Here is a 72,089-nt window from a genome sequence, read left to right on the forward strand (position 1 = left end):
TAGGTGGAACGCTACACTATCTCTGGCTACACTATCTCACTATCACCAGACTACCTCCAAAATGCTCAACTGTGTAAATACTTGCAATGTCTATTTTATAGTATTGCAAGTCAGTGTTTGAACACAATATAACATACAAGGTCACCCTCTAGTGGACATTTTATAAACTATCTCAGTTAAGATCTGGAAAGTCAGAACATTAGGATTTATGGTCAGAAATAATGATGCAGATGTTGGACTTACAAAGAAATGGTACTGAAACTCAGTTCTGTTGGATTCCATCTCATACAGGAGTTAATGAAATTATACAGCAGATACAGAAAAAAAAAAGAAATTATATTTTTGATATACAGGTGCAGTTGTGTAGAGGGGAAATTAAAACATTGATTCAGAAACATGGGTTAGATTGTTGGAATACATTTTTATAGTACTGGAGATTAGTGTCATGGGAACACAATTAGGAAGTTATGTTGTGTAGGGGGAGATCAGGACATACGGTATTGAATTCCTCTGAAGTAGATAGGGAAACATGGTACTGGAATGTGTAATGGCTGTTTACTGTAGTAGAGGAAACGGTTGAACATGTTATGTTGTGAAATGTATGATGTAGAAAGGGAGAGGTTGTTTGACAGGGTCAGAGATGTTGGATGGGAATGGGGAGTGGGTGGTATTTTGGGTGGGGGTGATGGGAGTAGTGAGGTTTGTATGGAATTGCTTTATTTTTTTCGAAATTCAGGGTTAGTTAAGAGAATATAGTGGTATTCACAGGTTGCACCTCCGTCCCCCGGTTGCATCATGCCATTGTCATGACTGTTCTCAAGTCGCTCTCTACCAGCGGCGCCATAGTGTTGCCCTAAAGGCGTGATAAACCCAGCCATTCTGGACGGAGGCTGACTACTGTGTGTAGAAAGAGTGTAGAAAGTGAGTGAACAAACCAGTGACACACTGCAATTATCAAAGAAAATGGCAGCAGCTGCCATTACCAGATCTCAAGTGATAAATTAATAGCCAGCATCTTATTTTCCATTCTGTGTCTCACTTTAAACTCCCAATACTCTACCACTGTCCAACACCTCCACACACACACACACACACACACACACACACACACACACACACACACACACACACAACAACATGCTTTCTATACATAATTATGTATGACTTACACATGTATGAATAACTTTTTAACCATGTGGCTTGTGACCATTTGACTTGTAAATATTTACACAAGATTGTGTTTACTGATGTCCACAAGACTAACTCACCTATCTAAATATAATTTAATCAGGCAATACAGCTCAAAGGCACAATAATACAAAAATATGTCCCATTGGTTTTACTTTGAACAATAAAGAAGCTTTTTACTTCCATTGTCCTCCAAGAGCTGCTGAATCTCCTCTCTACTTCAGTTTGCTCCTTAAATCATTAACCTTGGTTTGAGAGCCAGGTAGCAGCAGTGATCCCTTCCCTTCACACACATGGTCTCTTCACAGAACAAATGCAAGGGGACTATCAATATCATGGCCACTAGAGGGAAGTCGACAACAGCTACAGTTTTAAAAACCTAGAGGGAATTATTGAAGAACTGATAGAGAATCCGAGAGTGAAAGTTGGCCTTGCCTTTCCTATCAACCTGGAAAAGAGTCTAAATATATTTTAACTGCAACACTTCAAGTCAGCTAAGCTCTTCAGCAAAGCCAGAGAACACCAGACATGAATTCCTATCTCCTCTCACAATTTACAGAATATAGTCATTTGAAATGTATTTTATTAATCAATACTTGAACATAAATATAGATGTGGTTATCATCACACCTTTGACAGTGCAGAATTGTATATTTCCCTGAGTAAAGGTGAAAGTGAAAAGTTGATTTCTGCTTATCAGGCTAAAAAGCTACATGCTACTGTAATATTAATTTACAGTTCCAGTCACAGCTCACATTGCTGCCTTAGAAGCATGATGAATGGAGATTTAGTATTTAACCATTACTATTAATTTCATGGCACTATAAAATAAAGGTCCACTGAAAATACCTTCCTGTTTTTTGGTTTTCATTGCCAATCCTGAAATAAAAAAGCTATGATCTATCTCTTTAACTGATTCCTTTCTGTGCTATCATCTAACTAGTACAGGACATAGGGAGATGGAGATATAAGGTATACAAAGGGAACATTGGACAATAGACTGTATTTAGCTGGATAGAACACTTGGAGAAAGACATCTATATGGTTATCTTACTGTTGAGACAAGTCATGAGAGATGTATTGTGGTTACCATAAGGCACGTTGACAGGAAGACTGCATATGTAAATTAGATGTTAGCTAAAGCTGTTGCAACGTATCACTTCTCACTTCTGAGACATGTTTTGTCGTACATTGTCCCTGTTCCTATAAACTTAATACATCTAAATAAATATAGTCTACTGTTATTGTAGCCTACATTAAGAATGACACTTGGGTGGTTGATGAACAAATATTTAGTTGTATTGTTATTCTTTTTTTTGTGATCACTGGAAAAGGTTGTTGTATTGAGTTACATTTTATCAGGAGTAACAGACACCTGGAAAAGATGGGAGGCACTCACTAATAAAGTATTACTTAGATGTATTATTAACACTCACTAATACAGTATTACTTAGATGTATTATTAACACTCACTAATAAAGTATTACTTAGATGTATTACTTAACACTCACTAATGAAGTATTACTTAGATGTATTATCAACACTCACTAATACAGTATTACTTAGATGTATTATTAACACTCACTAATAAAGTATTACTTAGATGTATTATTAACACTCACTAATACAGTATTACTTAGATGTATTACTTAACACTCACTAATAAAGTATTACTTAGATGTATTATTAACACTCACTAATACAGTATTACTTAGATGTATTATCAACACTCACTAATACAGTATTACTTAGATGTATTATTAACACTCACTAATACAGTATTACTTAGATGTATTATTAACACTCACTAATAAAGTATTACTTAGATGTATTACTTAACACTCACTAATGAAGTATTACTTAGATGTATTATCAACACTCACTAATACAGTATTACTTAGATGTATTATTAACACTCACTAATAAAGTATTACTTAGATGTATTATTAACACTCACTAATACAGTATTACTTAGATGTATTACTTAACACTCACTAATAAAGTATTACTTAGATGTATTATTAACACTCACTAATACAGTATTACTTAGATGTATTATTAACACTCACTAATACAGTATTACTTAGATGTATTATTAACACTCACTAATACAGTATTACTTAGATGTATTATTAACACTCACTAATAAAGTATTACTTAGATGTATTATTAACACTCACTAATAAAGTATTACTTAGATGTATTATTAACACTCACTAATATAGTATTACTTAGATGTATTATTAACACTCACTAATACAGTATTACTTAGATGTATTATTAACACTCACTAATAAAGTATTACTTAGATGTATTATTAACACTCACTAATACAGTATTACTTAGATGTATTATTAACACTCACTAATAAAGTATTACTTAGATGTATTATTAACACTCACTAATACAGTATTACTTAGATGTATTATTAACACTCACTAATACAGTATTACTTAGATGTATTATTAACACTCGCTAATACAGTATTACTTAGATGTATTATTAACACTCACTAATACAGTATTACTTAGATGTATTATTAACACTCACTAATACAGTATTACTTAGATGCATTATTAACACTCACAATGGACACATTTCAGCCATCAAGCATTTGTCAAGTACATTTCCCTATGGGACATAATGTAATGAATTACTTCATCCATGTGTTAATGCTGTATTGTCTAATACTTACTGTAGGACCTCACAGAACCATGGTTCTCATAATTGAAAGAAAGCCTCATTATCCACTATGCACCACACTTATTTTATTCTCTCGTATCAACTTAGAAACTTGATGCATTACTGACACTTTGAAGTCAACACAAAAGTGTCTAGAGGGCAGGGAGTTCTAATGCAGGGACACATTTTCTATGAAATCATGTGACTTAGGCTGCTAAATCACACTCAGAGATGGTAGCATAACAGGAAGGATAGACCTAAAGGAGAAAGAACATTGTTGCACAGTGAATGCTGTGACCATACTTGTATTATGAGTTAAAAAATAAAGTTGTGTCTAGAGGGCAGGGAGTTATAACGCAGACACATTTTAGATGAAATCATGTGACTTTTCCACTACGATGGCTGGTTTCTACAAGAGAGGATATGGTGTATAAACAGTCATTTCCTCTTCTAGTCTCTGTGCTTTGAGTCGTAGTCTTTCTCCTCCCCCTAACAGTATCAATTGTGGGCGTGTTAATGGTGACAGGGGCAGGAAGTTGTTCCCCTGCTCAGACGCTGCATGGCTCAACTAAGGTTTCCTGCCACTTTATCGACTCTGCAGTAGCTGACTTCTGACCTCACCTACTAAGAAAATTACCTCAATAAGAGCATTTTTACTTTAGCATTTGGAAGTTACATGCAACAAAACATTATTTATACAAATAAATCTATTAATTTTTGAACACTAACATTTGTTTATAAGATTGATAGCTGTGCTTTTAGTTTACAGTCGATGCATCTTGTTGCCAATCGGCATTTCTCAACGAGTTCAAAGCACGTGAATGTATCCAACTGGTAATTCATTACCACCTTACCACTTGGCTATGAATGCAGAATCAGGTTGCTTTCCCCTGCTCAGATTTTGCATGCATCATAAATTACAGTCAATTCAGAAAATAATCAAAATTCCAATTTAGTAATTCTCCTTATTGAAAGGCATCGAATAGAAATTGATTTCAGTGTAATTCCTAACTTGACTAGAATGGAAATGGATTGATCCCAACCCTGACTGATAGAGAATAAGAGAGTGAAAGTTGGCCTTGCCTTTCCTATTAACCTGGGAAAGAGGCCTGAATACATTTTAACTGGACCACTTTAAGGCAGGCAAGCTTTTCAGCCATGCTAGAGAACACCACATATTAACTGATTTCTCCTCTCACAATTTACAGGATAGGATGTTCAGAAATGTCCTCTAGCATTACTACTAACAGTATGAATATAAGTTTGATTTATTGGGTGGTTTGAGCCCTGAATGCTGATTGGCTGACAGCTGTGGTATATCAGACCGTATACCACGGGTATGACAAAACGTTGGTTTTTACTGCTCTAATTACATTGGTAACTAGCAATAAGGCACCTCTGGGGTTTGTGGTATATGGCCAATATACCACAGCTAAGGGCTGTATCCAGGCACTCTGCGTTGTGTTGTGCTTAAGAACAGCCCTTAACCTGGTATATTGGCCACACCCCCTTGTGCCTTATTGTTTAAGTATACAATAGCTGCTAATTTTCAAGGACATTGTATTGATGCTATGAAAATATTGCTTTTGAGGTTTTGTAGCATTCTATAAAAAAATATTCATCATAGAATATAATATACATTAGCATGAGATTAATATTGCATTATGTAAGCAAGCATTATGTAAAAAGCTATCAACAGAATCATTATTTGTATCATTGTCTTTGTATGGCAGATATTAATTACAGTTGTTAGAACTGTTATAGGTTAATATGTAACATAAGTGCTCAGATGCTGGCTGCTGTTGTATTTGCAGAGTCCATGTCTAATCACTTACAGTAAAATGGCTGCCTAAGCCTAACATGGCTGCCCACACCAAGGACAGAGTTATGAAGTCAATCATTACCTTCATAACAACGCCATCCCAACAGGCTCTGTTCTTTTACAACATGTTTGTGTAGAACATCAGTGTGTGTTACAGCGTTCAGCAGATTTTCTAGCGAATTCAACAACAATATTTTTATTGTCAAAGTCTTTTTCTGCCTTCTCTCCGACTCTCTGTTTCTTCTTTTTTAGCAGGTCTTTGTCCTCTCTAATCCGTTTCACTTGTCCCTGCAGGTCATCTATCTCTTTCTGTTTTTCTTGTAAATAAGAGTCTTTCAGATCCAGTGCCTTCATTGCTCGCTCTAATTGTGACTCCAGATCTTCCTTCTCTTTCAGGTATTTTTTGTACCCTCGTTTCAGTTCTTCCTCTCTCCTCTGGATGGCTCTCTCCACTTTTTGGTACATGTCATTGGTGTAACAGCTCCCTTCATTCTCTTTCACCATGGCTGTTACTTTGTCCATCATCTGCTTTACTTGCTCACGGTCGTCTGTGTTCTCATTGTTGAAGACGTGGTGTCTGTTTCCACAAGTCTCAACAAGCTGCTGCAGACCTTCACCAGCCGCCTGGATAAAGTCCTCAATGCTTTTCTTCTTTTTCTCCAGTGTGTCTCCATGGGTGAAGAGAATCATGGTGTGTCTCACTGCTGCTTCTCCAAAGATGTTCCTGATCCTTGCAACAGGGGTGTGGTCTTCGTCTGTAAAACGACCAAGAGCAACAACAAGCAGGAAGACATGGGGTCCAGGAGAGGAGAGGGCGATGCACTCCACCAGTTGGGTCCTCACTGAAGACTCTGGGAGTTGAGTGTCAAACAGACCAGGGGTGTCAATGACTGCAATGCTCATCTCTGTCTCACTGCTCCTATCACATTGTTTGGTCACAGACTCTGCAGCAAAATCTACTTTGAACTCAGTTCTCCCCAGGATGGTGTTTCCTGATGCACTCTTCCCTGCTCCTGTCTTCCCCACCAGAACAATACTCAGCTCGGAAACTACAAATCAAACAAACATCATTTTAGTTCAAGCCCATAACATCCACCTTATTGTTTTACTGTATGTGTGTGTGTTAATTAACAGCTATATTTTTATCAAACTAGGCCTACCTTACATTCTAAAGGAGACATCATGCTGGCTCTTCTCTCGTTTCTGCTTGAGCTCGCTGTAATATAATTAACACGTTTGCATCAACATATTGCTAAAGACATCACTAAGACAAATCACATTTCAGATAGGATTAATTGAAAATAAAAAGTAAACAGCACAAAACAACTGTCAGTGTATTTGGCCGTAAGCCCAGGCAGTGACCCAGTCAACCAGAGCAAGAGCTCATTTGCAGTTGGAGTTTACTGTTTGAGCCTGAATGCAGGCTATTATATGTTTAGAAAAATGTTTCTCCACGAATGATCAGTGAGTAAATTAAATGGTAGTTAAACACCTGGTAGGTAAAATTCTAATTTAGTAAGGGACTGTTGTCACACACTGACTTTAGTTATATTTGTTTTCTTTATTTTTTGGTTAGGTCATTGTGTGACAAGGGTGGTTTGTTTAGTATTTGTATTTGTCTAGTTGTTTTTGTCTTGTCTAGGGGTGTTGTCTATCTATGGGGATTTGGTATGGTCTAGGGATTGTAGGTTTATGGTGGCTTGAATTGGTTCCCAATCAGAGACAGCTGTTTCTTGTTGTCTCTGATTGGGGAGCCTATTTAGGTTGCCATTTTCCATGTTGGTTTTGTGGGTAGATGTTTTCTGTCTCTGTGTCTGTACCAGACAGGACTGTTTCGTTTGTTCCGCTTTGTTATTTTTTGTTCTAGTGTTCAGCTGTATTAAAAATCATGAACACGTACCACGCTGCACCTTGGTCCTCTCCTTCTTCCTCAGACGAACATCGTTACAACTGTAGGCCTAAGTTATTTATTACCTTTGAAATAACATTATTTTTTCATTCTTGTGGTACCAAAATTATATGAAATCCAACAGATCAAAATTAACATTAATCAAATTAAATCACATGTATTGATCACATGTAATAAATACAACAGGTGTAGACTACAGTGAAATGCTTACCTACGAGTCCATCCCAACAGTGATAAAAAGTAAGACAAAATATTTGCACTCAGAAAAAGAGTAACACAATAAAAACAATAACAAGGCTATATAAAGGAGTACCGCGTCAATGTGCAGGGGTATGAGGTAGTTGAGATGGACTTATGTTTTGTAAAAAAAAAAACATTATTATACACCAAAGTGAGTTACAGTAAATTAAACACAGTATGGAGTCTAGTGACTTTTCAAAATGGCGTGTTGTACTTTGAACATTTGGGGGGATAAATCACCCGAATGTACGCAATCCCCAACACCCATTGTGAGAATAAACAACAATGTAAACCTTATGTCATCATTATGCACTTACGGTCATGTTTTTCACATTGTGAAGTCGCCATCGCCGTCGATGTTGCCTGAAATTCCAAAATGTATTAACAACTTTGTTGGATTAATCTTTAGTCATGTGCATAGTACCGCCTAGTACAGTTTGAGATGAGCATGAAAGCCACAATCTGTAATTCGTCTTGCACGCTAACTGCAGACAAACCCCTTTTTTAATGCTATAAAGAGGGGTGGGCCTGGAGAAATGTACAAATTCTTAAACACATAAATATGCTATAGATGCAAGGACTGGAAGTCTGTGAAATGAACATGTATAGTTTAATAAATATGTTCTGGCTAGCTATAAATGTTTTGGCTTACAAAAACTTTTTTACAAATAATGGAGTAAAACAACTTAATTGTTGTAGTTATTCTGACTCAAGCTCATGAAGCAGTTATATTCAAGCTCATGAGACGAGTTCTATTTGTAAATAATAATTTGGTGTGTATAATTTATTGAGATTACCAACGAACAGCAGTAATAATACAGATTGCGCCTTTAATATTGTGGGCGACCCATTTAAATTCGCATAGTTAAGGTAAATTATAGATCTGTTATTCGCATGAAAGCAAGACTGATAAGCGGTGGATGCGATCTATTAGCACTATTTCTATGCTTCCCGTCGTTTACATTTTTACTTTCGCTTTTTTACGAGATTAAAACAACTGAAAATACGACTTAAATAGATATTTAACAGCTATTTAGATTGAGCAATTATTCTCTACATTATACCAGGTGAAGGCAGAGCGAGTTCTACATGTTGAACCGTGTAGTCCAGAGCTTCCATTTTTATCCAAAGGTTGCTACGTGTATTTCTAGGTTGGTGTTTAGTGTACATTGACTGTAGACTACATTGTACCATCAAACGATTGATAATGTTAAATCAGTAGCGTGATGATTGTACCAGATATGTCTTCATTGTAATCTACATGGATTACATTTTCCTGAGGACAAAGATGAGGTTCCAGGGGCTTGTTGAACCCTCAATGTTAGAGTATATATTACACTTGTTATAATGTCCAGTGCACAGTGCCCAACACACAGGAAGTAATAATAAAAACAAAGTGCATTGCTCATCATAATCAATAAAACAAATAACAGGAAGGCTGTCGTCTTGTGCCTATTTCACACCGACTTTCCCTCTGAAGACTGGTTGTACCTGGTGCATGTTTGAATGGATGCCAAACTGGTTGAACTGATGTCTATCATTCTTGTTTGAAAGGTTCAGTCAACTGTAAATGGTATGTACAATGACAATAAGATATAACAAATAAAGAGTTGCACACTATATATATATAAATTCCCAGTAATCTATTGGGTAAATCACCAATGTTTCGGCACCTTCTGAAGAATGCACAGTGAAGAAGGCACAGTGAAGAAGGCACAGTGAAGAAGGAACAGTGAAGAATGCACAGTGAAGAAGGAACAGTGAAGAAGGCACAGTGAAGAAGGAACAGTGAAGAATGCACAGTGAAGAAGGAACAGTGAAGAAGGCACAGTGAAGAAGGAACAGTGAAGAAGGCACAGTGAAGAAGGCACAGTGAAGAAGGCACAGTGAAGAATGCACAGTGAAGAAGGCACAGTGAAGAAGGCACAGTGAAGAATGCACAGTGAAGAATGCACAGTGAAGAAGGCACAGTGAAGAAGGAACAGTGAAGAAGGCACAGTGAAGAATGCACAGTGAAGAAGGCACAGTGAAGAAGGCACAGTGAAGAAGGCACAGTGAAGGAGGCACAGTGAAGAAGGAACTGTGATGCCGAAACGTTGGTGATTTCCCCAATAGATTACTAGGAGTTTATATATATATATATAGTGTGCGACTCTGTTTATTTTCAGAGCTTATAGTTTATTCGCTGTTAGTCAGCACCTCTAAATAGAATAAGTTTCTCAGGGTGTGCACCAGGTCATGTTTTTTATATGTACAGTAACAATGTCATATACTGCACCATTACTGAGGGTTGTTGTATAAGGACAGTATAACTGCCACAAAGAATAGGCAGTTCATCATTCATTTAATGCATTCAAATATATTGGTATGTAAAATACATTGTCTTTCTTCTTTAACCACAGACAAAATGGCTGTGAAATTTAGTGTGGATTTAAGGAACTGAATAACAAAAAAAAATGCCTTGTAAAACTACATTTGATATTTAAAGCATTTTCAGACACAGAATAAGTAACTGTTTACTGTTATTCTCTTCTTGACATAATACTGAATGTGTTGTATATAATAGACCTACAGTAATATGAATACTTCTAAATGGTATATAAAGTATTTGACTTGACTTGAACAAAACATGATGTATGAGTTATCAATACATTATTTCTAAAGCTACAAATGCAATCCTGCCTTGATAATACTCTTTAACAGTCAATAATATGATATAGGCTTATGTCTGCAATAGCCAACTCTCTCTTAAAAAACAACCGTATTTACAATGAGAGACATAGAACCATGAAGCTGATTGTAGACTGTACAATGTAAAGTGTTTTTAAAACTAACCATGGACATTTACCGTGGCAAATTAAGGGGATTAACCATTTTATTACAGCCACTAGAGGGCACTCAAAATTAAACCATGAAAAAAGTAGCAAGAATTCTTGAAGAACTGGCAAAGGGTGAAGGTTGGCCTGGCTGGAAAAAGGGGGGAAAAGAAGACATTCTACCTGGTAACACTGGAGAGCAGCCAAGCTCTTCAGCCAAGACAGAGAACACCAGACATTAACTCTTATCTCCTCTCACAATTTACAGGACAGGATGTTCAGAAATGTCCTTTAGCTTAACTACTTACAGGATGAACAAAGATTTTGCTTGTGACTCTTAGTGATGAATATTGACTTGGGTATTGCACATTTTGAGAGTCAAGAATGTTATATTTCCCTGAATGAGGGTATTTGTTTCTGCCTGTCAGCCTACATAAGACATGAACTACAGCATGACTCTCCTTTACAGTAGACATAATACATCTCCCATTCCCTCCTTGGGAGCTTGATGAATGACTATCTAAGAACAAATAGTTCATATTCAATTCAGAACTATTTCACTGTAAAGTAAAGGGTCACTGAAAACTCAACTTGAACACTTGTTTTAGTTGCATCCATCAGGTTTTGTAAAATGTACAGTAAACAATGGCTGCTTCTTTTCATGGACATTGTATTGATGCTGGAAAAATATTGCTTTAATGGTTTGTGTCTTTTCTTCATTTAAAAATCAATTAAACACTTTATTAAACATTTGCACTCTGTTGCACTTTATAATTTTATGGCCAGTGTCTTTCAGTGCAAACCCAATCCATAGTAAATGTCAGCTTTATATTTAAAAAAACACACTTCACTGCAAAGTGAAGTCCAAACTATACACTCTAAAGTCACTGCAGCTCATTCGTCACAAAACCCACTGATATTGCCAACTACTGAATTCCATAAAGTGAGTGTGGAAGAAGTGAACAAATTATTGTTGTCTATCAACAATGACAAGCCACCGGGTCTGACAACTTGGATGGAAAATTACTGAGGATAATAGATAATATTGACACTCCTATTTTCCATATCTTCAATCTAAGCCTACTAGAAAGTGTGTGCCCTCAGGTCTGGAGGGAAGCAAAAGTAATTACGCCACACAAAGAATAGTAAAGCCTTTACTGGCTCTAATAGCTGACTAATCAACCTGTAACCAACCCTGAGTAAACTTTTGGAAAAAAATATGTTTGACCAGATACTATGCGATTTTAAACAAATTGACAACAAACTTTCAGCACGCTAATAGGGAAGGAACTTACACAAATGACTGATGATTGGCTGAGAGAAATGTATGATTAAAGATTGTGGGGGCTGTTTTGTCAGACTTCAGTGTGGCTTTTGACATTATCAATCATAGTTTGTTGCTGGAAAAGCTTAAGTGTTATGGCTTTATACCCCCTGCTATAATGTGGATAAAGAGTAAAGCCAGTGTGTCTATGTATGCAGATTTCTCAACACGATATACGTCAGCTACTACAGTGACTGAAATGACTGAAACACTTAACAAAGAGATCCAGTTAGTTTCAGAATGGGTGGAAGGAATTAGTTAGTCCTAAATACTTGTTTTTGGGACAATTTATTCAATAAACCCTAAAACTCAACTAAATATTACAAGGAATAATGTGGAAATTGAGAAAGCTGAGGTGACTAAACTGATGGAGAAACCCTGGATTGGGTTGGTCAAAACATGTTAATACAACTGTAGCTAAGACGGGGAGAAGTCTGTCTATAATAAAATGCAGTCTGTCCATAATAAATTGTTGCTCTGCCTTGTTGTCAGGTCAGGTCCTATAGGCCCTAGTTTGTCCCACCTAGACTACTGTTCAGTTGTTTGGTCAGGTGCCAAATAAAAGGGATTGGCTGTCTCAGAACAGGGCAGCGCGGCTGGCCTTTAAATGTACACATAGAGTTAACATTAATGATATGCATGTCAATCTCTCATGGCTCAAAGTGGAGGAGAGATTGACTTCATCACTACTTGTTTTTGTAAGAGGTGATGACAAGCTGAATGTACCGAGCTGTCTGTTTGAACTATCAGCACACAGCTCGGACATCCATGCATACCCCATAAGACAAGCCACCAGAGGTCTCTTCACAGTCCCCAAGTCCAGAACAGACTATTGGAGGCGCACAGTACTACACAGAACCATAAATATATGGAACTCTATTCCACATCAGGTAACTGATGCAAGCAGTAGAATCAGATTTAAAAAACAGATACAAATACACCTTATGAAACAGTGGGGACTGTGAAGAGACACACACAGGTACAAACACACACATACACACACGACGCTAGCACACGCACTCTACACACACATACATTGTAATATGGTTGTATGGTGGTATCATACATTTTGTATTGTAGACATGTGGTGGTGTGACAGTGTTATTATATTGTTTAATGTGTAATATAAGTGTCTTAATGTGTTTAGGCCCCAGGATAGAGTAGCTGCTGCCTTGGGATCCCTACTAAATACATCCATAATATGAAGCCTAACATTTTATACAAAACTACAAGTACAGATGATATTGGTGCTGTCGAGGCAGGGAGAAAACAGAAGGACACTGACACACATCATGTAGCCTACTGCTGCCAGTTAGGCCTCATATTATGGATGTATATTGTATAAAATAGTAGGCTAATTATGGAAGGGGGGATTCGGAGAAGCATTTAGACACTAGGCTACTTGCAATATAGCCTAACAAGTCATTAGATTGGCTTTTATAACACATAGTATAACACATACTAACTAGACATTTATACAGTACATTTTATTAAACACAAGTCATTGTGTATTACATTAGAACATTGAATGAATGCATAAAGGCTAAATAATCCTAATCAATCTGTTAAGGTGTGAAGGAAAATGTTCTGTTTGTGCTTTTCTAATAACCAATTTCACTGGGTTCATGCAAGTGACTGATTTTGAATACATGTTGATCCCTCCAAAAGTTTATTATCTGAAGAGACAGCCTTGAAAATATGAATCTTGTATCATGTCATAAATAATCCTTCATTCCTGCTTGTGCTTGGTAAAGATATGAGAGGGGGAGCGACATGACTCCCTCCTTAGGACCATCTGGCAGAACTCCCAGAATATGTTATATAAGATAGGAGACGGTGCCAGTCACATGCAGGAACCAACCCTATGAACCATGCCTATGTAGTTTGTCTGTGTAAGCAGTATACTGTGTAAGAGATCTAATGGGACTTCCTCAACGGTGTTCACTACAGACCAGCACTTTAGGCATCTAAGTTTGACTGTGACCTCTCCAGCTCTCTGAATAAAGAGTGATTAATTTAGTATTGACTTTGAGTATCCCTGTGTTGAATTTCAACGACAAAGGGTAAAGGCATAAAGGATAAGTTGGGGGCTATCTGTGCATTTTAATTGTTTTATCAATGTTTAGGCTCTTTGCTTAGCTTCTAGATCTCTGTCTCTTTAGCCAGCTAGGCAAGTGATGGGTCGTTGGTGAGCGAACGGTTCATTTTGTTCGAGATCAGTCCTATCTGGTGTATTATCTTTTATTACACAGTAAAGAGCTTTAGTATAAATCAACACAAAAGTTGTCTGTCTAGAGGGCAGGAAGTTCTAATGCTAACTAAGACACATTCTAAGGAAAACTAAGACACAAATGTAAAGAGACAAGGGTGTAAAACGTTAAGGCGACGTGAAGTGTCTAACAAGTCCTGTGGTGACAAACATCAAGGAATATCAAGGATGTTTGTCAGGTCAGGAAGCAGAGTAGAAACTGATTTTACATCACAGTGATATTGTTTACATGCAAGTCTATGCAGCACCTTTAAGATACTGGACACAGTGTAACACAGGGGCACTTAGATTTGTAACAAAAGCAAGACCAGTCAGTCACCAATCACTGTGCCCCTTCTTCCTACGAGAAGGCTGAATCACTGGTACAGGTTGTGTACAAAGCAGTGCTCAGACTACTGCCTAATTATCTGTGCTAATAAGGTCATCACAAACGTATAATCTCCAACCTCAGTTGCTTATGTCATTCAGGTCCCTAATGACAGGACCTCTTATAACGCTCCTTGGTCTTGGTACGAGCTGCAAAACACTTTAAAAACTGGAGGAGAGAGAGGGTGTCGCTTGCTGAGTTTAAAGCTCGGAGGAAGATTTTGTTGACCATTGTGATTTTTTATAATGTATTGTATTTATTGTGCTCTTGTGTTGTATGTACACACTGACTACTTCCTACTGACCTCTTGCCAGGTCTCCCTCTTAAATGAGGTTTCTCAACTCAAGGGTGTTTTCCTGGATAAATACATTTTAAAAGAAAATATATTTTATTTTTCCCCAAAATGGTGTAGGTTGTGATTCATGCTAAGTAAACTGATCCTAGAACAGTGCCGTAGGGTAGTGTCTAGCCAACCTGGAGTGTGAACCAAAGTGCAATGATACCTGTTTTTTTGCAATCATGTGACTTACACTTAAAGTGAAGGATTCCTTTATCAGGGGTTGGAAATCAGTGCACCTTTAGTTATACAGCACAGATAGTGAACTAGGTTATATGTCAAAAACAAAGTTGTATGTCAGGGGGCATGCAAATGAAAATACATATTTTCTTTGCAGTCATCTACATTTGAAAATACACTATATGTACAAAAGTACGTTGACAACACTAAGTGGATTTGGCTTTTTCAGTCACACAAGTTGCTTACAGGTGTATAAAATTGAACATACAGCCATATAATCTCCATAGACAAACATTGGCGGTAGAATGGCCTTACTGAAGAGCTCAGTTAATAAAATATATTTACAGAGCCCTTTTTATATCAGCAGATATCACAAAGTACTATGCAGAAACCCAGCCTAAAACCCCAAATAGCAAGCAATGCAGATGTAGAAGCACGGAGGCTAGGAAAAAACTCCCTAGGAAGCCAGAAACCTCAGAAGAAACCTAGAGAGAAACCAGGCACCTTCTGGCTGTGCCGGGTGGCAATTAAAACAATACATCGCCATTATGGCCAGATTTTTCTCCAAGATGTTCAAAGGTTCATAGATGACCAGCAGGGTCAAATAATAATCACAGTGGTTGCAACAGGTCAGTACATCAGGAGTAAATGTCACTTGTCTTTGCACAGCCAGGCATTTAGAGGTTGAAATAGCAGGTGCAGTAGAGAGAGAGTTGGCATCAGCAGGTCTGGGACAGCAGGTCTGAGAAATGGTAGCACGTCCGGTGAACAGGTTAGGGTACCGAAGCCGCAGGCAGATGAGTTGAAACTGGAGCAGCACGACCAGGTGGACTGGGGACAGCAAGGTGTCATCAGGCCAGGTAGTCCTGAGGCATGGTCCTAGGGCTCAGGTCCTCAGGAGGGGGGGGGGGGGGGATTAGAGGGAGCATACTTGAACCAGTGCACAGACCACTCTCTCCTAAAACAAATTTGTTCCGGAGCCGACAGGGATGGCAGGGTCGCTTCGGGTTCTTAGGAAACTATGCAGTATTTTTTTTAATGTATTATTTCTTACATTGTTACCCCTTGTAAATCTTAAGTTTTATTACATACAGCTGGGAGGAACTATTGGATATAAGAGCAACGTCAACTTTCCAACATTACGACCAGGAATACGACTTTCCCGAAGCGGATCCTCTGTTTGGTCCACCGCCCAGGACAACGGATCGGATCCCAGCAGGGGACCCAAAACAACGGTGCAGCAGACGGGGCGGTCTTCTGGTCAGGCTCCGTAGACGTGCACATCGCGCACCGCTCCCGAGTATACTACTCGCCAATGTTCAGTCTCTTGACAACAAGGTAGACGAAATCCGAGCAAGGGTTGCCTTCCAGAGAGACATCAGAGATTGTAAAATTCTCTGTTTCTCGGAAACATAGCTCACTCGGGATACGTTATCAGAGTCGGTACAGCCACCTGGTTTCTTCATGCATCGCGCCGACAGAAACAAACATCTCTCTGGTAAGAAGAAGGGTGGGGATGTATGCCTTATGATTAGCTAGACGTGGTGTGATCATAACAACATACAGGAATTCAAGTCCTTTTGTTCACCTGACCTAGAATTACTTACAATCAAATGCCGACCGCATTTTCTACCAAGAGAATCATCTTTGATTATAATCACAGTCGTGTATATCCCCCCCAAGCAGACACATCAACGGCCCTGAATGAACTTCATTGGACTCTATGTAAACTGGAAACCACATATCCTGAGGCTGCATTTAATGTAGCTGGGGATTTTAACAAGGCTAATCTGAAAACAAGGCTCCCTGAATTTTATCAGCATATCGAATGCGCGACCCGGGCTGGCAAAACCCTGGATCATTGTTACTCTAACTTCCGCGATGCACACAAAACCCTCCCCCGCCCCCCATTCGGGAAATCTGACCACGACTCCATTTTGTTGCTCCCAGCCTATAGACAGAAACTAAAACAGGAAACACCCGTGTTCAGGTCTGTTCAACGCTGGTCCAACCAATCTGATTCCACGCTGCAAGATTGCTTCGATCACATGGACTGGGATATGTTCTGCATTGCGTCGGACAATAACATTGATGAATACGCCGATTCGGTGAGCGAGTTTATTAGCAAGTGCATCGGTGATGTTGTACCCACAGCGTCTATTAAAACATTCCCCAACCAGAAACCGTGGATTGATGGCAGCATACGCGCAAAACTGAAAGCGCGAACCACAGCTTTTAATCAGGGCAAGGCGACCGGAAACATGATTGAATACAAACAGTGTAGCTATTCCCTCGCAAGGCAATCAAACAAGGTAAGCGTCAGTATAGAGACAAATTAGAGTCGCAATTCAACGGCTCAGACACAAGAGGTATGTGGCAGGGTCTACAGTCAATCACGGACTACAAAAAGAAAAACAGCCCCGTCAAGGAACCACGATGCCTTGCTCCCAGACGAACTAAACAACTTCTTTGCTCGCTTTGAGGACAAAACAGTGCCACCGACACGGCCCGCTACCAAAACCTGCGGGCTCTCCTTCACCACAGCCAACGTGAGTAAAACATTTAAACGTGTTAACCCTCGCAAGGCTGCCGGCCCAGACGGCATCCCTAGCCGCATCCACAGAGCATGCGCAGACCAGCTGGCTGGTGTGCTTACATACATATTCAATCAATCCTTATCTCAGTCTGCTGTTCCTACAAGCTTCAAGAGGGCCACCATTGTTCCAGTTCCCAAGAAAGCTAAGGTAACTGAGCTAAGCGACTATCGCCCCGTTTCACTCACTTCCGTCATCATGAAGTGCTTTGAGAGACTAGTCAGGGATCATATCACCTCCACCCTACCTGACACCCTAGACCCACTCCAATTTCCTTATCACCCGAATAGGTCCACAGACGACGCAATCGCAATCACACTGCACACTGCACACTGCCCTAACCCATCTGGACAAGAGGAATACCTATGTAAGAATGCTGTTCATCGACTAGAGCTCAGCATTTAACACCATAGTACCCTCCAAACTCGTCATTAAGCTCGAGACCCTGGGTCTTGACCCCGCCCTGTGTAACTGGGTCCTGGACTTCCTGACGGGCCGTCCCCAGGTGGTGAGGGTAGGAAACAACATCTCCACCCCGCTGATCCGCAACACTGGGGCCCCACAAGGGTGCGTTCTCAGCCCTCTCTTGTACTCCCTGTTCACCCATGACTGTGTGGCCATGCACACCTCCAACTCAATCATCAGGTTTGCAGACGACACTACAGTGGTAGGCTTGATTACCAACAACGACGAGACAGCCTACAGGGAGAAAGTGAGGGCCCTCGGAGTGTGGTGTCAGGAAAATAACCTCACACTCAACATCAACAAAACAAAGGAGTTGATTGTGGACTTCAGGAAACAGCTCTTCAACCTCAGGAGGCTGAAGAAATTCGGCTTGTCACCAAAAACACTCTAACTTTTACAGATGCACAATCGAGAGCATCCTGTCGGGCTGTATCACTGCCTCTTTTTGAAAGAGATTGTGATCTCATATCTCAAAATAGGGCTACATATAATATAATATAATTTCATGAAATCACAAGTCCAATACAGCAAATGAAAGATAAACATCTTGTGAATCCAGCCAACATGTCCGATTCTTAAAATGTTTTACAGCGAAAACACAACATATATTTATGTTAGCTCACCACAATATCCAAAAACACACCGCCATTTTTTCACAGAAAATATAGCTTTCACAAAACCCACAAATAGAGATCAAATTAATCACTAACCTTTGAACAACTTCATCAGATGACAGTCATGTGACATCATGTTATACAATACATTTATGTTTTGTTCGATTATGTGCATATTTATAGCCACAAATCGTGGTTTTACATTGGCGCCATGTTCAGAAATGGCTCCAAAATAGCGAAAGTAATTACAGATAGCCACGTGAAATACAGAAATACATCATAAAACTTTGATGAAAAATTACATGTTGTACATATAATTAAAGATAAACATCTTGTGAATCCAGCCAACATGTCCGATTTTTTAAATGTTTTACAGCGAAAAACAACATGTATTTATGTTAGCTCACCACAATATCCAAAAACACACCGCCATGTTTAACATATAATTAAAGATACACTGGTTCTTAATGCAACCGCTGTGCTAGATTTAAAAAATAACTTTAGTAAAAAGCACAGCATGTAATAATCTGAGACAGCGCTCAGCCATTCTCCGCCATGTTGGAGTCAACAGAAATACGAAATTACATCATAAATATTTCTTTACCTTTGATGATCTTTCATCAGAATGCAGTGCCAGGAATCCTAGTTACACAATAAATCGTTTTTTTGTTTTATAATGTCCATTACTTCTGTCGAATTAGCAACTTTGGCTAGCATGTGTAGTTCACGTGTCCATCGAACTTTACGCTAATGAACGAAAACTTCAAAAAGTGATATTAGAAATCGAATAAACTGGTCAAACTCAGTTGAGAATCAATCTTCAGGATGTTTTCTCATATATATCCATTAACGTCCCAAACGGAGCCTTTCTTCATGTCTATCTAACGCATTGCAGACAAAGACATCACATGCCCTCTGTGCGTGGCCAAGAACTGGCAATCTGCCTGACCTGTCACTCCAAAGGCTCTCATCCGGTCCCACATGAAGCTATATGCTCCATTCCACGTTCTACTGCCTGTTGACATCTAGTGGAAGGCGTATGAAGTGCATACAGATCCATAAATATAAGGCAATTGAATAGGCGATGCCTTTCACAGCGACCCATTTCAGAATTTTCACTTCCTGTTTGGAAGTTTGCCTGCCATATGAGTTCTGTTTTACTCACAGATATAATTCAAACAGTTTTAGAAACGTCAGAGTGTTTTCTATCCAATAGTAATAATAATATGCATATCATATGATCTAGGACAGAGTACGAGGCCGTTTAATTTGGGCACAAATTCATCCAAAAGTGAAAATGTCGCCCCCTATACCTAAGAAGTTTTAATGTTAGATCCCTCACTTCAAAGGCAGTTATAGTCAATGTGATGTGATTGGCCTGACTTGAAACATGGCTTAAGCCTGATGAATTTACTGTGTTAAATGAGGCCTCACCTTCTGGTTACTATCAAGGCACAAGGTGAGACCCAAATGCAGACACAGGAGGCAGATGGTTGGAGTCTTACAATGTTTATTCATCCATAGGTGCAGGCAAGAGAATGGTCCTGGACAGGCAAAAAGGTCAAAACCAGATCAGAGTCCAGGAGGTACAGAATGGTAGACAGGCTCGTGGTCAAGGCAGGCAGAATGGTCAGGCAGGTGGGTACAAAGTCCAGAAACAGGCAAGGGTCAAAACCGGGAGAACTAGAAAAAGGAGAATGCAAAAATCAGGAGAACGGGCAAAAGGTTGGTTGACTTGGAAACATACAAGATGAACTGGCACAGAGAGACCGGAAACACAGGGATAAATACACTGGGGAAAACAAGCAACACCTAGAGGGGGTGGAGACAATAACCAGGACAGGTGAAACTGATCAGGGTGTGACGGTTACACTAGTGACCATATCCCCCGCACATCCCGCAAAGGCGAAGGTGTTGCTAACATTAACAATAGCAAATCTCAATTTCCAAAAAATAAACTACTGCGTTTTCATCTTTTGAGCTTCTAGTCATGAAATATATGCAGCCTACTCAATTACTATTTATAGCTACTATTTACGTGCCTCCTGGGTCATATACAGTTCCCAGAATTCCTATCGGATCTTGTAGTCATGGCAGATAATATTCAAATGTTTTGTGACTTTAATATTCACATGGAAAAGTCCACAAAAGTCCACTCCAAAAGGCTTTCGGAACCATCATCAACTCAGTGGGTTTTGTCCAACATGTCTCTGGACCTACTCACTGCCACAGTCATACTCTGGACCTAGTTTTGTCCCGTGGAATAAATGTTTTGGATTTTAAGGTTTTTCCTCATAATCCTGGACTATCGGACCACCATTTTATTACTGTCACGGCTTCTGCCGAAGTCGAAGCCTCTCCTTGTTCGGGCGGTGCTCGGTGGTCGACGTCACCGGTCTTCTAGCCATCATTGATCCATTTTTAATTTTCCATTGGTTTTGTCTTGTCTTCCTACACACCTGGTTTCAATCCCACTCATTACCTGTTGTGTATTTGTTGTGTTTCCCCTCATGTCTTTGTCAGAGATTGTTTGATGTTCAGTTGTGTTGTTTGTATTGGTGCGAGACGGTTCCTCATACCCACTTTGTTTTATTGTTATTATAGTTTTGGAGTTATATTTTATTTATTGTTATTAAACAATTCCATTACATTAAGTTTGATTCTCCTGGGCCTGACTTCTGTTAGTGTAACGTTTACTGTTGACAGGAGAACAAGAGGAGACAATAGGACGAGGTGGATAATTTTATAATAAGGCAGTTTAATTACATGTAAAGATATCTTAGTAAAATCTTGCAGCAAGGCTCTTTCAGTCTGACTCCTAGTGAATCGTCCGGAAAAGAGGGAGTTTCCAGAATTGTTCAGTACTATATAGACAACAAGCAAAGTAGGTAGATCTGCGAGTCCGGCCTTCCGATTGGTCGATCTGGGTCTTGGGTAGTCCTGATCAGGCCTGGTGTCCACGTTCCATTGGTTCCTGAGAGTTCTTTGTCCTGAGGTCCAACCATGGGTTGGGTGTGTCTGTGTGATTGTCATGGGGGAGGGGAATTGTGGGTGCCGTGTATATGTCCTATGTGTCCAGCATATGTCCAAGAGAAAGAGGGGGTGTGTATGTTGTGTCAACTTATAGGTAATGTTGAGAAGTTGTTAAAACAAGTTACCAATATCTAATACAATTTCTTACACTTCCCTGCCACCTATACACACGACTCTGACAATTACGTTTGCAATCGCCACAAATATTCTGCTCAGACCCCAACCAAGGATCATTAAAAGCCGTGCTATAAATTCTCGGACAACCTAACCATTGACTTCCAAGATGGCGTAGCAGTGTAGACGTGTTTTTGTTCGTCCTCTCATGTACTTTGTATTTTTCTTCTTTTATGTATATATTTCAATTTTATTTTCACTCTTTTCCATTTTAATTCCATTATACCTTCCGGTAACCTGCCTCACCCAATGTGATACGGAAATCGCTATTATTTTTAATTTTAGAACACATTCTAGAACCACCAGAAGCTAACAAGCTAATTAGCTACAAGCTATTTAGGCATTGTTAGCCAATGCTAGGGGCTTTTACCTTCTGCACAGATACCAGCCCTGTTTTTAGCCTGGATAATACTCGCCAATCTTCCAGTATTGGACTGTCTCTCCACTACAACGCCGGTTTCCTGTTTCCTGCTGTAATCCCTGGACCACTACTTCTGCTACCATCTTCACAGCTAGCTAGTGGCTAACGCCCCTGCCACGAAGCTAGCACCAGTTAGCCGTGAGCCAGGCGCATCTCCCGGCTAGCAAACTAAATTCTACAATACCTCTTTCGCCTTCTGGCTTGGATCCTCTGTCGACACGGCGCCCCGCCGCACCACCAAGACTGGTCTGCTGACGAATAGTCCATCCGCTGTGCCTTCAACCGGCCTCCGTCGGAGCAGACGCTCCCACTAGCCCCGGGCTACTAACTTTAAACGCTGTGTGGTGACTACTAAGCGACTTCCCTGTTCCATCTACTGCTGCCCACTGGACACTATGATCACTTGGCTACATAGCTGATGCCTGCTGGACTGTCCATTAATCACGGTACTCCATTCTGTTTATTTTTCATCTGTCGGCCCCAGCCGCGAACTCATGCTCTGGGTGTAGTTAATCCGACACCTCTCTGCGTAGTCATCACCATTTTACCTGCTGTTAGCTGATTAGCTGCTGCTGTCTCACCTGTTGTCTTAGCTAGCTCTCCCAATCAATACCTGCGATTACTTTATGCCTCGCTGTATGTCTCTCTCAAATGTCAATATGCCTTGTATACTGTTGTTCAGGTTAGTTATCATTGTTTTAGTTTACAATGGAGCCCCTAGTTCGACTCTTCATACCTCTGACACCTCCTTTGTCCCACCTCCCACACATGCGGTGACCTCACCCATTATAACCAGCATGTCCAGAGATACAATCTCTCTTATCATCACACGGTGCCTGGGCTTACCTCCGCTGTACCCGCACCCCACCATACCCCTGTCTGCACATTATGCCCTGAATCTATTCTACCACGCCCAGAAATCTGCTCCTTTTATTCTTTGTCCCCAACGCTCTAGGTGACCAGTTTTGGTAGCCTTTAGCCTTTAGCCGCACCCTCATCCTACTCCTCCTCTGTTCCTCGGGTGATGTGGAGGTAAACCCAGGCCCTGCATGTCCCCAGGCACCCTCATTTGTTGACTTCTGTGATCAAAAAAGCCTTGGTTTCATGCATGTCAACATCAGAAGCCTCCTCCCTAAGTTTGTTTTACTCACTGCTTTAGCACACTCTGCGAACCCTGATGTCCTTGCCGTGTCTGAATCCTGGCTTAGGAAGGCCACCAAAAATTCTGAGATTTCCATATCCAACTATAACATTTTCCGTCAAGATAGAATTGCCAAAGGGGGATGAGTTGCAATCTACTATGAGTTGCAATCTACTGCAGAGATAGCCTGCAAAGTAATGTCATACTTTCCAGGTCCATTCCCAAACAGTTCGAACTTCTAATTTTAAAAATTAATCTCTCCAGAAATAAGTCTCTCACTGTTGCCGCCTGCTACCGACCCCCCTCAGCTCCCAGCTGTGCCCTGGACACCATTTGTGAATTGATCACCCCCCATCTAGCTTCAGAGTTTGTTCTGCTAGGTGACCTAAACTGGGATATGCTTAATACCCCGACAGTCCTACAATCTAAGCTAGATGCCCTCTATCTCACACAAATCATCAAGGAACCCACCAGGTACAACCCTAAATCCGTAAACATGGGCACCCTCATAGACATTATCCTGACCAACTTGCCCTCCAAATACACCTCTGCTGTCTTCAATCAAGATCTCAGCGATCACTGCCTGTATCCGCTATGGGTCCACGGTCAAACGACCACCCCTCATCACTGTAAAACGCTCCCTAAAACACTTCTGCGAGCAGGCCTTTCTAATTGACCTGGCCCGGGTATCCTGGAAGGATATTGACCTCACCCCGTCAGTTGAGGATGCCTGGTCATTCTTTAAAAGTAACTTCCTCACCGTCTTAGATAAGCATGCCCCGTTCAAAAAACGCAGAACTAAGAACAGATATAGCCCTTGGTTCACTCCAGACCTGACTGCCCTTGACCAGCACAAAAACATCCTGTGGCGGACTGCAATAGCACTAAATAGTCCCCGCGATATGCAACTGTTCAGGGAAGTCAGGAACCAATACACGCAGTCAGTCAGGAAAGCAAAGGCTAGCTTTTTCAAGCAGAAATGTGCATCCTGTAGCTCTAACTCCAAAAAGTTCTGGGACACTGTAAAGTCCATGGAGAACAAGAGCACCTCCTCCCAGCTGCCCACTGCACTGAGGCTAGGTAACACGGTCACCACCGATAAATCCACGATAATCGAAAACTTCAACAGCATTTCTCAACGGCTGGCCATGCCTTCCACCTGGCTACTCCAACCTCGGCCAACAGCTCCGCCCCCCCCGCAGCTACTCGCCCAAGCGTCCCCAGCTTCTCCTTTACCCAAATCCAGATAGCAGATGTCCTGAAAGAGCTGCAAAACCTGGACCCATACAAATCAGCTGGGCTTGACAATCTAGATCCTCTATTTCTGAATCTATCCGCCGCCATTGTTGCAACCCCTATTACCAGCCTGTTCAACCTGTTTTTCATATCGTCTGAGATCCCCAAGGATTGGAAAGCTGCCGCCGTGGTCATCCCCCTCTTCAAAGGGGGAGACACCCTGGACCCAAACTGTTACAGACCTATATCCATCCTGCCCTGCGACTCTGTCAATCACCATATTCTTATCGGCAGACTCAGTAGCCTCGGTTTTTCTAATGACTGCCTTGCCTGGTTCACCAACTACTTCGCAGACAGAGTTCAGTGTGTCAAATCGGAGGGCATGTTGTCCGGTCCTCTGGCAGTCTCTATGGGGGTACCGCAGGGTTCAATTCTCGGGCCGACTGTTTTCTCTGTATATATCAATGATGTTGCTCTTGCTGCGGGTGATTCCCTGATCCACCTCTACACAGACGACACCATTCTGTATACTTCTGGCCCTTCCTTGGACACTGTGCTATCTAACCTCCAAACGAGCTTCAATGCCATACAACACTCCTTCCGTGGCCTCCAACTGCTCTTAAACGCTAGTAAAACCAAATGCATGCTTTTCAACCGTTCGCTGCCTGCACCCGCACCGCCCGACTAGCATCACCACCTTGGACGGTTCCGACCTAGAATATGTGGACATCTCTAAATACCTAGGTGTCTGGCTAGACTGTAAACTCTCCTTCCAGACTCATATTAAACATCTCCAATCCAAAATCAAATCAAGAATCGGCTTTCTATTTCGCAACAGAGCCTTCTTCTCCTACGCCGCCAAACTCACCCTACTAAAACTGACTATCCTACCGATCCTCGACTTCGGCGATGTCATCTACAAAATAGCTTCCAATACTCTACTCAGCAAACTAGATACAGTTTATCAGTGTGCCATCCGTTTTGTTACTGAAACACCTTATACCACCCACCACTGCGACCTTTATGCTCTAGTCGGCTGGCCCTCGCTACATATTCGTCGCCAGACCCACTGGCTCCAGGTCATCTACAAGGCTATGCTAGGTAAAGTGCCGCCTTATCTCAGTTCACTGGTCACGATAACAACACCCACCCGTAGCACGCGCTCCAGCATGTATATGATCATCCCAAAAGCCAACACCTCTTTGGCCGCCTTTCCTTCCAGTTCTCTGCTGCCTGTGACTGGAACGAATTGCAAAAATCGCTGAAGTTGGAGACTTTTATTTCCCTCACCAACTTTATACATCTGCTATCTGAGCAGCTAACCGATCGCTGCAGCTGTACATAGTCCATCTGTAAACAGCTCACCCAATTTACCTACCTCATCCCCTTACTGTTTTTATTTATTTACTTTTTTGCTCTTTTGCACACCAGTATCTCTACTTGCTCATGATCATCTGATGATTTTTTACTCCAGTGTTAATCTGCTAAATTGTAATTATTCGCTCCTATGGCCTATTTATTGCCTACCTCATATCTTTTGCACACAATGTACTATATAGACTCATTTTGTTTTTTTCCTACTGTGTTATTGACTTGTTTATTGTTTACTCCATGTGTACCTCTGTGTTGTTGTCTGTTCACACTGCTTTGCTTTATCTTGGCCAGGTCGCAGTTGTAAATGAGAACTTGTTCTCAACTAGCCTACCTGGTTAAATAAAGGTGAAATAAAAAAATTAAAAAGATACCTAGATGCCCTTCCAGACTCCCTCCACCTACCCAAGGACGTCAGAGTACAAATATCAGTTAACCACCTAACTGAGGAACACAATTTAACCTTGCGTAATACCATAGATGCAGTCGCACCCCGAAAAACAAAAAACATTTGTCATAAGAAACTAGCTCCCTGGTATACAGAAAATACCCAAGCTCTGAAGCCAGCTTCCATAAAATTGGAACGGAAATGGCGCTACAGCAAACTGGAAGTCTTCCGACTAGCTTGGAAAGACAGTACCGTGCAATATCGAAGAGCCCTCACTGCTGCTCAATCATCCTATTTTTCCAACTAAAATTTTGGATTGTTCTTATTTGCCTCAATTATTTTTTATACTGTCGCAAAGCTAACTAAAAAGCAGCATTCCCCAAGAGAGGATGGCTTTCACTTCAGCAGTGATAAATTCATGAACTTCTTTGACAAAAAGATCATGATCATTAGAAAGCAAATTATGGACTCCTCTTTAAATCTGTGTATTCCTCCAAAGCTCAGTTGTCCTGAGTCTGCACAACACTGCCAGGACCTAGGAGCAAGAGAGACACTCAAGTTTTGTAATACTATATCTCTTGACACATTGATGAAAATAATCATGGCCTCTAAACCTTCAAGCTGCATACTGGACCCTAGTCTAACTAAACTACTGAAAGAGCTGCTTCCTGTGTTTGGCCCGCCTATGTTGAACATAATAAATGTCTCTCTATCCACCAGATGTGTACCAAACTCACTAAAAGTGGCAGTAATAAAGCCTCTCTTGAAAAAGCCAAACCTTAACCCAGAAAATATAAAAAACTATTGGCCTATATCGAATCTCCCATTCCTCTTAAAAGATTTTGAAAAAGCTATTGCACAGCAACTCACTGCCTTCCTGAGGACAAACAATGTATACGAAACACTTCAGTCTGTTTTTAGACCCTATCATAGCACTGAGACTGTGAAGGTGGTAAATGACCTTTTAATGGCGTCAGACCGAGGCTCTGCCTCTGTCCTTGTGCTCCTAGACCTTAGTGCTGCCTTTGACACCATCGATCACCACATTCTTTTGGAGAGATTGGAAACCCAAATTGGTCTACACGGACAAGTTCTGGCCTGGTTTAGATCTTACCTGACGGAAAGATATCAGTTTGTCTTTGTTGATGGTTTGTCGTCTGACAAATCAACAGTAACAGAAACATAAGGAAGTGGATGGTGGCAAATGTTCTACTTTTAAACTGACAAAACAGAGATGCTAGTTCTAGGTCCCAAGAAACAAAGAGATCTTCTGTTGAATCTGACAAAAAATCTTGATGGTTGTACAGTCGTCTCAAATAAAACTGTGAAGGACCTCGGTGTTACTCTGGACCCTGATCTCTCTTTTGACGAGCATATCAAGACTCTGTCAAGGACAGCTTTTTTTCCATCTACGTAACATTGCAAAAATCAGAAACTTTCTTTCCAAAAATGTTGCAGAAAAATGTATCCATGCTTTTGTCACTAAGTTAGACTACTGCAATGCTCTACTTTCCGGCTACCCGGATAAAGCACTAAATAAACTTCAGTTAGTGCTAAACACAGCTGCTAGAATCTTGACTAGAACCAAAAAAATTGATCAAATTACCCCAGTGCTAGCCTCTCTACACTGGCTTCCTGTTATAAGGCCAGGGATGATTTCAAGGTTTTATTAACCTCTAACGAGCCTCTACCCCGGGTCCGGGATCACCCCCCATCCCCCCACACACTGATTAGCATAGCTAGCATAGCTTCACAAGTAGATAGTAGCATCTAAATATCATTAAATCACAAGTCCAAGACACCAGATGAAAGATACAGATCTTGTGAATAAAGCCACCATTTCAGATTTTTAAAATGTTTTACAGGGAAGACAAAATATGTAAATCTATTAGCTAAACACGTTAGCAAAATACACCACTTTTCTAACTCCATCAGTTTCTTACTACTTCAGGTGCTATCACCAATTCGGCTAAACTAAGATATTGATAGCCACTAACAAAGAAAAAACCTCTTCAGATGACAGTCTGATAACATATTTATGGTATAGGATAGGTTTTGTTAGAAAAAAGTGCATATTTCAGGTAGAAATCACAGTTTACAATTGCACCTACCATCACAAGACGACTAGAATTACTATAGAGAGCAACGTGTATGACCAATTTACTCTTAATAAAACATTTCATAAGAATAGACAAAGCATAGCAATGGAAAGACCCAGATCTTGTGATTCCAGACAATATTTCAGATTTTCTAAGCGTTTTACAGCGAAAACACAATAAATCGATAAGTTAGCATACCACATGTGAAAACGTTACCAGAGCATCGATTCCAGCCAAAGAGCGCTATAACGTAATCACCGCCAAAATATATTAATTTTTTCACTAACCTTCTCAGAATTCTTCCGATGACACTCCTGTAACATCATTTTACAACATACATATACAGTTTGTTCGAAAAGGTGCATATTTAGCCATACAAAACCGTGGTTATACAATGAAAATAGTAGCAACTCAAGCATCAAAATGAGGGACGTCAGCTTTCAGAGTGATCTAGTTTAATCGAAAGCTAATCATATACTTGACTAAAAAATACAGGGTTGACAGGAATCGAAAGACAAATTAGTTCTTAATGCAACCGCTGACTTACATTTTTAAAATTATCCTTACTTTTCAATACAGGGTTCGCCAAGTGACGCGATAACAAACAAAATGGCGAAATATGCGTTTAAAATATTTCGACAAAACAACGATTTATCATATTAAATATTGCTTACTTTGAGCTGTTCTTCCATCAGATTCTTGGGCAATGTATCCTTTCTATGTTGTAATCTTCTTTTGGTCGATAGATGTCCTCTGTCCTTCGAAATATCCACTAACGATCGAACGGGACCCCAAAACGTGTCCAAAGTTTCAGAGTGCACAACAAAGAAATTCCTCAAAATCGCACTAAACGGATATAAATTGCTATAAAACGGTTCAAATTAACTACATTATGATGTTTTTAACAACTATAACGACTAAAAACATGACCGGAGAAATATTACTCTCTAAACAACGATTTGGAAGGAGGCAGGTCTGATGCCCATCTTGCGCACGACGCATGCAGGAAGAGAGCGGTACTTCTACGTTTTCGTGTTTTATAGTGGCTGTGATTGTGCAATAGACTCCATTCAAAACATGATGACGTACAGACACCCAGAGGAAGACGTAGGCAGTGTCGGTTTCTTCATAGCATTCACTGTCGCCTTAAAAACAGACTCCAGATCAGGGGTAAAAATTTCTGAAATCTGACCCCTGTCATGAAAAGTGCTGTAGATATTGTTCTGTACCACTCAGAGACAAAATTCCAACGGCTATAGAAACTAGAAAGTGTTTTCTATCCAATAATAACAATAATATGCATATTGTACGATCAAGAATTTAGCACGAGGCAGTTTAATTTGGAGACCCAAATATGCTAATGCGGAACAGCACCCCCTATAGTTCCAAGATTAACCTAAAAAAGCATTACATGGGCTTGCTCCTACCTATCTTTCCGATTTGGTCCTGCCGTACATACCTACACGTATGCTACGGTCACAAAACGCAGGCCTCCTTACTGTCCCTACAATTTCTAAGCAAGCAGCTGGAGGCAGGGCTTTCTCCTATAGAGCTCCATTTTTATGGAATGGTCTGCCTATCCATGTGAGAGACGCAGACTCGGTCTCGACCTTTAAGTCTTTATTGAAGACTCATCACTTCAGTAGGTCCTATGATTGAGTGTAGTCTGGCCCAGGAGTCCCTCGGAGGGGTGCGTCACTTGAGTGGGTTGAATCACTTACGTGATCATCCTGTCCGGGTTGGAGCCCCCCCTTGGGTTCGTGCCGTGGGGGAGATCTTCGTGGGCTATACTCGGCCTTGTCTCAGGATAGTAAGTTGGTGGTTGAAGATATCCCTCTGGTGGTGTGGGGGCTGTGCTTTGGAAAAGTGGGTAGGGTTATATCTTGCCTTTTTGGCAAGGGGGTATCGACAGGCGGTGCCACAGTGTCTCCTGACCCCTCCTGTTTCAGCCTCCAGTAGTTTATGTGTTGGGGGGCTAGGGTCAGTCTGTTATATCTGGAGTATTTCTCCTGTCTTATCCGGTGTCCTGTGTGAATTTAAGTATGCTCTCTCTAATTCTCTCTCTCTCTTTTTCTCTTTCTTTCTTTCTTTCTTTCTCTCAGATGACCTGAGCCCTAGGACCATGTCTCAGGACTACATGGGCTGATGACTCCTTGCTGTCCCAAGTCCACCTGGTCGTGCTGCTGCTTCAGTTTCAACTGTTCCAGCTGCGGCTATGGAACCTTGACCTGTTCACATGACGTGCTACCTTGTCCCAGACCTGCTGTTTTCAACGGTAGAGAGGTAGAGATACTCGGAATGATAGGCTATGAAAAGCTAACTGACATTTACTCCGGAGGTGCTGACTTGTTGCACCCTCTACAACTATTGTGATGATTATTATTTGACCCTGCTGTTCGTCTATGAACATTTGAACATCTTAGCCGTGTTCTGTTACAATCTCCACCCGGCACAGGCAGAGGAGGACTGGCCACCCCTCATAGCCTGGTTCCTCTCTAGGTTTCTTCCTAGGTTCCGGCCTTTCTAGGGAGTTATTCCTAGCCACCGTGCTTCTACACCTGCATTGCTTGCTGTTTTGGGTTTTAGGCTGGGTTTCTGTACATAGGCTGATGTTTTTTTTTTTTTTTTTTATTTCACCTTTATTTAACCAGGTAGGCTAGTTGAGAACAAGTTCTCATTTGCAACTGCGACCTGGCCAAGATAAAGCATAGCAGTGTGAACAGACAACACAGAGTTACACATGGAGTAAACAATAAACAAGTCAATAACATGGTAGAAAAAAAGAGAATCTATATACAATGTGTGCAAAAGGCATGAGGTAGGCAATAAATTGAATAATTACAATTTAACAGATTAACACTGGAGTGATAAATCATCAGATGATCATGTGCAAGAAGAGATACTGGTGTGCAAAAGAGCAGAAAAGTAAATAAATAAAAGCAGTATGGGGGGTGAGGTAGGTAAATTGGGTGGGTAGTTTACAGATGGACTAAGTACAGCTGCAGCGATCGGTTAGCTGCTCGGATAGCAGATTTTTAAAGTTGTTGAGGGAGATAAAAGTCTCCAACTTCAGAGATTTTTGCAATTCGTTCCAGTCGCAGGCAGCAGAGAACTGGAAGGAAAGGCGTCCAAATGAGGTTTTAGCTTTAGGGATGATCAGTGAGATACACCTGCTGGAGCGCGTGCTGCGGGTGGGTGTAGCCATCGTGACCAGTGGACTGAGATAAGGCGGCACTTTACCTAGCATAGCCTTGTAGATGACCTGGAGCCAGTGGGTCTGACGACGAACATGTAGCGAGGGCCAGCCGACTAGGGCATACAGGTCGCAGTGGTGGGTCGTATAAGGTGCTTTAGTAACAAAACGAATGGCACTGTGATAAACTGCATCCAGTTTGCTGAGTAGAGTGTTGGAAGCTATTTTGTAGATGACATCGCCGAAGTCGAGGATCGGTAGGATAGTCAGTTTTACTAGGGTAAGTTTGGCGGCGTGAGTGAAGGAGGCTTTGTTGCGGAATAGAAAGACGATTCTTGCTTTGATTTTGGATTGGAGATGTTTGATATGAGTCTGGAAGGAGAGTTTGCAGTCTAGCCAGACACCTAGGTACTTATAGATGTCCACATATTCTAGGTCGGAACCGTCCAGGGTGGTGATGCTAGTCGGGCGTGCGGGTGCAGGCAGCGAACGGTTGAAAAGCATGCATTTGGTTTTACTAGCGTTTAAGAGCAGTTGGAGGCCACGGAAGGAGTGTTGTATGGCATTGAAGCTCGTTTGGAGGTTAGATAGCACAGTGTCCAAGGAAGGGCCGGAAGTATATAGAATGGTGTCGTCTGCGTAGAGGTGGATCAGGTAATCGCCCGCAGCAAAAGCAACATCATTGATGTATACAGAGAAAAGAGTCGGCCCGAGAATTGAACCCTGTGGTACCCCCATAGAGACTGCCAGAGGACCGGACAACATGCCCTCCGATTTGACACACTGAACTCTGTCTGCAAAGTAGTTGGTGAACCAGGCAAGGCAGTCATTAGAAAAACCGAGGCTACTGAGTCTGCCGATAAGAATATGGTGATTGACAGAGTCGAAAGCCTTGGCCAGGTCGATGAAGACGGCTGCACAGTAATGTCTTTTATCGATGGCGGTTATGATGTCGTTTAGTACCTTGAGCGTGGCTGAGGTGCACCCGTGACCGGCTCGGAAACCGGATTGCACAGCGGAGAAGGTACGGTGGGATTCGAGATGGTCATTGATCTGTTTGTTGACTTGGCTTTCGAAGACCTTAGATAGGCAGGGCAGGATGGATATAGGTCTGTAACAGTTTGGGTCCAGGGTGTCTCCCCCTTTGAAGAGGGGGATGACCGCGGCAGCTTTCCAATCCTTGGGGATCTCAGATGATACGAAGGAGAGGTTGAACAGGCTGGTAATAGGGGGTGCGACAATGGCGGCGGACAGTTTCAGAAATAGGGGGTCCAGATTGTCAAGCCCAGCTGATTTGTATGGGTCCAGGTTTTCCAGCTCTTTCAGAACATCTGCTATCTGGATTTGGGTAAAGGAGAAGCTGGGGAGGCTTGGGCGAGTTGCAGCGGGGGGGGCGGGGCTGTTGGCCAAGGTTGGAGTCGCCAGGAGGAAGGCATGGCCAGCCATTGAGAAATGCTTGTTGAAGTCTTCGATTATCACGGATTTATCGGTGGTGACCGTGTTACCTAGCCTCAGTGCAGTGGGCAGCTGGGAGGAGGTGCTCTTGTTCTCCATGGACTTTACAGTATCCCAGAACTTTTTGGAGTTAGAGCTACAGGATGCGAATTTCTGCTTGAAAAAGCTGGCCTTTGCTTTCCTGACTGACTGCGTGTATTGGTTCCTGACTTCCCTGAACAGTTGCATATCGCGGGGGCTCTTCGATGCTATTGCAGTTCGCCACAGGATGTTTTTGTGCTGGTCGAGGGCAGTCAGGTCTGGAGTGAACCAAGGGCTATATCTGTTCTTGGTTCTGCATTTTTTGAACGGAGCATGCTTGTCTAATATGGTGAGGAAGTAACATTTAAAGAATGACCAGGCATCCTCAACTGACGGGATGAGGTCAATATCCTTCCAGGGTACCCGGGCCAGGTCGATTAGAAAGGCCTGCTCGCAGAAGTGTTTTAGGGAGCGTTTGACAGTGATGAGGGGTGGTCGTTTGACCGCGGACCCGTGGCGGATACAGGCAATGAGGCAGTGATCGCTGAGATCTTGATTGAAGACAGCAGAGGTGTATTTGGAGGGCAGGTTGGTCAGGATAATGTCTATTAGGGTGCCCATGTTTACGGATTTAGGGTTGTACCTGGTGGGTTCCTTGATGATTTGTGTGAGATTGAGGGCATCAAGCTTGGATTGTAGGACTGCCGGGGTGTTAAGCATATCCCAGTTTAGGTCACCTAACAGAACAAACTCTGAAGCTAGATGGGGAGCGATCAATTCACAGATGGTGTCCAGGGCACAGCTGGGAGCTGAGGGGGGTCGGTAGCAGGCGGCAATAGTGAGAGACTTATTTCTGGAGAGATTAATTTTTAAAATTAGAAGTTCGAACTGTTTGGGCATAGACCTGGAAAGTATGACAGAACTTTGCAGGCTATCTCTGCAGTAGATTGCAACTCCTCCCCCTTTGGCAGTTCTATCTTGACGGAAAGTGTTATAGTTGGGTATGGAAATCTCAGAATTTTTGGTGGCCTTCCTAAGCCAGGATTCGGACACGGCAAGGACATCAGGATTGGCAGAGTGTGCTAAAGCGGTGAGTAAGGCAAACTTAGGGAGGAGGCTTCTGATGTTGACATGCATGAGGCCAAGGCTTTTTCGATCGCAGAAGTCAACAAATGAGGGTGACTGGGGACATGCAGGGCCTGGGTTTACCTCCACATCACCCGAGGAACAGAGGAGTAGTAGGATGAGGGTGCGGCTAAAGGCTATCAAAACTGGTCGCCTAGAGCGTTGGGGACAAAGAATAAAAGGAGCAGATTTATGGGCGTGGTAGAATAGATTCTGGGCATAATGTGCAGACAGGGGTATGGAGGGGCGCGGGTACAGCGGAGGCAAGCCCAGGCACTGGGTGATGATAAGAGAGGTTGTATCTCTGGACATGCTGGTCTCAATGGGTGAGGTCACCGCATGTGTGGGGGGTGGGACAAAGGGGGTATCAGAGGTACGGAGAGTGGAACTACAGGGTCCATTGCAAACCAAAACAATGATAATGAAAACTAGCCTGAACAACAGTATGCAAGGCATATTGATATTTGAGAGAGACATACAATAAGGCATAAAGTGATTGCAGGTCTTGTTTGGGAGAGCTAGCTAAAACAACAGGTATGATAACAGCAGCAATAACAGGGTGCTAGTCTAACACAGCAACAACAGGTAAAAATGGCGACGACTAGGCAGAGAGGGTCGGATTAACTACACACAGATCCTGAGTTAAAGCACAGAGCCGACAGATAAAACACAAATAAACAGAATGGAGTACCGTGAATTAATGGACAGTCAAGCATGCATCAGCTATGTAGCCAAGTGATCATAGTGTCCAGGGGGCAGCCGTAGATGGAGCAGGGAGGCCTCCACTAAGCTAGCACGCGGCGTTTAAAGTTAGTAGCCCGGGGGGTGGTCTGCTCAGACGGAGGGGGTCTGCTCAGACGTGGTCGTGTCGACAGAGAATCCAAGCCAGATGGCGATGGCGAAAGAGAGGTTGTGAATTGTAGAATTGTGTTTGCTAACTGGTGCTAGCTTCGTGGCAGTGGCGCTAGCTGCGCTAGCCGCAAGCTAGCTGTGAGGATCAGAAGCAGTGGCTCAGGGATTACGGCAGGAATCCGGCGTTGTTGTCGAGAGACAGTCCGATGCTGGTAAATTGGTGAGTAATATCCAGGCTAATAACAGGGCTGGTGTCTGTGGAGAAGGTAAAAGCTACTAGCAGCGGCAAAAAAAAATGGCTAAATTAGCTTGTAGCTGGTATTGTAGCCCAAGAATTCGCTGGTAGACCTCTTCAGCTAGCCGGCAGATGGGCCTAGCTCGAGGCTAGCTCAAGGCTAACTGGTGCTTGCTTCGGGACAGAGGTGTTAGCCAGTAGTAGCCACTCGGTTGCAGCTAGCTAGCTGTGATGATACGGTGTAATTGTCCAGAGCTTGCGTCAGGAATCCGGTGATGTGGTAGAGAAAAAGCAGTCCTATATGCTCTGGGTTGATATCGCGCTTGCAGACTGGCAGGTAATGGCCCGGTATTGAAGCTGGCTGTGTCCGAGTTGAGGGTGAAGACCGCAGCAGTGGCTAACTGACTACTAGCTAGTAGCTAGTTATCTGGCTAGCTTCTGATTGGGGTTACGGTTCTAAAGTATAAAAAAAATAGCAGGTCCGTACCACATTGGGTGAGGCGGAATGTAGGAATGTATATTCAGTTCCTAGATGGAAAGTGAAATTAAAATATATACGAAATGTATACGAAAAATACGAAGACTATTTACTATTTACTATTTACACGCGACAGGACAATACAAACACACGTCCGACTGCTACGCCATCTTGGATTCATCCAAGATCCATGTAAGAAGGGCCTTATGATTGATTGATTGTTGACAGTTTATTAAAGCTGGTATTTACCAATGATGATACTTACAGTAACAACGGTAATCAGAAGTGCCTTGCATGTAGAGGAAGGGTTAAAGTAGAAACAACAGAGCCCCTGTCCAGAAACAACTACCCTTTTCTTATACAGCACTGGTGGAGATCTGAGAGGATTGGACAGGTTGAAGCAATAATGAAATTCCACCTAGCCTATCAGAGGTGAAGCTATCACCATAATAATCATTCATGTCTTCTCAGATCTCTACAAGTATCTTGGGGAAAGGTTTGTTTCTGGATAAAAATAGAGACGCATCTCCATAATGAATTAAAATTTCAACTAGCAACAGACCAACCAATATCCCAGCCAGCAGAAGGGTTTTGTAGTTTGCTACATACGTGCTTTCAAGACAGATTTAATTTATTTGTATTATAAATAAAATATGTTTTAATTGACAAGATTCTCAGCATAAAAACAGTAAAGAAATTAAGAGACTCACTCAGCTGTGAGTCTTTCTGGGTACGTCTCTAAGAGCTTTGCACACCTGAACTGTACAATATTTGAACATTATTATTTTTACAACTCATCAAGATCTGTCAAGTTGGTTGTTGATCATTGCTAGACAGCCATTTTCAAGTCTTGCCATAGATTTTCAAACCTATTTAAGTCGAAACTGTAGCTAGGCCTCTCAGGAACATTCATTGTAGTCTTGGTAAGCAACTCCAATGTATATAGTTATTTTATGCCTGGTTATGACACCTACATAAAAGTGTCAAAACCCACATTTATTCAAATAAATTTTTCCCTGCCAAGAAGATTCCTTTTGTTTTACATTTGTTTCCCCAATCCATTGTTGTTGCAATAAATATTTTTTTCATAATGTTTTATATAACTTTCATGATGCTTTATGACCATTCTGTGTCACTTTACTTGGACGAATAAAATGGTCGAGGTCCTGTCCGAAAAGATATGCAGGCATTGCATTGAATCAACCACTGGTTGCGTGCCACATCTTCCAGATGGCACTATCATATGATGTGGTTATCTGACATTAAATACCTATCCAGGCGTTGTGAGATATAGCTTTAGTCAGCTTGCATCAGCAACGTAGTCACCGCAGGAACTCAACACGGCATTTCCAAGAAATCACGTGACTGACTAGAAAGCAAAAACGTTCATACGCCCCACAGTGCTATAAAACATTGGCTGCATCTCCAATTGTAGACATGACTTCAGATACCTAGCTCAAACGGCAGCCAAAGGTAAGGACGGCCATAATGTTACTATTACAAGAAAAGCCTGAAACACATTCCTGTTGCATGTTTTGATATTACAAATGGGTGTTCTTTCCAAATTGACATTCAAAAATGATGACGAAGTTTAATATTTGTGAAACTTTTAGAAAGACTGCATATGCAATTTATTTTATACAAAGCATTCGATAATATGTTTATTGTAACTAGAGAAACTAATGAATACATGTCATGTGTAAATAAAGGCGTTATGATATAGGCGTTATGATGTAGGCATTATGCACATTCCTAAAACTGGACATATTTATTTATATAATATGGACATATTTAATACACATCTAATGATTTCTGACAATGAATTCTATCATTTTGCTGCCTGCACTATAAAAGATATCTTACCATTTTAAAGCTAGAATCCTAATTGAAACAATAACAAAGCGTCCTCCCCACCCGTTATGCTAAAAAGCTAAGGACTGGGGCTGGATAACCACTCAAATTCATAGACAGAGCTATAGACTGATATCAAATGTATAGTTTTAACCATGTTTGTTTACATGTATGTTTACAAATAGAATTAAACAAGTTTAGGCCTTAATTCAATCAGATCAAGGAGATAGCCAACAGCCGCATAGCTTATCTTTAGGCGGTGTCGTAGCTGTTCTTGTGATCATTGTCATGAAGCCAAACCATTCCCACTTGCATTAGATGATCAGCAACGACGGCCGGTTATTCAGAGGGGTGTTCTACTACGCTCCCATTGGCTAGCTAGCATTGTCTCACTCACAGGCGATCAGCGCAGAGACAGTGACCTTCCAAGGTAAGGATGGAAAGTGTAATTTAACAATTTGCTGCCTACCGTAATGCAGACCTATTATTATCATGTTTGGTAACATTTGCCCATGTATTTATTTTCAGAGTTTCAATGAGTTGTAAAAATGTCTCAGAACTCTGCTGTCAGCTAAGTTAACCTAGGCTACTTAAAGTTACTAGCTCGGTATCTGAAGTTGTTATATTAACATTAGTAGTCTATTATCAGGTAAAAGCATATGCTTATAATTCATTATTTCTCTAATATTTTTTTGCGCTACGTGATATTCACTTCCGGACTTGGAGAGCGCTCAAAGCGTGGTAGAACGCTACTCTGAATAACGGGGCGTGGTTTTGGCTTAACTACGTTGGGAAAAAGAAAGACGCTGTTCAGACGAGAACATGTAGGCTATAAATAAATAAATAATGACGTTGAAATTGAAAATCATTAAATGAAACAATGAAGATGTATATCTGCCCAATCGAGGTGTGGATTACATCTCACATTCCAGTGATCGAATTTATAAAAAGACTTGCATGGTATTTATTTTAACAGACTCCGTGCAGCTAATGGTAATGTCCCCCAGGAGCTGATTTAGTCCCGAGAAGTAACCGTCCAAAAAGTAATTCAGAAACCTTTTTAATTTCCATATGTACTAGGAAGCTTAAAGTTTATTTCTTCGGCTTCAAGAATGTGACTAAAAAAGTGGAAAAAATAAATTACTGATTGAAAGTATAAGGGGACATCTGTGAAAAAGCTGAGGAGCTTACTCAGGTGTTCAAAAACTCATATTAGACCGGGAGCCTAATGCATTAAATGTCCATTGCGCTGCCGGTTCACCAGTATGAACGAAATCGCAAACAGCTTTTTTTGTTCCAGCCCTCAAGAACTGTTTTCTGCTAAAGATGATAATCCGTTTCCATCTGACAATTTTATTTTTGGGCCGCCTGGCTCGTTGCAAACTGTGTGAAGTCCATTTATTCCTAACAAAGACCGTAATTAATTTGCCAGAATTGTTCATAATTATGACATAACATTGAAGGTTGTACAATGTAACAGCAATATTTAGACTTAGGGATGCCACCCGTTAGATAAAATACGGAACGTTTCCGTATTTCAGTGAAAGAATAAACTTATTGTTTTCGAAATTATAGTTTCCGGAATCGACCGTTTTAATGACCTAAGGCTCGTATCTCTGTGTGTTATTATGTTGTAATTACGTCTATGATTTGATATTTGATAGAGCAGTCTGACTGAGCGATGGTAGGCAGCAGCATGCTCGTAAGCATTCATTCAAACAGCACTTTTGTGCGTTTCCCAGCAGCTCTTCGCAATTCTTCAAGCATTGAGCTGTTTATGACTCAAGCCTATCAACTCCCGAGATTAGGCTGGTGTAACCGATGTGAAATGGCTAGCTAGTTAGCGGGGTGCGCGCTAATAGCGTTTCAATCGGTGACGTAACTTGCTCTGAGACTTGGAGTAGTTCCCCTTGCTCTGCAAGGGCCGCAGCTTTTGTGGAGCGATGGGTAACGATGCTTCGAGGTTGGCTGTTGTCGATGTGTTCCTGGTTCGAGCCCAGGTAGGGGCGAGGAGAGGGGCGGAAGCTATACTGTTACACTGGCAATACTAAAGTGCCTATAAGAACATCCAATAGTCAAAGGTATATGAATATACAAATGGTATAGAGACAAATAGTCCTATAATTCCTATAATAACTACAACCTAAAACTTCATACCTGGGAATATTGAAGACTCATGTTAAAATGAACCACCAGCTTTCATATGTTCTGAGCAAGGACATTTAACGTTAGCTTTCTTACATGGCACATATTGCACTTTTACTTTCTTCTCCAGCACTTTGTTTTTGCATTATTTAAACCAAATTGAACATGTTTCATTATTTATTTGAGGCTAAATAGATTTTAATGATGTATTATATTAAGTTAAAATAAGTGTTAATTCAGTATTGTTGTAATTGTCATTATTACAAATAAATAAATAAAAATCGTCCGATTAATCGGCATCGGCTTTTTTTGGTCCTCCAATAATCGGTATTGGCATTGAAAAATCATAATCTGTCGACCTCTATTGGAGTCATTAACTTGTTTTTCAACCACTCAACAAATTTCTTGTTAACAAACTCTAGTTTTGGCAAGTCGGTTGGAACGTCTACTTTGTGCACGACACAAGTAATTTTCCCCATATTTTTTTTACAGACAGATTATTTTACTTATAATTCACTGTATCACAATTCCAGTGGGTCAGAAGTTTACATACACTAAGTTGACTGCACCTTTAAACAGCTTGGAAAATTCCAGAAAATGATGTCATGGCTTTAGAAGCTTCTGATGGGCTAATTGACATCATTTGAGTCAATTGGAGGTGTACCTGTGGATGTATTAAGGCCTACCTTCAAACTCAGTGCTTATTTTGCTTGACATCATGTGAAAATCTAAAGAATCCCCCAAGACCTCAGAAAAGAATTGTAGACCTCCACAAGTCTGGTTCATCCTTGGGAGCAATTTCCAAATGCCTGAAGGTACCACGTTCATCTGTACAAACAACAGTACGCAAGTATAAACACCATGGGACCACGCAGCCGTCATACCGCTCAGGAAGGAGACGCGTTCTGTCTCCTAGAGATTAACGTACTTTGGTGCGAAAAGTGCAAATCAATCCCAGAACAACAACAAAGGACCTTGTGAAGATGCTGGAGGAAACAGGTACAAAAGTATCTATATCCACAGTAAAACGAGTCCTATATCGACGTAACCTGAAAGGCCGCTCAGCAAGGAAGAAGCCACTGCTCCAAAACCGAAATAAATCATTATCTTTACTATTATTCTATTCTGACATTTCACATTCTTAAAATAAAATGGTTATCCTAACTGACCTAAGACAGGGAATTTTTACTTGGATTACATTTCAGTAATTGTGAAGAACTTAGTTTAAATGTATTTGGCTAAGGTGTATGTAAACTTCCGACTTCAACTGTACATTTGGAAACTACGTTCACCTTAGCCAGAATATTTAGCACCCTAACAACCGCTCATTCAGATTAGAAATGCAACATTTATTTACACTTAGATGTCTTTCTCTGTCATCTCTCTGTTGAAACCACCTCGATCTGTCTATGGGGAGTAGTTTGATGTAAGTCTCTGGTTGTCCACAGAGGTCACAATGTCCTTCTTAGTTGTAGGCCTCTTTGCTTGGAGTGTTCTTAGAATGGATACCACAGGTGTCACACACGGTGGTGAGAGGGATCTGTTCTTCCATCTCATATTTGGTCAAATTGTCCCAGCCTACTTTACATACCCATCTGCAGAGTGTGAATGTTTGGTCTTTACCTCTTCACTCGTCAAGAGTTTTACAATTTTCTGGTCTTGTAGTTTTAACCATTTCAACGTGTGGACCACGTCCTCACGTTCTCAATTCTGTATTTAAATTCTCAGCTAGTCCTTTTAAGCACTCTGGCCTGAATGGCGGTTCCATCATGTTGACATGAACTCTGAGCTCACTTGGGCGTGGCTACTGACTGGGCTGACTGAAAAAAACTATTCTCATTTAGAAGGCTAAAATCACATTGCTATCTTTTCCAAAATAGTTTCATATTGAATACATTTTACAACATTTAGATGTAAATCTGATATATATATATTAGTGAAAGCTCTTAAAGTTACAGTGCTTCCATTATAACGTCTTTCTAATCATTTTAATAACATCACAAAATAGACATTAATTTCCCATATTCCATCTGTGATCATTGAAATATATTGTCTCGGTGTCCATTGCTTGATGTTGAAGTTTTTTGTGCAACGCCCAGACATTCCATTCTCAATTTTACAACCGGCTGTTAAGTCATAAAACCGTCTCTGTAAGAGAGAGAGAGAGTTTGGCTGTCAGCCATTGGCCTTGCTGATCCGGCACCTTTGATCCTCACCAAGGAGAGAGAGTCATGCCACTTATGAAGGGCATCTTTAAGATGAAGTCATACTCTTGTGTGTGCGCCTCTTCCTGGTCACATTGTGGCATTGATTTAAGAGAGCCCTTTGACACAGCAAACTCATCAATTGTAGCATAGATCTCTTCCATTTTCAGATTTATTGGCACACACCTTCTGTGTCAACATTTTGAAAAGCTCCCGTTTGTTATAAGGGTTTCTGAGGAAGTCATAGAACTTCCATGGAAGTTGGTTGTCTCCCCATCTTGAGTCTGTTAGACTACTTTGTGGGTAGGCAAAGAATGGACAATGACAGCTCCGTCAATTGTGTTTCCTTTATTTAGGCAGTTATCTGTAGATAACATCATTGTTAATTTGCTTAGAGTCTGTACTTTATAGACAAAAAATATTAGTCAAAGAAGCAATGCGAGACTGAAAATGTAGCTTTAGTAGTTCTGTAAGATCACACAGTTCTGTAAGATCAACAGTTTTTTTTTATCCAACAGAGACCAAATTGCTCTGGTTGGGAACAATAGACCTGGGAAGACCTTGACAGCATTCCAAAACCCTAACATGGCTGGTGAGTACTTAGACTTCGTTTCACTGTATGTAGGCTACAAGACAGTGATGGGCACGGATTTATATTTTTATAAATCTTTTATTTTATTTTAATGGGTTTGCACAAAATAATTATATTTTAAGTAATTAATACATTTTCATTTACATAAAATATATGTAGGGTTACATGTAGCTTCATTTATATATAATGTAATTGGTCATTTGCTTACAGTTCATATTCTACAGACCAATGTCTAAGAATCTAGAGACTGATCATATTCAGTAGCAGTTCTGTAAGATGACCAAACAGAAAGAACATCAACACCAGACTTCTTTCTACAGTAACAACATGTCCTTCTTATCCAACAGAACAAAATAAAGAGGTCCGGATTGTTCTGGTTGGTAAGACTGGAGCTGGGAAGAGCGCAACAGGAAACACCATCCTGGGGACAAAAGCATTTAAATCAAAAATGTCCCCTGTTTCTCTGACATCAGAATGTAGTAAGAAAAGAGGAGAGGTGGGTGGGCAAAGTGTAGCTGTTATCGACACACCTGGCTTGTTTGACACTAAGTTGACACAGGAGGAGGCACTGAAAGAGATCTCACAGTGCCTGCTTTTCTCCGCTCCTGGTCCCCATGTGTTCCTGGTTGTGATCAAGCTGGGAAGATTCACTGAAGAGGAACAGAAAACTGTGGAGATGATTAAGACATTATTTGGGGATGAAGCATCCAAATACACCATGGTTCTCTTCACACATGGAGAGAGTCTTGATGATGATGATGATGACGACGTTGTAACAATTGAAGATTATTTGCTTGAAAATCCACATCTTCAGTGTTTGATTGCCAAATGTAATGGAGAGTATCAGGTCTTCAACAACAAAGATAAGAATCGCTCCCAGGTCACTGAGCTGCTTGAGAAGATAAACAATATGGTGAAGATGAATGGAGGGAGCCACTACACCACTGAGATGTTCCAGGAGGCTGAGAGAGCGATTGAAGAGGAGAAGAACAGGATCCTGAAAGAGAATGAAGAGAAGATACGCAGAGAGGAGGAGAAACTGAAGATGGAAAAAATGAAACTAAAGGCTCTGGAGAAAGCGCTTAAAGAGGAGAATGAGAGGATCCTGAGAGAGAACAAAGAGCATGAACTCAGATATGAGGAGAAACTGAGGGAAATGAAAATTGAAGCTCGGGAGGAAGCAATCAAAGAGGAGAAAAAGAGGGTCCTGAAAGAGTACGAAGAGCAAAGACTCCGAGAGGAGAAACTGATAGTGGTATCATCCGGAATGTTTGCTGTGGGGGAAGAAATAAAGGCGCTACCAGAAAAACATGAAAGAGAGGCTAGAGATGAAGCTGAACAATCTTCCATTTTTAAATATTTGGATTTCAGTGGAATGTTGGCCCCCGTCTTGCTTAAGTTGGTCAGCTACATCGGAAGCAAATGTACTATACAATGAAAATGTGAAACAGCGCTGTTCCAACTAACATTGTTCTACTCTACTGATTAACTTGCTTAGATATTCAACAAAGTAACTAGCTATTGATATCAGTAAATCTTCTGACTTTTTTTTCTTAGTGTCTCTTCATCTTGCCTGTTCCAGTTAGATATTGTAATATGGGGTGTCTTCAGAAATTACCTTTAGATTAGGCCTATATCATGTCATGTGACATACATCTTCTAAATGCAGGCAGTTGTGGCAATTACATTGACTTCTACCTGGATTCGGTCCTATGTAGCAACATTTGAATTTTTTTATTTTTAATTTTTTAAATTGGATAAAAGTAGAGACTCCGAGTTAGAAAATGGTATTTCATACACTGCATTTGAGAAACAATACGAAAATTATTCTGCTTTGAAAGCTGATAAACTTCTAACCCCATTTTTGAGAAAATGGCCCGTGAATGTTTTGGCACACCAACTGGAGAACTCTTCTTTGTCGACACCCAGCCAGCATCGTTTACACCCTCTTATGCCTTAGCCCTACCCATCTCTTTAAGGATTCCCGTGAGGCCATGTGCTAAACAGAGTGAGTAGTTTATTAAACAACCAAAGATTTCAAGACTGAAAGTGGTGAAAGTAGTAGCCTACAACATGGAAAAACTCCAGGTAAAAATAAATGTTATCCAGGCCGTGGCTTATATCCAAATCTGACTTTGGTGCAGGTCATGTTGTTCTTCACATTACCATCTCTGGTAAACACACACTATATCAAATAAAATCTACATGTATTTGTCACATGCACAGGATACAAAAGGTGTAAACAGTTCAGTGAAATTGATACTTGCAGAGTGGAGTATTTTGTTTAGACATGCAGCTAGCTAAACAATTAATCATAATCCCAACTCAAAAATGCCATGAATCTGTAGCTAAAGATAACCAACTAGGTTCAATGTTATGTAGCTAGATAACATTAGGCTATAACTAGCAATGCAGAGGTTTTCTGAGATATTAATAATATTGCTACACAGATCATACACGTAACGTTAGCTAGCGAACCAGACAGCTAACGTCAGCTAGCTAACAGTACACATTAACTTGCAATAAAGACAACTTTCTGACAAAATTTGAAATTTATAATATCTGAAAATTTAGCTAGACTCTTACCCTTATACATGGATGAATGCTTCTCCCTCTGCCATGGTTGCCCTTAGTTTGAAGACCTAATGCGGAGATGGGTGTTTTATACAACAACATCCTGTGTCTTCTTCTGTGGGTTTTATGGGAGACTACATCCCAAAAAGCTGTGTTACCGCCACCAACTGAAGAGGGTTGAAAAAACCAAGGTAAAAATAAAACCCATGTGATAGGGAAAACTAACTTTATCCACCCAAAATAAAACAATAAAAAAACACATTGACAACCAAAACCCCAAAACTCCCACTTCTTCCTTCAAATCTCCATATCTCCATTCTCAGGGTCTATGACCTGAGAGGATGGTATGGCTTGTGACAATACTCCTTGCAATTCCTCCGCCAAGAAGTCTTTCAGTCCCATATCCACCTTGGCAGTGCCATTAATCACCATAGCTAAAAAGACCACATAGTCCACCTTCTTAAAACCTCTTGGAAATAGGGGGCACCCTTTTCACTTTTGGATAAAATTGTGCCCAAATTAAACGGCCTCGTACTCTGTCCAAGATCATATGATATGCATATTATTATTACTATTGGATAGAAAACACTCTGAAGTTTCTAAAACTGTTTGAATTATATCTGTGAGTAAAACAGAACTCATTTGGCAGGCAAACTTCCAAGCAGGAAGTGAAAATTCTGAAATGGGTCTCTGTGAAAGGCATCGCCTATTCAATTGCCTTGTATTTATGGATCTGTATGCACTTCATATGCCTTCCACTAGATGTCAACAGGCAGTAGAACGTGGAATGAAGTGTCTAGCCTTCTGTGGGACCGGATGGGAGTCGTTGGAGTGAGAGGTTAGCCATATTGGCAGTATTTGGCTACTTGGGCATGTCATATCTTTGTCTGCAATGCGTTAGGTAGACACGAAGAAATGCTCCGTCTGGGACGTTATTGGATATATATGAGAAAAACATCCTAAAGATGGATTCTCAACTGAGTTTGACCAGTTTATTCGACTTTTATTATCACTTTTTTAATTTTTCGTTCATGCGTCAAATCTTCATGGACACGTGAGCTACACATGCTAGCCAAAGTTGCTAATTCGACAGAAGAAATGGACATTCTAAAACAAAACAACGATTTATTGTGGAACTAGGATTCCTGGCACTGCATTCTGATGAAAGTTCATCAAAGGTAAGGGAATATTTATGTTATTTCGTATTTTTGTTGACTCTGTTGACTCCAACATGGCGGATAATGGCTGAGCGCTGTCTCAGATTATTGCATGCTGTGCTTTTTACTAAAGTTATTTTTTTAAATCTAACACAGCGGTTCCATTAAGAACCAGTGTATCTTTAATTATATGTACAACATGTATTTTTCAGCAAAGTTTATGATGAGTTTTTCTGTTAGATTACGTGGCGGTCTAAAATTTCTCCGGACATTTTGGTGCCATTTGTGACCATGGCGGCAATGTAAAACCACGATTTGTAGCTATAAATATGCACATTTTCGATCAAAACATAAATGTATTGTATAACATGATGTCATAAGACTGTCATCTGATGAAGTTGTTCAAAGGTTAGTGATTAATTTTATCTCTATTTGTGGGTTTTGTGAAAGCTATGTTTGCGGTGAAAAAATGGCGTTGTGTGTTGGGCTATTGTGGTGAGCTAACATAAATATATGTTGTGTTTTCGCTGGAAAACATTTTTAAAAATCGGACATGTTGGCTGGATTCACAAGATGTTTATCTTTCATTTGCTGTATTGGACTTGTGATTTCATGAAATTATATTATATCCCTGTGGCGCTAGGCTAGGCTATGCTAGTCAGCGTTTCTGATGAGAATGATCCCGGATCCGGGATGGGTAGTCAAGAACATATTTGGGTCCTGCTGTTGAACTGCAACCCCTGCAGCCTTCAGTGAAGGCCTATCCAACACCATGGACTCTTCAGCAGCACCATTCGAACCCTCAACTCTTTTAACAGCCACTGCATATGACATTCTCTGGACAGCCCTGACATTTTCCGTCCCATTCTCTCTCACCCTTGTTGGGCATTCCAAAGACGTGGCTTCATGGTTCCCACCACAATTGTAACATGTCACATTTTTATCACATTTAAAACACATGATATGATCTTTTCCACAACTTGAACATCTCGGCTTCTCCCTTCTGAAAACACATGACCAAAACCTTTAAAGTGATCACATTGCATTGGAACAATTAACAATCGATAATCATTAACAAACCAAACCATACTCATTATCCTACAAGATAAGAAGGGATATTCTCACCACGGTATGCTACTTTGCTCTGTTATTCCTTTGGACAATATTGCTTGATTCAACCGCCATTATATTCACGCTCCACATCAATGTCCACTTCCGCCATCTGTTAGCTAACTGTGTTCTCTTTTCGACTCTCTCCGCATTTGGAAATCATCTCTCTGCTTCCACAGGGCATTCCACTGATTTCAAAACTCTGTCAACTTCTTCCGTGACAAAAATACTATTAATTGCCGTTTCTTCTGATGACAGTGATGGGGGAAGACTCTACAGTGTCTGGGGAAATTCAAATGTTTTTATCTAAATCCGGTATATCCTCATTGTCTGATTCTGAGAGGCAACATTGCAACATTGCACGATGGTCCTCCAGAAAGTAGTCCATCACGACTTTTCCCACTGATCTTTGTTGATAGCGCTATTACCTTCAGGGCAGCAATGCAACCCTTTTTCAGTTCTTCATGATATCTTTCAAAAAATGCTGTGGTAGAAAGGATTATCCACAAATACTGAACAGCTCATGTTATAAACAGAAGCCTGCTACATGGCAGACCAATCCGAACTCATCTCTCAGCAGGTTGAAGTGACTAATCTGCTTGGAGTAACCCTGGATTGCAAACTGTCATGGTCAAAACATATTGATACAACAGTAGCTAAGATGGGGAGAAATTTGTCCATAATAAAGCACTGCTCTGCCTTCTTAACACCACTATCAACAAGGCAGGTCCTGCAGGCCCTAGTTTTGTCGCACCTGATCAGTTGTGTGGTCAGCTGCCACAAAGAGGGACTTAGGAAATTTACAATTGGCTCAAAACACGGCAGCACGGCTGGCCCTTAATTAAAAGTACACGAGGAGCTATCATTAATGATATGCATGTCAATCTCTCATGGCTCAAAGTGGAAGAGAGGTCTCTTCACAATCCCCAAGTCCTGAACAAACTATGGGAGGCGCACAATACTACATAGAGCCAAGACTACATGGAACTTTATTCCACATCAGGTAACTGAAGTGTTAGAATCAGATTTAAAAAAAACAGGTAAAAATACACCTTATGGAACAGTGGGGACTGTTAAGAGACACACACACAGGTACAGACACATGCATGTGCTCAAAAACGCTAGCACACACACTCTACACACACGTATATTGTATTATTGTTGTATGGTGGTATTGTACATTTTGAATTGTAGATATGTAGTGGTGCAATAATGTTATTGGATGTACTGTTTTATCTTTTGTTTTATATGTAATGTAAATGACTTAATGTGTTTGGACCACAGGAAGAGTAGCTGCTGCCTTTGCAACAGCTAATGGGGATCCCTAATAAATACAATGTCACGCCCTGACCGTAGAGAGCTTTTTATGTCCCTATTTTAGTTTGGTCAGGGTGTGATTTGGGTGGGTATTCTATGTTCATTTTCTATGTGTTGTATTCCTTTGTGTTTGGCCGGGTGTGGTTCTCAATCAGAGGCAGCTGTCTATTGTTGTCTCTGATTGAGAACCATGCTTAGGTAACTTTTCCCCATCGATAAGTTGTGGGTAGTTATTTTCTGTTTTGTGTTTTCTGCACCTGACAGGACTGTTTCGGTTTCGTTTTGCACTTTGTTATTTTGTTCTAGTGTTCAGTTTAAATAAAAGTCACGAACACTTACCACGCTGCGCTTTGGTCCGATTCTTCCTCTTCAAACGACGACACCCGTTACATACAAATACACATGTCCAGCCCATCCATTGTCTCAGCAAATCATTGCTTAAAAAAAAAAAGATCAATATGTTCAAATACCTCTGCTGTTAAGTAGTGACATGCTACATACACCTAGCTTCTTGAAACGGGTCACAGATGTATGTTCTATAGCTTAGATTAAGCTCTATGACATTTTACCTGGCTTTGCTGTGTCTGTGATTGTTTCCATTTATGTCAACAGTAAACATTATGATAATTTAAGACAAAATAAATTATTACATAAAATATATATGTTTTATTCTCTTTAAATAACACAAATAATTATCATGACAGTTTATTAAAGTTGGTAATTCCCAATGAGTATACTACCAGTAACAACGCTAATCAGAAGTGTCTTGTATGTAGAGGAAGGGTTCTAGTAGAAACAGAACCCCTGTCCAGATACAACCCCTAACTAGCCCCTTCCTATAAGCACTGGTGGAGGTCTGAGAAGATTGGACAGGTTTAAGCAATATGGTGAAATTCCACCTAGCCTAGCAGAGGGTAAGGTGGAGCTATCACTATGTTGATTAAATCTATCAAGTCTATTCCACCTAGCAACAGACCAACTAACATCCCAACCAGCTGAAGGGTTTAGTTTTTAGCTAAATATGTAATTTTAGGGCAGCTTTCATGTATTGGCATTATACATAAAATATGTTTTAATATACAAGGTTCTCAGCCTTAAAAATAAAAAACATCTTCATACATTGCATTACACTCCCTGACTCGGTCGTTCCATTGACATTTGGGTCAGTGTTCGTACCATTGTCATTATGACATCCTCAATATGTGACAGAACAGTGGAATTATTTGGATGTATGCATACAGTTGTCCAAACTGTAAATCATGGTGTTTAAACAGTGCAGTAATAAAGAGACTCTCAGCACAGTGAGACCGGCTACGGACCAATACTCTGGTTCATCTTCACTCCTTTTCCTACATATATCAATGGCTAGATGAACTGGTTAGAACTGGTTATAAATGTAAATAGCTATAGCTATATAGTCATAAACCTTTTTAAGTCTCCTAATATCAGTGCATATGATATGAATATGGCCTTGACCTTTTCCTGAACAAATGACCTGACTAGGAAAACCTCCAGGTCTATAACTAAGGCCTGGAGCATTCCCTGGTCTGATCATGTATAGCTTCTCCTAGAATGAAAGGGTATGAGGAAAGGAAGCCATAAAACAGAATTGAGACACAGCCATGTGAGACACAGTGGCCTGGTCTGTTTGGGTCCTCCAGGTCAGCAGAGGGAGAGAAAAACACCTTAAGCTCTGGGGACGACAGACAAAGTGGAATCCTATTCCCTATATAGTGCACTACTTTTGACCAGGGCCAATGGGGCTTTGGTCAAAAGTAGTGTGCTATTTCAGACTCAGTCCAGTCAGCCTCAACAGACAAGAAACCAGCAGGCCTATGAAATCAAGAGCGCAGCGAATATCATCAATTGTGTAAAAAAAAACATAGTAAAGATGATGTACACCTCAATCACTTTATATAAAATTATTACACTCAGTTCTCTAATCTCTCACACACAGGTACGGGGAAAAGACCAGCGAACAGTTAACATTTAAAAACAGACATCGGGACAAACTACAGTCATTCAGTCACACACATACTCTCTCTCTCTCTCACACCATCTCTCACTCTCTCACGCCCTCTCTCTCACACAGAACTTTGAGAGTTATAATCTGTACAATAAATAAGGATAATTGATTTTCATGATGTTTCAAAGTTATCCGAACTGTTAAAGCTCAGACGCACTTAGGGGATACCTGGATCATAGAGGGTTATGGGAAGAACAAGCACCAATTCAAATCTCCAGCACCACCCAGACCAGTGAAGAATCATTAGTAGGAATCAAATAGAAAGATTCAGAGTGTAGGAAGTGAGTGAACAAACCAGGGACACACTGACATTATCAAATGACTCCAGGTCAACAACCAATATATTAGAACTCACATTAATAACTAGCTTCTGGTTTCCCATTCTGTAGAATAAAATAATTAATTCACACGCACACACAAGCTGTTCATCCAGTTCAGGTAGTAGTAATCATCAACATCATCAGTTCCTCATCATTAGTAATAATTGATAGTAATAGCGACAATAAACAGAACCAGTCAAAGTCTCAGTAATGTCACTGGTGTTGTTGTTGTTGTTGGTCAGTCAGCCCACTAGGGGGAGCCCTTCCTAAGTCTGTGCCTCCGGTAGGGGCAGCCCAGGCACGCAAGGTGCAGTTGGAGGAGCGAGACCGTAAGCCCCGCAACAAAGCAGTCCCTTGATTGATGTAGCAGCTGAAGCGTAACCGATGCCGCCCCCATTGAGGTTACGGTAGGGTCATCGGGGCAGAATGCGATGAGTGGTCGGCGCCCCCTTCACGCACATGGACAGAAAGCTCATACCAGTCAGATAGCAGCCCGGTTTAGAAATTACCTCATCTTGCTTAGGGGCGGGGCCAGCAGGGGGGCCCGGGATTACGGCGCGGTAGCCGCTAACCCTCCAGCCAGCTGGACGGCCAATGACCACTGTCGCCGAGATATTGTTGTTGTCCAGAAGAGGGAGAGAAGGGAGGGAGGGGAGGGCGTTGAAGACTGGGTGGCCCCAGCCGGTAGGCTGCAGAAACAGTGTAGTAGTGTAGTAGACATCTCCCTTGTGTAGGGACAGCGCCCTGTAGTCTGTCAGGAGACCTGCTGAACTCCATAGGCTCCCCCAGAGAAAAACCTTCCTCCTCTACCTCTTCCAGAGACACCATGTCCAGGTCCAGAAGCAGCCCTGAATCATCTGATGTATTTCATCAGCCCTGAATCATCTGATGTATCTGATGTATTTATGGAAGTTTTTATGAAGTGTATAACATGACAAATATATTATATTATATATCATGTAGTATTCAAAGGATACCTAATTAATCAATCAAGTTTTTGTAGGCTGTATCATGCATTATGCAAAAAGCTAACAACAAGATAATTTTTGCAGTATGGTCATTTACAGTAAAATGGCAGCCAAAACCTAACATGGCTGCCCAAACTAAGGATGACACAATGCCAACAGTCTCTCTGCCTCTGGAATATCATTGTGAGGCACAGCCTGTAAAAAACAATCATATTTCTGTTGTCAACATTTTTTTCTGCCTTCTCTCTGACTCGCTCACAAAATATAGTACATTCATTGCAGAAATATTATTTAATAATCTTTTGCTGTATTTCTTTGTTTTTGAATTAATTGTTGCTCGAACCAGGACGCATTTATGCATTTGTTGACATGCATCCAAGGACACCTTGACTTGCATTGCATACCCTCACTGCAGAAACATTTTCTCATGAAATCATGTGACTTATAGTTAGAGAAAAGGATTCGTGCAACAGTGCCCTTCTACAAGCAGGACACAAGTTGTGGACGAACCAGAAATGTGGCATGTCTGTTTAATATTAAGCCTAGAAAATTACTCTGTCAATTATCTTGTTATCTTTTTGGCTAACCACATTGGAACATTCTAATCTTTAAAGACATGAACTGGCAGAACAGGTTTAAGCTAAGTATAGTGCCATTGTTTTCAGGAAGGTCTACCAATGGCAAGGACGGGAGAGGTTATACGAATTCAAAAAGGCACTCGCACATCTGAGCAATCTTATTTGCAGGTGCATGGCATCAATTGAACAAGATGAAGGAAAAGGAAACCGCACACTGCTCTTGATAGTATCACCGATATTTAATAAGCTTACGTATCGGCCACACGGCCTTCGTCAGAGCTTTTGGGATTTTTTGAAACTTGCACCCTTATGTAGACCTGGCTCCACCCACATCCGTTCTACACATCGAAGGGGGTTGGAGGCAAAGGAAAATAAATAAGTGCTACCAAATATAACAATGTGCATTTCATAAATATTACAAAAGTGTATAAATAAGGCGTATTGAACACTTCTGTATAATCTCAATGAGGACATAGCAAGTTCATTAGTCATTGGGTACATCATATGAAAAACGTCAGAATAATCTACAAGAGACACACATTTCATGTTCCAATTCACAGCATAACATACAAAGGCATTTCATCATTAAGTCCTTTTGGAAACAATGTCTGGAGGGTGAAAATCCAAAAACATTCTCTTTTACTCAGAGTATTATTAATATCACCTCCCCTGTCTGATATCTTAACTTTCTCTATGCCACAAAATCTAAAGGTGGAAATGTCATGCTTCATGTCATTGAAATGTACAGCGACTGGATAATCCCTGTCGTTTCTCCTGATTGAACTTTTATGTTCACTAATTCTCTGTTTGAGAGAGCGGGTGGTTTTACCGACATAACAGAGCCCACATGGACATTTAATAATGTAAATAACATGGGTGGTGGAACACGTAATAATGTCATTTATTTGGAACCTTTTTCCTGTGTGTGGGTGACAGAAATATTGACACTTCATCATATTGTTGCACTGTGCGCATCCTCTGCATTTATAGCTACCATTTGGTAGAGGGCGTAAAAGTGCTTGGCTAATTTTCTTAAGTGGCTGGCAGTTGGCATGAACCAATTTATCGCGTAAATTGCGACCTCTCCTATACACAATATGTGGTGGATATTTAAATTCAGCCGGCAAAGCTGGGTCCGATGATAAAATATGCCAGTGTTTCTTGACCACCTCTCCCACTTTTCGCGAATTCAAAGTATATGTGGTTGTGAACATTACGGAGTGTTCTTTAGCTTTAGCCGGTCTTTTTTGTAGCAGTTCATCTCGTGTAATGTTCACGGGAGAGGTGACAGGAGAGACAGGATGAGGGACAGGAGGGACAGGAGGGGTGATGGGAGAGACAGGAGGGGTGATAGGAGAGACAGGATAGGTGAGAGGAGAGACAGGAGGGTTTATAGGAGAGACAGGAAGGGTGAGAGGAGAGACATGAGAGGTGAGAGGAGAGACAGGAGGGTTTATAGGAGAGACAGGAAGGGTTAGAGGAGAGACAGGGGGGGTGAGAGGAGAGACAGGAGGGGTGAGAGGAGAGACAGGAGAGGTGACATGAGAGACCGAAGGGGTGATAGGAAAGACAGGAGGGTTTATAGGAGAGACAGGAAGGGTGAGAGGAGAGACAGAGGGGGTGTGAGGAGAGACAGGAGGGGTGATAGGAGAGACAGGGGGGGTGATCGGTAAGACGGAGGGCCGGTGGCAGGGACAGGATAGATAATAGCAGGGACAGGAGATGTGAAATCACATGATTTCATGAGAGAATATGTCTACAGTGAGGGTGTGTCATGCAAGTCGAGGTGTCCTTGGATGAATGTCAACAAGATGCCTGACCAACATTGTTAAAAGACCCACACAAAGGTTCCATCTAACTGAAGTGTGGGGTAACATTAAATAAATGCTCCCCACTGCTGTACATCATTATACATATCATTTAAAGGAAAAAGCACATTAGAAAAAACATCACCTATACCTTTCTATTTCAAATAATTTAGTTCAGTTTCCATCTTTGTACACCAAAGGCAACTCACCAGACAGATAAACTTTGCTGTTCATGTTTGGAGTAAAGATCTGTCAGTCTCAAGCCCTGTGTGAGAGCACTAGTTGTAGTAGTAGCAGTAGTAGTAGTAGTAATAATAGTAATAGTAGTAGTAGTAGTAGTCGTTTCTATACTCCTGTAAGGATACTAAAGAGACACAGTGTGAGAGTGGGTCTTCCCACTTGTTTTATATAGGATCTCTTAATTGCCCACCCCATGACATACCCATAGGCTTTCTCTTTGCCGTCATACATTTACTGAAATCCTTTTCCACTTGTTAGTTTCACACATTGTTCTGCAACACATCACAACTCAAGTGGCCTCATTTGCTATATTGGTTGGGTATTGAAAGCCCTGCAATGTGAATAATAATAGTTCAAATGACAATACTGATAATAAATCAAATCAAATCAAACTTTACTTGCCACATGTGCCGAATACAACAAGTGTAGACTTTACCGTGAAATACTTACTTACAAGTCCTTAACCAACAGTGCTGTTCAAGAAGAAGAAAATATTTACCAAGTATGCTAAAATAAAAAGTAATAATAAAAAGTAACACAATAAGAATAACAATAACGGGGCTATATACAGGGGGCACCGGTACCGAGTCAGTGTGCAGGGGTACAGGTTAGTTGAGGTAATCTGTACATGTAGGTGGGGTGAAGGGGCTTGGGGGTAGAAGCTGTTGAGGAGCCTTTTGGTACTAGACTTGGCGCTACGGCACCGCTTGTCGTACGGTAGCAGAGAAAACAGTCTATAACTTGGGTGACTGGAGTCTCTGACAATTTTATGGGCGTTCCTCTGACACCACCTATTATATAGGTCCTGGCTGGCAGGAAGCTTGGCCTCAGTGATGTACTGGGCCGTTCGCACTACCCTCTGTAGCACCTTATGGTCAGATGCAGAGCAGTTGCTATACCAGGCAGTGATGCAACCGGTCAGGACGCTCTCGATGGTGCAGCTGTAGAAACTTTTGAGGATCTGGGGTCCCATGCCAAATCTTTTCAGTCTCCTGATAATAACAACTTTGTTTATTAACCAATTTCCATACAAAATGCAAAGCACAAAACAAAGAATAACAGTGATAGTAAAATGCTCACACGAAGAAGATGGGAAAATGGAACAATGCATTTCTCATCCCTGGATTTAGGTCATGTTTTTAAGCCATATCTTAATCTACACCGCAAGTCTGTCCGACCCTAGTGCACTCCCTAGTGCAGCTGTAAGCAAGCGGGTCGCATCTGCAGGATAAAATCAGACTGTGATTCCAGCTTCTGGTATACAGTTGAAGTCGGAAGTTTACATAGACTTAGGTTGGAGTCATTAAAACTAGTTTTTCAACCACTCCACAAATTTCTTGTTAACAAACTATAGTTTTCGCAAGTCGGTTAGGACATCTACTTTGTGCATTACACAAGTCATTTTTCAACAAGTGTTTATAGACAGAATATTTCACTTATAATTTATTGTATTACAATTCCAGTGGGTCAGAAGTTTACATAAACTAAGTTGACTGTGCTTATAAACAGCTTGGAAAATACCAGAAAATTATGTCATTGGTTTAGAAGATTCTGATAGGCTAATTGACATAATTTGAGTCAATTGGAGGTGTAGCTGTGGATGTATTTCAAGGCCTACCTTCAAACTCAGTGCTTCTCTTGCTTGACATCATGGGAAAATCAAAAGAAATCAGCCAAGACCTAAATTGTAGACCTCCACAAGTCTGGTTCATCCTTGGGAGCGGTTTCCAAACACCTGAAGGTACCACGTCCATCTGTACAAACAATAGTACGCAAATATAAACACCATGGGACCACGCAGCCGTCATACCGCTCAGGAAGGAGACGCGTTCTGTCTCCTAGAGATGAACGTACTTTGGTGCGAAAAGTGCAAATCAATCCCAGAACAACAAGCAAAGGACCTTGTGAAGATGCTGGAGGAAACAGGTACAAAAGTATCGGTATCCACAGTAAATTGAGTCCTATATCGACATAACCTGAAAGGCCGCTCAGCAAGGAAGAAGCCACTGCTCCAAAACCGCCATAAAAAGCCAGACTATGGTTTGCAACTGCACATGGGGACAAAGATTGTACATTTTGGATAAATGTCCTCTGGTGTGATGAAACAAAAATAGAACTGTTGACCATAATGACCATCGTAATGTTTGGAGGAAAAAGGGGGAGGCTTGCAAGCCGAAGAACACCATCCCTACCGTGAATCATGGGGGTGGCAGCGTCATGTTGTGGGGGTGCTTTGCTGCAAGAGGGACTGGTGCACTTCACAAAATAGATGGCATCATGAGGGAGGAAAAGTATGTGGATATATTGAAGCAACATCTCAAGACATCAGTCAGGAAGTTAAAGCTTGGTCGCAAATGGGTCTTCCAAATGGACAATGACCCCAAGCATACTTCCAAAGTTTTGGCAAAATGGCTTAAGGACAACAAAGTCAAGGTATTGGAGTGGCCATCACAAAGCCCTGACCTCAATCCTATAGAAAATCTGTGGGCAGAACTGAAAAAGTGGAGGCCTATAAACCTGACTCAGTTACACCAGCTCTGTCAGGAAGAATGGGCCAAAATTCACCCAACTTATTGTGGGAAGCTTGTGGAAGGCTACCCAAAACATTTGAACCAAGTTAAACAATTTAAAGGCAATGCTACCAAATACTGTATGTCATGACCAGCCTTTCAAAGCACTTCATAATTACAGATGTGAGTGCTACAGGGCGATAATCATTAATACACTTTAGACATGTTAGCTTGGAGCTCCTTGGAACAGGGACAATGGTGGTTAGTTTGAAATATGCTGGGATTACAGACTGGGACAAGGAGGGATTGAAAATTAATCTGAAGACACCTGCCAGCTTGTCTGAGCATGCTTTGAGAACACGCCCTGGTGTTCCTTGTGATTGTTAACCTGTTTAAATGTTTTGCTCACATTGGTCACGGAGAGTGAGATCACAGTCATCCGGAAAAGCTTTATTGCAGCACAGTGTTATACAGTGCCTTCGGAAAGTACTCAGACCACTTTTTTTATACATTTGCAAACATTTCTAAAAAACTGGTTTTCACTTCATCATTATGGGGTATTGTGTGTAGATTGCTGAGGATTTTTATTTATTTCATCCATTTTAAAATAAGACTGTAACGTAACAAGATGTGGATAAAAGTCAAGGGGTCTGAATACTTTCCGAAGGCACTGCATTCTTTGAAGCAAGCATAAAAGGCATTTAGTTCATTTGGGAGTTATGCGTCACTGGGCAGCTCATGGCTGGGTTTCCCTTTGTAATACGTTATTGTCTGCAAGCCCCGCCACATACGACGAGCGTCGTAGACAGTGTCATATCATTCCACCTTCCTCCTATATTGTCCCTTTGCATGCTTGATGTCTCATTGGAGGTCGTAGCGGGATTCCTTCTATCCGTCTGTGTCCTGTTCATTATAAGCGGCAGCTCTAGCCTTTAGCCCAGCACGGACGTTGCCTGTAATCCATGGTTTCTGGTTGGGATGTTCTTATAGTCACTGTGGGGATGATATTGTCTATGCACTTATTGATGAAGCCAGTGACTGTTGTGGTAAACTCCTCAATGTTATCGGATGAATCCCGGAACATATCCCAGTCTGTACTATCAAAACCACTTTGAGTGTGTGTCCACACGGATCGTAAACACGGGTGAAATTAGCAGACGGGATTTGGCTGAGAGTTTCCTTTTGCAAGGGAGGGAACTTTGCTTCCTTCCTTCACACAACGGAAATCAATTGTTACCCTCATTCTCCCCAGAAGTGAAACGGGAAGTGACAACTTTCGCAATAATTTTACTTCTGGGTAATCGAGATTACTAGAGTTTAGACAATTCTATCCTCCAGTCAGGACTGTGTACGGAAACGGCAAAAAGAGGCTCAGGAAAATAAATGATTAAAAACATTTTTATTTTCATTAAATAAATACACACAGTGATTTATTAGACATACAGTGATGATTTAAAAATACAATTAAAAAGCCTGCATGGGGGCTTTAACCATTCATAATACATCTGAACCAGAGGAGGCTGATAGGAGCTATAGGAGGAAGGGCTCATTGTAATGGCTGGAATGGAATCAATGGAACAGAGTTAAACATTGTCTCAATGTGTTTGGATCCATTCCATTGATTCCAACCATTACAAAGAGCCCGCCCTCCTATAGCTTCTCCCACCAGCCTCCTCTGATTAGAACAGTATAATGTAAAACTGCATGTAATATCATGTACTCTCTGTTGAAACAGTATTTGGAAAGGATTCAAATGGTGAAAGAGAATTTCATTCACGTATAGAATTTTATATACCTTTTTATTTGCTACTCAATTTAAAAATATGTATTGAAAAAAACATTTTTATGATGTATATCAGCCTATGCTGTGCCAATTTAGTATGTCTCACACCAATATGGACCAGTCCACTTTATTCTACAGCTCTGCAGCTTTCTGTAGATAGAATGGTTTACTAGGCTGTTCTACATGACCCTGTCTATATTGGGCTTGTTTGAGTGTAAGGCTGAAGCAACCGACTGCAGATGAAAGTCGAGGAGTAAAGTCTGGGGAGGTGCATCTGCAACAGCTGAAAGTTGGACACTGTTGTGGTTTTCCACCAGCAAGGCTCAGATCAACATGGCAGTACTATCAATTGGTGAGAGAGCCTCAAATATCTCAATCATTTGTACATAATATCCACGGTATACATGAATCATGGCAAAGTTGGTTCCTGTTTCAGTCACTTCTTTGGTCACGTTTGCGTGGGTCGAAAAAAAACACAACACGATTGAAGACTCCCACAATGCAGGCGCTGGTTGCAAGATGAAGTTGATGAAGAGCAACTGCACAAACTTGCAATCGACTGCAGCAGAGAGGAAGAGGTGAAGAGACAGATAACTGGCCCAAAATCTGTCTTCTCCAGCAGGTGGCTGTTATAGTAATTCATATGATTTATATGTTTAAGGTAATAGTAAGATAATGACTAAATGATTTATACGTTTAAAGTAATGTTCAGACAATAACTAACAGTATTCCACCCTGTCACTGTATAAATGGCTTGAATGTATGTGCATAGGAAAAGAGGAACTGTTAACAGACAAGGAACTGTGGCAGACAACTTGTGACCACTGTGAAACTGATAACAGGGAAAGAGGTCTCCCCACCCAACCAAATGTCCATGGTATGATTTTTAGAGCTCTCTGAATAAAGAACTTACCTTTGCAGACTTCTGGGACTTTGTCCAATTCTTCTATTAACCGGGGAATTGGTCAAAGTATATAGTGAGTTTTGAGTTAATATCATTGGAACTAGAAATTCTCGTGACAGTGGCTTTAAAAAAAATGTTGCTCACCAAGCGAGGAATGTTTGTATGGAGGTCAATGAGAGTGTTGAGTTTAGTCAACAAAAAATGGAATGGCTTATTTGCTACTTTGGCGTATTTGATCGACTAGACGTTTTGTAATGATAAGGTTGTTAGGAGTGTACTGATATAAGTAGGACACGTGACATCCCAGGAACTTTGAGAAAAAAGACTTTATACAGGAGTTGTGTCTGGTGTTCACACGTGTGTCTGTCCTGTCATTGGCTGGAATGGTCCCACCTGATCTTGCCTCCTCCCGACTGCCTTCTATTTTTGAATACATTTCTTTCCATTGTTAGAGCAGCTGGAGTATCTGGTCAAGGGAATCCTGAGTGACGCAGTGGTCTAAGGCACTGCATCTCAGTGCTAGAGGAATCACTACAGACCTTGTTTCGATTCCAGGCTGTATCACAACCGGCCGTGATTGGGAGTCTCATAGGGCGGCACACAATTGGCCCAGCATCGTCCGTGTTTGGCCGGGGTAAGCTGTCATTGTAAATAAGAATTTGTTCTTAACTGACTTGTCTAGTTAAATATAATATATGTGTAATGGTTAATCTGTGACTACAGACAAAACTTTATGACCTTTGATCTCATGGTTTTTGTAAAGTTCATGCAGTTGTCATGTAGTCGCAAGTTGGGCAATTTCTATCCCCATTATTCAACACACTTAAAGGCCGACTTGACAAAAGTGATCCACTGGAACGCGCCCATTGTCTTTTATCCATGCAAAGCAAATACAGGAGACAATCTCTCCTTGGCTGTAGCAGAGAACATCATTTACCAGAAATTCCCTGACTGACTAGAAAGCTACGTTTTATCATGCAGCAGAGAGCATGGTTGAGTTCCTGTCTGACTAAATGCTCAGGCGTTGCATTGCATCAACCAATGGTTGCGTGCCACATCATCCAGATGGCACTACACAAAAAAAAAGATTCCTGGAAGATCTATTAGGGGTTCTTCAAATTTAAGCTATGGGGGAACCCCGAAGTTCTTCAAATAACCCCCTTTAATGGTTCCTCAAATAACCTTTTGGGGTAAAAAAAGGTTGTGACAGTATAACTGCCACAAAGAATAGGCAGTTCATCATTCATTTAATACATTGAAATAACTTGGTATGTAAAATAGATAGTTGTCTTTCTTCTTTAACCACAGACAAAATGGCTGTGAAATTCAGTGTGGATATAAGGAACTGAACACCAAAATAAAATGACATGTAACACTACATTTGATATTTAAAGCATTTTCAGACACAGAATAAGTAACTGTTTACTGTTATTCTCTTCTTGACATAATACTGAATGTGTTGTATATAATAGACCTACAGTAATATGAATACTTCTAAATGGTATATAAAGTATTTGACTTGAACAAAACATGATGTACGAGTTATCAATACATAATTTCTACAGCTACAAATGCAATCCTGCCTTGATAATACTCTTAAACAGTCAATAATATGGCATAGGCTTATGTCTGCAATAGCCAACTCTCTGAAATAACAACTGTGTTTACAATGAGAGACATAGAACCATGAAGCAGATTGTAGACTATACAACGCTAAGTGTTTTTAAAACTGTGGCAAATTACCGTGGCAAATTAAGGGGATTAACCATTTTATTACAGCCACTAGAAGGCACTCAAAATTAAACCATGACAAAAGTAGCAAGAATTCTTGAAGAACTGGCAAAGGGTGAAAGTTGGCCTGGCTGGAAAAAGGGGGAAAAAGAAGACATTCTACCTGGTATAACACTGGAGGGAAGCCAAGCTCTTCAGCCAAGACAGAGAACACCAGACGTTAACTCTTATCTCCTCTCACAATTTACAGGACAGGATGTTCAGAAATGTCCTTTAGCTTTACTACTTTCATAATTAACATACGTTTTGCTTGTGACTCTTAGTGATGAATATTGACTTGCGTATTGCACATTTTGAGAGTCAAGAATGTTATATTTCCCTGAACGAGGGCATTTGTTTCTGCCTGTCAGCCTACATAAGACATGAACTACAGCATGACTCCCCTTTACAGTAGACATAATACATCTCCCATTCCCTCCTTGGGAGCATGACGAATGACTATGACTATAAAAATGACTATAAAAATATTGCTTTAATGGTTTGTGTCTTCTTCATTTAAAAATGTATTAAACACTTTATTAAACATTTACACTCTGTTAGACTTGTATAATTTCTGTCTGTCCAAACCCAACCCATAGTAAATATCAGCTTTACAAAAAATACACACAGAAGCTGAGATGGTGTCGGTTTTATTCAATTCCAGTGTGGCTGACTGGAGTTTGTACTGTATGTGTAGCGGTGTGGGGGTAAAATCACTAGGAAAGAACCCCCCCCCCCCCCCCAAAAGCCATATTTAAATCTATGTGTTGTGATGATTGCGATGTTTGCTCTATAACCTGTTAATTCATTAACCTTCAGACTGTGATATATAATCATGGACGGAGACACATGTAGAAAGATCCTGTCCTACTGCATTTTATTATTTTATACAAAGTAAAACAAGACACGTGTATAAATGCATGGCTTCTAAACAACTCTTACTTGTCTCCGTAAGAAGACACTTATCCACAGCGAAATATCACAACCCCCTTTTTTTAAAGAAACATGGCATTTTAAATAAATATGTTTGGATTATAACAACTTGCTGATTGCATTGGGGGCAATCCCACTATTTACACTTTAAATCTGACTAAATAATCATCACCTTCTCACAGACCATCAGTGCTCACAGAAAATGTTGCCCTTTATATTCAAACCTCACCCCTTCATCGTCAAATTCTATTTTTAAATGTGCTATTGTCAAGGAATCAAAAGTGAAAACAACACATTTTTCCCATTACCAGAATATACAGTATACTGTATAAAGACAGGACAATGTACCAGATATAATTTGGTGTCAAACAGAAGACATGCAAGCACTCAATAAAGTGAAGAATATGAATGTGACCAACATATCCCTCTTGAAGGCTACATAAAGTAGACTATACAGGTTACATAAAGTAGACTATACAGGTTACATAAAGTAGACTATACAGGTTACATAAAGTAGACTATACAGGTTACATAAAGTAGACTATACAGGTTACATAAAGTAGACTATACAGGTTACATAAAGTAGACTATACAGGTTACATAAAGTAGACTATACAGGTTACATAAAGTAGACTATACAGGTTACATAAAGTAGACTATACAGGTTACATAAGGTAGACTATACAGGTTACATAAAGTAGACTATACAGGTTAAATAACGTAGACTATACAGGTTACATAAAGTAGACTATACAGGTTACATAAAGTAGACTATACAGGTTACATAAAGTAGACTATACAGGTTACATAAAGTAGACTATACAGGTTACATAAAGTAGACTATACAGGTTACATAAAGTAGACTATACAGGTTACATAAAGTAGACTATACAGGTTACATAAAGTAGACTATACAGGTTACATAAAGTAGACTATACAGGTTACATAAAGTAGACTATACAGGTTACATAAAGTAGACTATACAGGTTACATAAAGTAGACTATACAGGTTACATAAAGTAGACTATACAGGTTACATAAAGTAGACTATACAGGTTATTTACCAGGATTTGGAGTGTAGATGAGTAGATATGTCAGGTGTGTTAGACAGTAGTTCTGTCACTACATTCCTGTGTTGCTTTATACTGTCAGGTTATGGTGTCTGTCAGGAACGAGACACACATGTATTCTCTTGGCAGCTAGTCACGTTGTAAAATTTGTGTCCTTGGTAACTCAAAGCAGAATGAGAAAAAAACAACACAGTTATTGGCGGCTTGAAAAAATGAATGTGTTGCGTAAGTTGTTTTCTCAGTCAGCTGAATGCACTTTTAAGGTCATTGAACCGTGGTTATGTGAGTGTGAATTTACTTTGTACTGGGTTTACACCCCTCCCCTAGTTGGAGTAAACTAATGGACAACAACACTTAGGCTTCCAGCTTACACATACTATATACACTTTACTGACACAGTATATTTGACTATCTTGTTATTTTTAGTCCCACCCTTCAGCTCCACTCAACCCCTCCCATCTGTCTCTGAACATCATCCAGCTTTGATTTCTATTTGCCATATATTTATCAACTGTGCTGTGATGTTTCAGAAAAGTTCCTAACCAAAAGTCATACACCAATGTTTGTTTAGGTATGTGTGGGTCTTTTAACAACATCGGTCATGCATCTTGTTGACATTCATCCAAGGACATCTCAACTTGCATTACAAACCCTCAACAAAAAAATCACGTGACTTATACTTAGAGAGAACATTCCTTTAAACGTGTCCCGCAACAAGCAGGAAACAACTACTTCTCAGACAGAGTTCAGTGTGTCAAATCGGATGGCCTGCTGTCCGGACCTCTCTATGGGGGTGCCACAGGGTTCAATTCTCGAGCCGAATCTTTTCTCTGTATACATCAATGATGTCGCTCTTGCTGCGGGTGATTATTTGATCCACCTCTACGCAGACGACACCATTCTGTATACATCTGGCCCTTCTTTGGACACTGTGTTAACAAACCTCCAAACGAGCTTCAATGCCATACAAAAGTCCTTCCGTGGCCTCCAAATGCTCTTAAATGCAAGTAAAACTAAATGCATGCTCTTCAACCGTTCGCTGCCCGCACCCGCCCGACTAGCATCACTACTCTCGACTTTTCTGACTTAGAATATGTGGACAACTATAAATACCTTGACTGTAAACTCTCCTTCCAGACTCACATTAAGCATCTCCAATCCAATGTTAAATCTAGAAATGGCTTCCTATTTAGCAACAAAGCCTCCTTCACTCATGTAGCCAAACATACCCTTGTAAAACTGACTATCCTACCGATCCTTGACTTCGGCGATGTCATTTACAAAATTGTCTCCAACACTCTACTCAGCAAATTGGATGCAGTCTATCACAGTGCCATCCGTTTTGTCACCAAAGCTCCATATACTACCCACCACTGTGACCCGTATGCTCTCTTGGCTGGTCCTCGCTACATATCCGTATATATCATGTCCCTCCTATCACTCCTCCTATCACCCTTCCTGTCCCTCCTATCACTCCTCATATCACCCCTCCTGTCTCTCCTCCGCCTTATCTCAGCTCACTGGTCACCATAGCAACACCCACTTGCAGCACGCACTCCAGCAGGTATATTTCATTGGTCATCCCCAAAGCAAACACCTCCTTCGTTCCCCTTCCAGTTCTCTGCTGCCAATGACTGGAATGAATTGCAAAAATCACTTAAGTTGGAGACTTATATCTCCCTCACTAACTTTAAGCGTCAGCTGTCAGAGCAAATCAAATCAAATGTATTTATAAAGCCCTTCTTACATCAGCTGATGTCACAGAGTGCTGTACAGAAACCCAGCCTAAAACCCCAAACAGCAAGCAATACAGGTGTAGAAGCACGGTGGCTAGGAAAAACTCCCTAGAAAGGCCAGAACCTAGGAAGAAACCTAGAGAGGAACCAGGCTATGAGGGGTGGCCAGTCCTCTTCTGGTTGTGCCGGGTGGAGATTATAACAGAACATGGCCAAGATGTTCAAATGTTCATACGTAGATGACCAGCAGGGTCAAATAATAATAATCACAGTGGTTGTCGAGGGTGCAACAGGTCAGCACCTCAGGAGTAAATGTCAGTTGGCTAATCATTCAGAGTATCTCTACCGCTCCTGCTGTTTCTAGAGAGTTGAAAACAGCAGGTCTGGGACATTGTGAACATGTCAGGGTTCCATAGCCACAGGCAGAACAGTTGAAACTGGAGCAGCAGCAGGGCCAGATGGACTGGGGACAGCAAGATGTCATCAGGCCAGGTACACCTGAGGCATGGTCCTAGGGCTCAGGTCCGAGAGAGAGAGAGAGAGAGAGAGAGAGAGAGAGAGAGAGAGAGAGAGAGAGAGAGGATACTTAAATTCACACAGGACACCAGACAAGACAGGATAAATACTCCAGATATAACAGACTGACCCTGGCCCCCCGACACATAAACTAATGCAGCATAAATAAATACTGGAGGCTGAGACAGGAGGCGTAGGGAGACACTGTGTCCCCATCCCACGATACCCCCGAACAGGCCCCAACAGGCAGGATATATCCCCACCCACTTTGCCAAGCACAGCCCCCAACCCACCAGAGGAATATCTTCAACCACCAACTTACCATCCTGACACAAGGCAGAGTATAGCCCACAAAGATTTCCGCCACGGCACAACCCAAGGGGGGTGCCAACCTGGACAGGAAGATCACGTCAGTGACTCAACCCACCCAAGTGACGCACCCCTCCTAGGGACGGCATGGAAGAGCACCAGTAAGCCAGTGACTCAGCCCCTGTAATAGGGTTAGAGGCAGAGAATCCCAGTGGAGAGAGGGGAACCGGCCAGGCAGAGACAGCAAGGGTGTTTCATTGCTCCAGTGCCTTTTCGTTCACCTTCACACTCCTCGGCCAGACTACACTCAATCATAGGACCTACTGAAGAGATGAGTCTTCAATAAAGACTTAAAGATTGAGACCGAGTCTGCGTCTCTCACATGGATAGGCAGATCATTCCATATAAATTGAGCTCTATAGGAGAAAGCTCTGCCTTCAGCTGTTTGCTTAGAAATTCTAGGGACAGTAAGGAGGCCTACGTCTTGTGACCGTAGCGTACGTGTATGTATGTATGGCAGGACCAAATCGTAAAGATAGGTAGGAGCAAGCCCATGTAATGCTTTGTAGAGCAGCTTACCGATCGCTGCAGCTGTTCACAGTCCATCTGTAAATAGCCCATCCCAAAACCTTCCTACCTCATCCCCATATTCGTTTTTGTTTTTCTGTTCTTTTGCACACCAGTATTGCCACTTACACATCCTTATCTGCACATATATCACTCCAGTGTAAATTGCTAAATTGTAATTACTTTTCCACTATTGGCCTTTTTAATGCCTTACCTCCTTACTTCATTTGCACACACTATATTCATATTTTTCTATTGTATTATTAACCATACATTTGTTAATCCCATGTGTAACTCTGTGTTGTTTGTGTCACACTACTTTGCTTTATCTTGGCCAGGTCGCAGTTGTAAATGAGAGCTTGTAAACCGGCCTACCTGGTTAAAAAAAGGGGAAATAAAAAAATATATGAAAAATTCGTCCAAGGACATCTCGACTTGCATTACCTAAAAAAAATAATCTGACTTATAGTTAGAGAGAACATTCCTTTAAACGCGTCCTGATACAAACAGGAAAAAAGTTGTGGACGAACCAGAAACATTTTACGAAGTGTATCACCTTCCTCACTTTCGCCTCCTTTTATCTCTCCCATCCTTGTTATTGTCTCACAAATCCCTCCTGTCCCTCCTTTCACCCCTCTTGTCTCTCCTATCACCCCTCCTGTCTCTCCTATCACCCCTCCTGTCTCTCCTATTACCCCTCTTGTCTCTCTATCACCCCACTTGTCTCTCTATCACCCCTCCTGGCTCCCCTATCTCCCCTCCTCTCCCTCCTATCACCACTACTGTCTCTCCTATCTCCCCTCCTGTCCCTGATATCACCCCTCCTGCCCCTCCTATCTCCTCTCCTGTCTCTCCTATCACCCTTCCTATCCATCCTTTCACCACTACTGTCTCTCCTATCTTCCCTCCTGTCCCTCCTATCACCCCTCCTGTCTCTCCTATCACCCCTCCTGTCCCTCCTGTCAACCCTCCTGTCCCTCCTATCACTCCTCCTGTCCATCCTGTCACCCTTCCTGTCCCTCCTATCACTCCTCCTATCACCACTACTGTCTCTACTATCTCCCCTCCTGTCCCTCCTATCACCCCTCCTGTCCCTCCTATCACTCCTCCTATCACCCCTCCTGTCCCTCCTATCACCCTTCCTGTCCCTCCTATCACTCCTCCTGTCCCTCCTGTCACCCTTCCTGTCCCTCCTATCACTCCTCCTATCACCACTACTGTCTCCCCTCCTGTCCCTCCTATCACTCCTCCTGTCCCTCCTATCACCCTTCCTGTCCCTCCTATCACTCCTCCTGTCCCTCCTGTCACCCTTCCTGTCCCTCCTATCACTCCTCCTATCACCACTACTGTCTCTACTATCTCCCCTCCTGTCCCTCCTATCACCCCTCCTGTCCCTCCTATCACCCCTCCTATCACTCCTCCTGTCCCTCCTATCACCCTTCCTGTCCCTCCTATCACTCTTCCTGCCCCCCCTCCTGTCACTCATCATCCCACCTGTCCCTGCCATGGTTACACCTTCCTGATTTGGTTGTTCCATTTGTAAGTAATTATTTATTATATCACACATTGTAGAATTTAATTTGTAATAGACAGTCTACCTCTTCTCTACTTTAAGGCCAAATTTCTCTGCCGGAGAACAGTGAATATTTGCCCGTAGTCTGCCTCCTGTCCCTCCTTTCACCATGGGAACACCTTACTGAAAACAATGGATCTATGCTTTGCTTATAAAACCTGTTCTGCCTGTTCATGTCCTAAAAGATTTGAATGTTCCAACGTTTCAAACAGATGAACAAGTCACACATGCATCATCCAGGGTTGACATGACCACATTTCTGGTTCGTCCATAACTTGTTTCCTGCTTGTAACATGGTGCGTTTTTCTATCTTGTTTCTGGTAGATGAGCTCTAATATTGCAGGTAGATTTTGTCTTCCATCAATGTAATTGTCTGCGTAATTACAAATCCCCCATATATATTATATTTTTTCTTTGATATTTTCCCCTGACCCTTCCACCCCTCCCCTAATTGGAGTAATCTAATGGACAACAACACTTAGGCTTCTACTTACAACACTTAGGTTTCCAGCTTATTACATACTTATTACATACATTATTATTTGACAATCGTGTTACTGTCAGTCCCACCCTTCAGCTCCACTCAACCCCTCCCATCTATCTCTGAACATCATCCAGCTTTGCGTATATTCTTCAACTGTGCTGTGATGTTTCACAAAAGTTCTGAACATTTCTATTCCCATAGTTTTTAGAGATTGCAAATGAAAGATACATGTTTAGATTAAGTTAAAGTCTTAGTTTCCTGGTGGTTATGAGAAGGGTGTGGTACTGAAACCATTGTTGTGTTCCAGGTGGCAAAGAGCCAAAAGTCATACACCCAATGTTTGTTTAGGTATGTGTGGTTCTTTTAACAATGTCGGTCATGCATCTTGTTGACATTCATCCAAGGATATCTCAACTTGCATTACAAACCCTCACTATATAAACATTATCTAAAAAAATCATGTGACTTATAGGTAGAGAGAACATTCCTTTAAAACTTGTTAGGGATAGGGGACAGTATTCGGAAGTTTGGATGACTGAGGTGCCCAAAGTAAGCTACGTGCTACTCAGGCGCAGGAGCTAGGATATGCATATGCATGGTAGTATTGGATATGTCTGTGAGTATAACAGAACTGATTGACAGGCGAAAACCCGAGGACACATTTTATTTCTGTTGACCTGCCAGCCAATTCAAAGGTTAAGCTGTTGAAAACAAAGGCTTCTGCCTCCCAAAATGCAGTTCCTATGGCTTCCACTAGATGTCAAGTCTTTATACATGGTTTCAGGCTTGTTTTTAGAAAAACCAACGAGGAATAGTTGTTTATCCTCAGGGAGCTCTATGGCAAAGCTAGTCTCATTGCGCGCGTGGCCGAGGGAGCGCACTGCGTTCTTTTCCTTTACTATTGAAAATAGTTCGCTCCGTATGAAATATTATTATTTATTTAGATATTAGAGTACCTAATAATAAATTAGACACGTCGTTTGATTTGTTTGGACAAACTTTACTGGTAACTTTTTGACCTCCTATGTCTGCAGTCTGAAAGGGTGGATTACTGAACTCAATGACGCCTACTAAATGGACTATAAGGGATATAAAGAAGGACTTTATCGAACAAAATTACAATTCATTGTGTTCCTGGGACTCTTGTGATTGCGATCAGAGGAAGATCTTCAAAGGTAAGTGACTTATTTTGTCTTTATTTTCGATATTGTGACGCCTGTGCTTGTTTGGATAATATGCTGTTGTGGGGCGCTGACCTCAGATAATCGAATGCTGTGCTTTCGCCGCAAAGCCTTTTTGAAATCCAACGATGAGATTAGTTTGCCAAGATTCTAAGCTAAAGAATCATGTATGACACTTGTATTATCACGAATGTTTGATATTGCGTTTATTGTATTTTGAATTTGGAGTTCTGCAATTTCACCGGATGATGTCGAGGTGGGTAGCTAGTGGAAAGCCTTTATTCCAGAAAGGTTAATCGCGTCCTGCTACAAGCAGGAAACAAGTTGTGGATGAACCTGGACCAGGTCCTCTTTGAGAACTCTCCTCTTTGTATCTTTGTTTGACAACATTTCTCTGCAACTAAAATAGTTGGTCAACAGGATAAGGTCTATGGGCTGGTCAACAGGACAGAGTCTATGAGATAGTCAACAGGATAAGGTATATGAGCTGGTCAACAGGGCAGGGTCTATGGGATAGTCAACAGGACGGTATATGAGCTGGTCAACAGGACAAGGTCTATGGGATAGTCAACAGGACGGTATATCAGCTGGTCAACAGGACAAGGTCTATGGGCTGGTCAACAGGACAAGGTCTATGGGATAGTCAACAGGACAGGGTCTATGGGCTTTTCAACAGGACAAGGTCTATGGGCTGGTCAACAGGATGAGGTCTATGGGCTGGTCAACAGGACAGGGTCTATGGGCTGGTCAACAGGACAGGGTCTATTGGCTGGTCAACAGGACAAGTACTTCAAGAGAAAACTACAGTAAATATCCACTGATGGACTAAATGACCAAACAACATTTTGATGAAAGCAATGACTTGAGATGTGGTAAACTAAATGTGCAAAACCAAAAAACACAAATTAAATATATAATGTATTTGAATCGGGACTGCAAAACATCACAGTCGGCTACTTAGGAAAAATCTGCTTAATCTTGTTTGAAATACATATTTCACTACTTTAACAACACACATAGTCAACTTATCATGGACCACACAGCCGGCACTTACCCTCTTCGACAAGGGAACACATTTTTCCCAGGCTGCCCCTGTCATGCCACCAGAGCTCAGGACCTCTTTGGGGCCCTCAGCCCACAGGTGCCCTCAGCCAGCTGTGTCTAAATACCCAGAACCATGATTTAGACGTGGGAGGCCCACTGCTCCACCAGGAGCTAAAAGGAAGAAGTACATGTAGATCTGTATACTGTAAGAACACAGTGGCCTCCATCATTCTTAAATGGAAGAAGTTTGGAACTACCAAGACTCTTCCTAGAATGGTCACTATGACACAGCTCTAAAATTCCTCTGTGGAGATGGAAGAACTTTCTTGAAGGACAACAATCTCTGCAGCATTCCACCAATCAGACCTTTATGGTAGACGTACCAGACGGAAACCACTCCTGAGTAAAAGGCACATGACAGCGCGCTTGGAGTTTGCCAAAAGGCACCTAAAGACTCTCAGACCATGAGAAACAAAAAAACCTGATTCAACTCTATGGCCTGAATGCCAAGCGTCACATCTAGAGGAAACCTGGCACCATCCCTACGGTGAAGCATGGTGGTGGCAGCTTAATGCCGTGAGAGTGTTTTTCAGTGGGAAGGACTGCGAGACTAGTTAGGATTGAGGAAAAGATGAACGGTGCAAAGTACAGAGATCCATAATGAAAACCAGCTCCAGAGCACTCAGGACCTCAGACTGGGGCGAAGTTTCTTTGTCTGTAATAAAGAACCTTTGTGGGGAAGAACTCCTTCTGATTGGCTGGGCCTGGCTCCCAAGTGGGTGGGCTTATG

General features: G+C 41.2%; 2 protein-coding genes across 4 annotated transcripts; one reads left to right on the forward strand and one right to left on the reverse strand.

Annotated features, from left to right (window-relative positions):
* Positions 1-5,790: 5,790 nt before the first annotated feature.
* On the reverse strand, positions 5,791-8,189 carry LOC129841567 (GTPase IMAP family member 7-like). The gene is made up of 3 exons (XM_055909905.1): positions 8,159-8,189; positions 6,858-6,908; positions 5,791-6,741 (listed from the first exon to the last, which is right to left on the reverse strand). Exons 1-3 carry the CDS (start codon positions 8,187-8,189, stop codon positions 5,834-5,836), a joined length of 990 nt encoding a protein of 329 aa, XP_055765880.1. The 3' UTR covers positions 5,791-5,833.
* A 7,894-nt stretch (positions 8,190-16,083) lies between these two features.
* On the forward strand, positions 16,084-49,317 carry LOC129841564 (GTPase IMAP family member 9-like). Of its 3 annotated transcripts, XM_055909900.1 has the most exons (4): positions 37,417-37,502; positions 38,199-38,310; positions 42,748-42,821; positions 43,169-49,317. In XM_055909900.1, the coding sequence occupies exons 3-4, from the start codon at positions 42,815-42,817 to the stop codon at positions 44,257-44,259; spliced, it is 1,098 nt and encodes a 365-aa protein (XP_055765875.1). In that variant the 5' UTR covers positions 37,417-37,502; positions 38,199-38,310; positions 42,748-42,814; the 3' UTR covers positions 44,260-49,317. The 3 variants fall into 3 exon arrangements, with proteins under 3 accessions (XP_055765876.1, XP_055765874.1, XP_055765875.1); XM_055909901.1 differs by lacking the exons at positions 37,417-37,502; positions 38,199-38,310 and adding an exon at positions 16,084-16,632; XM_055909899.1 differs by lacking the exon at positions 38,199-38,310 and having other exon boundaries at positions 37,413-37,502.
* Positions 49,318-72,089: the final 22,772 nt, after the last annotated feature.

The sequence above is a fragment of the Salvelinus fontinalis genome, chromosome 42 (assembly GCF_029448725.1).
Source record: "Salvelinus fontinalis isolate EN_2023a chromosome 42, ASM2944872v1, whole genome shotgun sequence".
Lineage (NCBI taxonomy): Eukaryota > Metazoa > Chordata > Actinopteri > Salmoniformes > Salmonidae > Salvelinus > Salvelinus fontinalis.

Bases quoted from the DNA above. Each gene is read 5' to 3' on its own strand.
- LOC129841567 (XM_055909905.1), bottom strand. From the start codon at position 8,189: ATGGCGACTTCACAATGTGAAAAACATGACC. The intron at 6,909-8,158 runs GTAAGTGCATAA...ATTATATTACAG, and splicing joins ACAATGTGAAAAACATGACC to CGAGCTCAAGCAGAAACGAG. The intron at 6,742-6,857 runs GTAAGGTAGGCC...TTTGATTTGTAG, and splicing joins CATGATGTCTCCTTTAGAAT to TTTCCGAGCTGAGTATTGTT.